Source organism: Mytilus galloprovincialis, chromosome 5, assembly GCF_965363235.1.
Source record: "Mytilus galloprovincialis chromosome 5, xbMytGall1.hap1.1, whole genome shotgun sequence".
Classification (NCBI taxonomy): domain Eukaryota; kingdom Metazoa; phylum Mollusca; class Bivalvia; order Mytilida; family Mytilidae; genus Mytilus; species Mytilus galloprovincialis.
This window is the reverse complement of record NC_134842.1, coordinates 88,140,578-88,212,666: the sequence shown is the minus strand read 5'-3', so window position 1 is coordinate 88,212,666 and position 72,089 is coordinate 88,140,578. Positions and strand designations below refer to the sequence as shown.

Here is a 72,089-nt window from a genome sequence, read left to right as displayed (position 1 = left end):
AACTAAAATTAAAAATCATACAAAACTTACAAAGGCCAGAGAATCCTGACTTGGGAGAGGCGCAAAATTGCGGCGGGGTTAAACATGTTTATGAGATCTCAACCCTCCCCCTATACCTCTAGCCAATTCAGTGCAAGAGAAGTCCGAGTCCGATGTCAAAAGATGTAACAAAAGAAAATAAATAAAATGATAATAATACATAAATAACAACAGACTACTAGTCTAGCAGTTAACTGACATGCCAGCTCCGGACTTCAATTAAACTGATTGAAAGATTATGTCTTCATCATATGAATATCAGGCGCAATACCTCTCGTTAGGTACATGTACTACTGTGTAATTCTATATAAACTTAAGAAGATATCTTACAAAGTATATAAGATATTGTATAAGATATCTCATATATTATATATGTATTATATGAGATATCTTATATATTATACAAAATATCTTATATATTATATAAGACTAGAAGACACCCGTGAAGTCGCTGGTCCCTGACTGAATTAAAAGTATATAACCATGTGTAAGCTTTATTTCAGCCTGGATATTAAGTATTGAATTGCCATCTGATAAAGTCATGCTGATTATAAGATGCACAGTTTTCTCTACTTTCAAAATATTTCTGTTTGAAACCTTCGACCTGGAACTTATCAATTATTGGTAATATTAATTATTTGAAAACCAATAGTGCCTGGAATGGAGTATTTTTTTTTATCAACAGCATTGTCCAATATTATTTATAAATAAAGTTAAATTCTTTGTTTCTCTATTTTGTGCCATGCCGGCTAACGAATTGGAAACTGTACCTATACGCCTTATTTTAAGTCTACATTTAAATAGTCTTATTGTCATCTTTTAAAGCCATACTGATTAATACTACAATAAGAAACAATGTGACGATGATAGAATTTAGTAAAACCATCCCTGTGATTATGACCCGTGTATGAAGCAAAACCTAAATACACTGTTTGGTGGTGCGCCTGTCAGATGCGGAACGTACATATAAGCTAAGGTATCAATATATATATATATAGGTGACATGTGAATATACTATTGGTATCGGTATCGGATTCGACCCGGAACTTGTTAATTATTGGCAATATTAATTCAATTGATTGGGAAAATAAAAGGGTCTGGAGTGGTGTAATTTTTAATCAAGGCCATTTTCCTATATTAACTATAATAAAGTTGAATTCTTTGATTTGACGTTTTTACCCGATGACGGCTGACAAATTGGGCCTCGTTATTTTAGTATTATAGATATCTTAATATATAGTTTATATAAAATATCTTATAAAGTTTTTAAGATATCTTATATAACTTATAAGATAGCTTATATAGTTTATAAGATAGCTTATATAGTTTATAAGATATCTTATATAGTTTATAAGATATCTTATATAGTTTATAAGATATCTTAATATATAGTTTATAAGATATCTTATAAAGTTTATAAGATATTTTATTTTCAGAAGGGCCGTCCATCATGTTGAAAACAGGTGAGGAGTTTTCAACAAATCTTGGAAAGGAGGGTTGTAATTCCATGTCAACCATTATAAAGTGATTTTCTTTCCTCATAATGTAAAAATCATTTTTATTTCATTAGTAGACATTTCCATAACCATCGAGATATTCATACATCGAATGCTTCAAACCAGCATATACAACACATTCATCGAAAATGATATTATAAAGATGCTGGACTTTCTTATAAATAACACATTTGTTGAGTCCGATGGATTTATATTTCAGCAAATTGCATGTATTCCAATCGGTACTAATTGTGCTATAGGCTGACTTGTTTGGTTTTAGAATAAAGAAAAATTTAGGTTATAATTCATTTGTTGTATGTAAGTATTGTAAGCTGAACATGTCTGCCTAACATGGTTCATCTAATATTGACTGCCTTTTCATGGTTCGTTGGTCAATATCTAGTTTTCTTGGTTAAGTCTTTTTTTTTTAGAAACTACTAGTATGAGCATAATAGTTCAACAATATATATTTTGTGTATTGAATGGTTGTTAGGTGTACATGTATAATTTTAATATTTCTCGTTTGGTTAATGTGACCTTGAACTCATTTTCTTTGATCATGTTAAATGTAGTATAAAAAAAGTATTATTGCCAATAAGAGACCAATGTGAAACAGAAATTATCAACTATTGGTCACTGTATGGCCTTCAACAATGTGCAAAGCCAATAACCCATAGTCGATTCCTAGTCCTAAAATATATGTCTTTGGAGTTTGATATCATTTACAATCAACGTTTTTTATCGGATTTTTTTTTAATACTATCAATGTTCAAACCCTTGGTTTGAACATTGATAATAAACAAGAAAGTTTCCAAAGTACACGGATGCCTCATTTGAACTAGCGTTTTCTCTGTTCAATGGACCGTGAAAATGTGGAAAAATCTGTAATTTGACATCAAAATTAGAAAGATCATATCATAGGGAACATGTGTACTAAGATTCAAGTAGATTGGACTTCAAATTCATCAAAAACTACCTCGATCAAAAACTTTAACCTGAAGCGGGACAGATGGACGGAATAACGAACGGACGGACACAGACCGGAAAACATAACGCCCCTCTTCTATCGTAGGTGGGGCATAAAAAAGTCGAAATATTTCAGTTTTTGAACTCTTGTTGGATTTTACCATTGCTTGATATGAGAAGTACATATGTTGTATTCACAACTTTTAAACACGTTTATCCCATTATTTTAACAACTGGTAATCTAAGCCATGGAATGCTTATGTGCACTTACAGGATTTTACCTCTACTTTTATTAAATGACTTATTTTGTTCAGAACTCTTCTTATCAATCATTACAAATCATTGAATCTTTTTCACAATTCATATAATGCTATCATCTTCCATCTATTTTGCTTTTTCTCAGAATGTAGACATTGACATGGCTTTATTTGAAGGATATACCTTTTTTATTTCCTACACTCCTTCTAAATCCCTCATTACAATGTTCTTGCAACCATTTAACCACACAAAGCTATTATGGACTTCCTATTTTGTTTTTTGTTCAGTATATTGAGGGGGGGAGGGAGTGTTTTTCCCCTATTAAAGAATGGATTTTGCTAAAGCATTCCAATTTGAATCTGTAATTCCTTGTATCTCCTTATTACTATTTATTGAAAATTTATTACACTCATGTAGTAAAATGACTTCTGTGCACCTCTAATTTTTTTTATATGTTTCACCTGTTTCTTTCAGAAAACAATATGGCTGCACAGTTCACATTTAAACACCCTCTCCTCCTGAACTAATAATGATGTTGTGCATATCCTATTTTGATTTTAATCACCATGACCAAAGCTTGGGTGTCTTTTTACAAGCTTTGCTTACAGTTCTTTTAATGTATTTATTTTCTGACTATTACAACACTTGTTGGATAAGTTTATTTTAGATTTTAGATTAACAAAACCTCAAAATTTTAAAATTATTTAAAATACATGTATTATGTATTTTTGGGTCCTTTAAAGCTGGCTGTTTGGTGTGATCCAAGGTTCCCTGTTGAAGACCATACCTTGACCTATAATGGTTAACTTTTACAAATTGTGACATGGATGGAGAGTTGTCTCATTGGCACTCATACCACATCTTCCTATAACTATATTTATTTTTTTGTTTACATTTTTCACCAAATATCAATAAATTTGGAATCATGTGTAAGGTAACAGAAATTACTACAGGTAGGCCAAATTTTGGTAAATAACCCTACACCCACAAAAGAGAGCAGCTAAGCAAAGGGTATCAAGTTGGAAGATCAAGAAAATATAAGACTTACCTATGGCAAAATTAAACATGAATCATGGCATGTTATGCATTTTTTTTATTCTAAAAATAAAATGCACCAAATACATATTCCAATTCGCCGTTTCAGAATCTAATGCATTCTGGGTAATATTTTCAAAAATGTCGGACCTTTATATAATAGTCGCTTACTATAGTATATACAGATTGAGTTTTGCTCATTGTTGACAGTGGCTTGCATGGACGTATGTAGAAGGTGAAGCCCAGTTCGAGGGACATAGAGTTGCCTATAATTACTTACATCCACTTCATTTGAATCTTGTGGACAGTTGTCTCAATGGCAATCGTGCCACATCTTACAATTTGTATATGTTAAATTGAGAAAGGAAATGGGGAATGTGTCAATTCCCGCACCCGTAGGTGTCCTTCAACTGGCCCCTAAAAAATATGTATACTAGTACATTGATAATGTACTTCATACTAAACTCGGAATTATACACAAGAAACTAAAATTAAAAATCATACAAAACTTACAAAGGCCAGAGAATCCTGACTTGGGAGAGGCGCAAAATTGCGGCGGGGTTAAACATGTTTATGAGATCTCAACCCTCCCCCTATACCTCTAGCCAATTCAGTGCAAGAGAAGTCCGAGTCCGATGTCAAAAGATGTAACAAAAGAAAATAAATAAAATGATAATAATACATAAATAACAACAGACTACTAGTCTAGCAGTTAACTGACATGCCAGCTCCGGACTTCAATTAAACTGATTGAAAGATTATGTCTTCATCATATGAATATCAGGCGCAATACCTCTCGTTAGGTACATGTACTACTGTGTAATTCTATATAAACTTAAGAAGATATCTTACAAAGTATATAAGATATTGTATAAGATATCTCATATATTATATATGTATTATATGAGATATCTTATATATTATACAAAATATCTTATATATTATATAAGACTAGAAGACACCCGTGAAGTCGCTGGTCCCTGACTGAATTAAAAGTATATAACCATGTGTAAGCTTTATTTCAGCCTGGATATTAAGTATTGAATTGCCATCTGATAAAGTCATGCTGATTATAAGATGCACAGTTTTCTCTACTTTCAAAATATTTCTGTTTGAAACCTTCGACCTGGAACTTATCAATTATTGGTAATATTAATTATTTGAAAACCAATAGTGCCTGGAATGGAGTATTTTTTTTTATCAACAGCATTGTCCAATATTATTTATAAATAAAGTTAAATTCTTTGTTTCTCTATTTTGTGCCATGCCGGCTAACGAATTGGAAACTGTACCTATACGCCTTATTTTAAGTCTACATTTAAATAGTCTTATTGTCATCTTTTAAAGCCATACTGATTAATACTACAATAAGAAACAATGTGACGATGATAGAATTTAGTAAAACCATCCCTGTGATTATGACCCGTGTATGAAGCAAAACCTAAATACACTGTTTGGTGGTGCGCCTGTCAGATGCGGAACGTACATATAAGCTAAGGTATCAATATATATATATATAGGTGACATGTGAATATACTATTGGTATCGGTATCGGATTCGACCCGGAACTTGTTAATTATTGGCAATATTAATTCAATTGATTGGGAAAATAAAAGGGTCTGGAGTGGTGTAATTTTTAATCAAGGCCATTTTCCTATATTAACTATAATAAAGTTGAATTCTTTGATTTGACGTTTTTACCCGATGACGGCTGACAAATTGGGCCTCGTTATTTTAGTATTATAGATATCTTAATATATAGTTTATATAAAATATCTTATAAAGTTTTTAAGATATCTTATATAACTTATAAGATAGCTTATATAGTTTATAAGATAGCTTATATAGTTTATAAGATATCTTATATAGTTTATAAGATATCTTATATAGTTTATAAGATATCTTAATATATAGTTTATAAGATATCTTATAAAGTTTATAAGATATTTTATTTTCAGAAGGGCCGTCCATCATGTTGAAAACAGGTGAGGAGTTTTCAACAAATCTTGGAAAGGAGGGTTGTAATACCATGTCAACCATTATAAAGTGATTTTCTTTCCTCATAATGTAAAAATCATTTTTATTTCATTAGTAGACATTTCCATAACCATCGAGATATTCATACATCGAATGCTTCAAACCAGCATATACAACACATTCATCGAAAATGATATTATAAAGATGCTGGACTTTCTTATAAATAACACATTTGTTGAGTCCGATGGATTTATATTTCAGCAAATTGCATGTATTCCAATCGGTACTAATTGTGCTATAGGCTGACTTGTTTGGTTTTAGAATAAAGAAAAATTTAGGTTATAATTCATTTGTTGTATGTAAGTATTGTAAGCTGAACATGTCTGCCTAACATGGTTCATCTAATATTGACTGCCTTTTCATGGTTCGTTGGTCAATATCTAGTTTTCTTGGTTAAGTCTTTTTTTTTTAGAAACTACTAGTATGAGCATAATAGTTCAACAATATATATTTTGTGTATTGAATGGTTGTTAGGTGTACATGTATAATTTTAATATTTCTCGTTTGGTTAATGTGACCTTGAACTCATTTTCTTTGATCATGTTAAATGTAGTATAAAAAAAGTATTATTGCCAATAAGAGACCAATGTGAAACAGAAATTATCAACTATTGGTCACTGTATGGCCTTCAACAATGTGCAAAGCCAATAACCCATAGTCGATTCCTAGTCCTAAAATATATGTCTTTGGAGTTTGATATCATTTACAATCAACGTTTTTTATCGGATTTTTTTTTAATACTATCAATGTTCAAACCCTTGGTTTGAACATTGATAATAAACAAGAAAGTTTCCAAAGTACACGGATGCCTCATTTGAACTAGCGTTTTCTCTGTTCAATGGACCGTGAAAATGTGGAAAAATCTGTAATTTGACATCAAAATTAGAAAGATCATATCATAGGGAACATGTGTACTAAGATTCAAGTAGATTGGACTTCAAATTCATCAAAAACTACCTCGATCAAAAACTTTAACCTGAAGCGGGACAGATGGACGGAATAACGAACGGACGGACACAGACCGGAAAACATAACGCCCCTCTTCTATCGTAGGTGGGGCATAAAAAAGTCGAAATATTTCAGTTTTTGAACTCTTGTTGGATTTTACCATTGCTTGATATGAGAAGTACATATGTTGTATTCACAACTTTTAAACACGTTTATCCCATTATTTTAACAACTGGTAATCTAAGCCATGGAATGCTTATGTGCACTTACAGGATTTTACCTCTACTTTTATTAAATGACTTATTTTGTTCAGAACTCTTCTTATCAATCATTACAAATCATTGAATCTTTTTCACAATTCATATAATGCTATCATCTTCCATCTATTTTGCTTTTTCTCAGAATGTAGACATTGACATGGCTTTATTTGAAGGATATACCTTTTTTATTTCCTACACTCCTTCTAAATCCCTCATTACAATGTTCTTGCAACCATTTAACCACACAAAGCTATTATGGACTTCCTATTTTGTTTTTTGTTCAGTATATTGAGGGGGGAGGGAGTGTTTTCCCCCTATTAAAGAATGGATTTTGCTAAAGCATTCCAATTTGAATCTGTAATTCCTTGTATCTCCTTATTACTATTTATTGAAAATTTATTACACTCATGTAGTAAAATGACTTCTGTGCACCTCTAATTTTTTTTTATATGTTTCACCTGTTTCTTTCAGAAAACAATATGGCTGCACAGTTCACATTTAAACACCCTCTCCTCCTGAACTAATAATGATGTTGTGCATATCCTATTTTGATTTTAATCACCATGACCAAAGCTTGGGTGTCTTTTTACAAGCTTTGCTTACAGTTCTTTTAATGTATTTATTTTCTGACTATTACAACACTTGTTGGATAAGTTTATTTTAGATTTTAGATTAACAAAACCTCAAAATTTTAAAATTATTTAAAATACATGTATTATGTATTTTTGGGTCCTTTAAAGCTGGCTGTTTGGTGTGATCCAAGGTTCCCTGTTGAAGACCATACCTTGACCTATAATGGTTAACTTTTACAAATTGTGACATGGATGGAGAGTTGTCTCATTGGCACTCATACCACATCTTCCTATAACTATATTTATTTTTTTGTTTACATTTTTCACCAAATATCAATAAATTTGGAATCATGTGTAAGGTAACAGAAATTACTACAGGTAGGCCAAATTTTGGTAAATAACCCTACACCCACAAAAGAGAGCAGCTAAGCAAAGGGTATCAAGTTGGAAGATCAAGAAAATATAAGACTTACCTATGGCAAAATTAAACATGAATCATGGCATGTTATGCATTTTTTTTATTCTAAAAATAAAATGCACCAAATACATATTCCAATTCGCCGTTTCAGAATCTAATGCATTCTGGGTAATATTTTCAAAAATGTACACTGAAACGTCGTGATTGGTTGAAAACGTCCAAAACAATGGAAATTCAACCAATGTCGTGACGTTATTTTCATTTTGGGGTACGAACAATGAAATTACCCATAGTCCTTTAGATTCTGAAACGGCTAATTCATTTCATCTAATACAAAGCTGTGAACACATCTTAACTATTTTATGTACAAACTTATTATCATGATTATAGTGTCATCAGTTGTTTCTGTATTTCATGATCCTGATGATAAATTGAGTATTTTCACTAATTTGTCATGGAGTATACGATAAAGTGAAAATAGATGTAAAAAATAAATAATACTGGTATATTATATTACCCAAAACCAAAATATTTAATTAAAGTAAAATGTATTTAATACATGTATTTAAAGTAAAATATATTTGATTAATAATAATTAAGTATAAAATAGACATGATAAATGCAAATTCAATAATAACACCATCACACTTAAAACTTCAAAACAAAGTGTTCACTAATGAAAATCTTGGGGTTATTAGACTTCAATAGTACTTTTTATTTCTATCAGAAACAAAAATGCATCCAAAAGAACTATAAGAGCAGGTGTATGCACTAAAATGATTGTTGGGAGCCATGCCCTCTATTTTGAATTTTGAATTAGTTATGACGCTAATAAAATCCAACTTAAAAACTTCAATATTTTGAGGGTCTTATTATCTGAACAACACAGAATATGTTGGCATTCCAAATAGGAAGGACTTTTGATTGTATATCATGTATATGAAAATGACGTAATTCTTGAATAATAGGTAAAAGCTAGACATATAAATGTATATGTCAATGTATGTACATGCATAGCAAAAGAGAGTTATGTCAAAATAATTTTAAGTACAAAATTTGTAAAGCTTTTTTACATGTACATGTACAGCAATTTGGTGTAGGGTGGGTTATATGTATACCTTAAACATTATCTTGTTAAACATGTTAAATGAAAATATAAGGGATGACATCAAAAGATCGATGTAAGATAAAAAACTTAAATCAAATAGTTTGGGGGTGGGGGGTTAAAATTCTGTAAGTTTTGTATATCTAAAATCGATTTTTACATATATCCCTATTGGTAAATCAATTTTTCCTAAATTAAGTTAAGAGGGGGGGTGGGGGGGTCAGTGAAAAAACTATGTGAATTAAGTTTTTTTATCCTACATTGAACTTTTGATGTCGTCCCTAAGCTTGTCCAGAAAACTTTGGTCAGACACAAGCTTAGCATAGAACAGTAATGAGTATTGCAAAAGTTAATACTTTTCAATATAAACAGACAATAATTAATACAACTACTTCCAAGTCATACAAATGTACATGTACATAATGTAGACAAAGGGCACTTGAGGACAAAAATCAAAATTGAAAATAATAGAAGTCTTAAAATTCAATTCATATTTGTGCTGAATCAACAGTACAAAATCTAGACTTGTAGCAAAAAACAACTCATCAATCAAACATGTCAAGTGTACAAAATAAATATCAAAGAATGTACTAAACAAAAACAGTACATCACTTCATATTAAATTTAACATTATTTCAAAAATAATACATACAACCTGAGCTTACAGAATTATTTCAATAAGTAAATTTGTGTAAAACTGCATGTCAAAAATCAACATAGAAAATAAATAACTTCCTAATCATGATCAACCATGCTAATCCTTCTAACATGTCTAATATAAAAATGTATGCTCTTTTTCAAAACATCAATACTTTTTGTGTGTAAACAAATTGTCATCTTATGATGTCAATCAACAGCAATGAACAACAATTATTTAATACATAAAAAATGAACAATGCCAATACACAATGACATATTTTAAGGAAAGTAATAGCTTTAAAATTGTTGAAATGATTTGGCAATGTTTGGTGTACTTTGGTTTTTTTTAACCTGAAATACAGTCATTGCAAGGTAAAACTCTTATATTTCTATAATAAATCATTTTCTATCTTCATTATTGGCAAATCTTGCCTCCTACATGTCCTCTATGTCTTTTAAGTGCAAGAGTTGTCTCTCTTCTGGAAAGGTATTTTGCATAGGAAAGTTGAAAATATTATATAAAGTAATTATGATTAAATTGTAGAGAGAAAGAAAAAGTTACAGCATGTTTTTATAAAAATAAAATAAAACTGCTGCAGTAGTCATGGTAGTATTTGGAATTTTGGAATGAAATAAGATTAGGAAAAAAAATGTCATATAATATAAGCTACATGGAGAATATATCCCTACCCCATATTAAATTAAACTTTTTTACTGAATTTCTCTTTTTCAAAACTGAATAGTCCAAAAAAATCAATAGGCTTTGAAGCTTTCATTTGGAACTGGAATGTATATAAATTGTCAAGGCTTTTTGAAATTCCCTTGTCAGTTTAAGAGTAAGTGTGCATTTACGACTAGAATGTTGAACAATGAACAAAACAAGCTAGATGAATTAATAAGATTTCAGTATATATATATGCTGCACACAAATAATGCCATCAAAATACAACATGCCTCCCCATAGCACAATTTACTTTTTCCACAAAACATCTCCTGGCCATCTCTGAGCATTTTCTGGTTTAAGTTGAATTAGTGGATTAGCTTTGGGATTGTATGCTTTATAATTCCGTTTCAAAAAGAAATCCAACAGCTGTTGTAAATCTTGAGCTCCTTCGTGCCAGCGCCATTCCATAAGAACAGCTTTAACATCTACAGTATCGAAAAATTTGTTTCCACCATTAAAAACTTTTGTTTCATATCCTTCAACGTCAATTTTTAGAATTACTTTTTTAAAATCGAAATTTGGAAGTTGAAGGATGTCATCCAATTTGGCTGTCATAACAACATCTTTGTATTTTCCAGTAATTGTACTACCCTGAACTTTTCTCTCATTACTATCTTTCAAGACGTATGTTCCGCCTACATTTTGAAAATCTTTACCAAGCTCAACTTTTTCACGAGTATCTGATAAAGCATTGTGTATAATAGTGATTTTATCAGAAAATGGCTTGCCATCCGATGAAACACCAGATTCCACAGACTTACATAATCTCTGTAAATTAATCGACAATGGTTCAACTGCTATCACACTCCTTCCCAGTTTTGCTATAGACAACGCAAACACTCCAATGTTAGCTCCCAAGTCTACAAACTGTAAATCATTATCTTGTTGGAGAAGTCGCGACACTAGATTCACTAATTCTCCTTCCCAATGTCCACTTTTCATCAGGTCCCCACTGACCCATTTGTCATCAAGTGGACTATGAATATAAATTGGTGTATTACCCCAGGAATTTATCAATGAAGCTTTTATGAAGTGATCTTTTGTTTGACAAATGCCATTATCAGGAGTCCAATCATTTCCATTATGAGAGTACACTTTTAAACCATTGTTTACATTTACATCTGTGACAACAGGCTTAGCTTTTCTTATTGCTTGTTGAATGTTTTTGGCATTAGGCTGCAGTTTAGCTTTTACAGCTGATATAAAAAAAGGCTTTTTATTTGTTTTTCTTCCCTCACTGTTTTTAATACTGTTAATAATCTTATCATTATTTACAACAGTGTTCATCAAGGAATTTCCATTATTTCCAGAAGATTTTTTATTTTGTTTTACAGAGATCTGTTGATTTTGATTTAAGTTACCTCCCTTTAAAGTAGATATTTGATTTTCATTTAAGTTACCTCCCATTATGGTAGATGTTTGATTTTGTATAGAGTTATCTCCCTGTTTCAACATTTTCTTTTGTTCAACAGAGCTGGTCTTTTCCGTCACTTGTCCATTTTCGGATTGACCATTTTCATTATTCACTCGAATAAGTGTATGGTGTCCAATAATCCATCCTGCAACCGTACAGCATACAACGACAACAATAAACACAATGGGCCTCACATTCATATTTAAAGCTTTATAAAACTACAAAAATAAAAGACCAGTTTGTATATTAGAATGTCTACTCTTTGAAAAGATTATGCTAAGTCCATATGGCACATATAATATTTAAAATGAGGTAGCTAAATTGACATTTAATGTTAACAGGCTAAAATTATGACTGGCTTCATGTGTAAGCATTTGATTAAACAAAATAAAGTACTAGTACTACATTGTACTATAAACCTCCAATAACCTTCATTCACACAGGTCAAGCATTACAGGATTTACATCTCTTTTGTTTCAGTTGTTAGGCTGACTGGCAGCTACATGTACCTATACCAAACTATCCATCTGGCTTTTCATTGTTAAATACTTCACATCACTGAGACCATGGAGACTAAGCTGAGTAATCTTTTAAAGATGTTCAAATTCTGTACAGGTAATGATTGTGTAGTTTACATAACTGAAATCAGAAAAATAAATCTAAATTATCTTTTTTTAAATGTACTTTTTCAAAAGCACATAAACATGTTAATATGTTGAAGGAAATGAGGAATGAGATTTTTAACAATAATGTGTTTTTATGTTATTGTATTTTTTATAACTATATACATGATATACATGATATAGGGCACAACATTTCCTTCAAATGTCATTGTATTTTTTATAACTATATACATGATATACATGATATAGGGCACAACATTTCCTTCAATTACAAAAGATTACAAAAAGTAGTTACAAAAATGTATATCCTTTTGTGACAATTCTGCTTATGGTTCTCAGGTGATTGAATTCCAACCAGAAATGACTTCTACTTCTACCATTTATGCCATTTAGTCATGTTAGTGACAAACTGAAAATTATGTCACAGAAGACACTAACAACATGTACAACAAGACTTATATTGATATATACATGATATATATACATTGTATATATACAAATTAAAAATATAGGAAAATGCAATGAGTAATTAGTTTGATGCAATAGTTGAGTTAATATTTTCGCTTTGAAATTAAAGATAATACTTTAAAAAAAAAAACAGTTTTAATTATATATTATATCTAATAATTCATCTGAAAGTCAAACAAAATTGGGCGCAAACCTGTAGGGTGCAAACAGACTTCTGGGGAGAACATGTAGGGTGCTTAAGTGTATTTGGTGCAAATGGATCTGATACCACTTTTTAAGTTCAAGCTGTTCGGCTTCATGCACCTTTTTCTAATAGGAATCTGGATCATAGATCTGTATTTGTAGGCAGGATACCCGTTGGGTTTTTGTGAGTAGAAGTACCCCCTCTGTGTAGCTATATTTTTCCTTGTTTTTTTTTAAAACATTTATCTACATTGTTTTCACTAGTAATATTATCAGATTATTACATGGCATTTTTCATATCGCATGTATTATCAGCCCTAGGTTCAATATCAGCCCAAGAGCCGCATGGCTCGAGGGCTGATATTGACCGAGGGCTGATAATGACCGAGGGCTGATAATGACCGAGGGCTGATAATACATGCGATATGAAAAATGACATGTTATGATCTTTTTATCATATGCTTCAACAATGGAGAAAAATAAGATTCATATATTGAATACAGATCCTTTCATGTGGTGCCCCAAATAGAAGTTCAAAGAGTGAACGTTCACGAACGTCGGACCCAAAATTTAGTACATTCGATATGAAATCTTTCTATCATATGCATCAAAAGAGAAGAAAAACATTTTAATATGGACGAATCGACAAAAAAAATTAATTTAACAATCTACATAATGAACACTGTTTGGAAAGTCAAATTTTATAAAAGTTACTTTCTAAATTATGTTTGAAACTTTTAAAAATGCATTTATTTTGGGTTTTTTACACAATATACTTTCCACTCTCCAAATAATTGATTTGTACACTACTTTGTGATGTTTTTCACTGAAAACGTAGCATTGAGGTGTATTTTCCGAGTACTCATCGGAATGCCATGCGATAACATTACGGAAAGGCATGTGATAACGTTCTAAGCATGTGATAAACTTTTCATATCAGCCCGCTAAGCACCAATTCGAAGAATATGAAATTTACGTCAATTTTATGCTATTATCATACAGTAAAAATCATATGTTATTTAGTCTAAGTATATGATAAATATATATATGTTTAAGTTACTGAAACAACATTTTAGATTTTTGCCGTTCGACTGATACGAATCCGGGTCCGTCTGCCCTGATTTCGGTTCGCCCTATTTACTGTTCGCCCTAATTCCAGTTCGCCCTGAGACCGTTCGCCCTGATACCTGTTCGCACCAGGTATGTTCGCCCTGATATTTATTTTTTATTATAGTGTTGTGTTGTGTGTATTTAATTGAATATGTTGAAGTCAGTCTACAATTTCACCGAATATTTACGATTTTTATTTTTTAGTATAGTGTTGTGTTGTGTATGGTTAAGTCGGTCTACAATTTCGCCGAATATTTACGATGTATTATGTTGTCTACAGCTAGCTGCTACTAGGTTATAAGTTCATGCCTAACAATTTGTACATCAGTGTTTTTACCCATCCAAGCTGACTATTTTATTTGAGAAAAATGTTATTTTCATTATTAATCCATCAAAGGCAATTCATATACCAATCAGTGATATCAAAGATTTCAAATCATACCTAATCAGCAATAAAAATTAAATCAACAGTAATTAAAAGTAATTATAAAATAAAGTGTAACAATGCAGCCAAGAATTTTATTTAATTAATATTCTGTATTCTCGGTTGCATAAATTGCCATGTTTAATGTGTTTGTATCTTGGAATACGCATTGTATCATATGTGCTTTGTCCAATAAAATATTTGAATTTTGTATTTAACTGTTAATAGATATACATAAATTTTTATATATATGAATATATATTTCTTTTATTAATGTAACATATATACATATCATAAATGAAAATAGGGCGAACGAACCCAGGGCGAACGGATTACCAAGGCGAACAAACTCAGTGCGAACGAACCTAGGGCGAACATGTAATCAGGGCGAACGATCCCGATACCGACTGATACGTAATAAAGAGTTTTGTATGGGGGTTACTCAGGATACTCCAACTCAGTGGCACCCAAAAGGTATCCTTTCCATAGCGTTTTTGGGGAAGGGTTTGTAAACTCACAATATTAAGTTTATTGTGGAAACCAGGTTTTAGAATGATGAATTTGTGTTGGATTTTCAAAACAGGAAGTTAACAAAGATATCAAATTTTTATCAAAGAAATCGGTCTCGGTTAACTTGAAGAATCCGGATAAGTACAAGAAAACAGAAGTTGATATACATGTGTCACCCAGGGGCGGATCCAGCCATTTTAAATAGGGGGTCCCAACCCAGGATAAAAGGGCATAGTCTCAGTGATGTGAAAGACAACAAGAAGTCCAATACGCTAACATTAAATCTGATAAATCGTTTGTAAAGTATGGAGTGCCTCAAGGTTCTATTTTAGGTCCGATATAAATGATTTACCACTTCATGTTAAACAATCCAACATGGATTTTTATGCTGATGATTTAATATTGCATTTTCATGATAAAAACATTAAAAAAATAAACAGCATATTGCAAAACGATTTAAATGCTATTATAATACAATCTTGGTGTAAGAATAACAGTATGAAAATCAATTGCACAAACAAATACTAAGTGTATGAAATTGGGTTCAAAACAAAAACTTACACAACAATCAGAATTATGTATTACCGTCAACGAAACATGTATTGAGAATGTCCATTCTTTCAAATTACTTGGAATTGACATTGATGAAAATTTAAGCTGGGAAGATGATGTTGATCGTATATGTAAAATTCTCATCTAAAATATCACTTTTATATAAAATTAAAGTATATTTGCCAATACACACAAGGCAGCAATTATACAATGCATATATTCTACCATATATATATAGACTATTGTAGTTCAGTTTGGGGAAATTTATTACAAAAAAAATCAGATAGAATCATAAAACTTCAACAAAGAGTAGCAAGAATTATACTGGAATGCGATATTTCTATTCCATCTAATTTCATGTTTTCATCTTTGAAATGGCTATCTTTTACCAAAAGAATAAAATACCAACAATCAATTGTAATGTATAAAACACCTGATTACTTAGCAATGCTAAATATTGATGATGTGCAACACCACAACTTACGATCGGTCTCTAATAATGATCTTTTTGTTCCAAGACGAAATACAAATTTTTATAAAAAATCTTTTCATTATTCTGCAACCAAAGTATGGAATAATTTACCACTCGAAATAAAAAAAATGTCGTAATGTGGAATTGTTCAAGAAACATTGTTATAATCATTTACTTGAAAATTATATGCAAGTCAAATAATTTGTTTTCCTTTAGCATGTTTAACAAAACTTTATCAAATATTGCCATTTATTACCATTTGTATATATTTGAATGATTGAATTGTGTATATATATACTAGTAATATATATTATAATATATATATTGTATTTTAATGTATGACTGTATGAATGTTAACTGTATGCATGTATTTTGTTTAAGGGCCTCAATGAAAGTTAGACTAGTTCTAATTGAGTTACCCTCTTTAAATAAAGAATTTATTATTATTATAACCATGTCCCCATTCAAATGCAATGATTGACCCAAAAAAGGGTGACCCCCCACCCTGTTTTTTTTTTTTTTTTTTATCTAGGCTTGCTATTCTTTGCTAATCACAAGTTTTCTGTATCTTGCCTTGTATTTTTTTTTTCATTTTTGATTTTTGATTGCTTCGTTACCCAGTAAATGTCATCCTCAGTTCACATGTGTACGATGTCCACAATTTTTGAAATTCCGACTCTCAATAATAGTCATAACAAAATTAATAGAAATACAGGGGCGGATCCAGTCATTTTCAAAAGGGGGGGGGGGGGGGTTCTAATCATTCAGTGTGTCCACATTCAAATGTATTGATCGTCCACAAAAAGAGTGAGGTGGTTCTCGGCTGATATACTTTGTTCGAGTGTAGCGAAATACAAGCGGATTCCAGTTTAAAAAAGGGGGTCTAGCCGTAGCAACCGCCACCCCCAAACTCTAGATCCGAAAAGTGAGATAAAACTGAAATGTGAGGCAAAAACATCATATATATTGCTAGATCATAATTTTGTTTTTATCTATAGACAAACTAATTTAAAAAAATGTTTTTCTAAATTATTGTAATTATGTTCAGATTTTATTTTTTCCCAAGTATGTGCCTTCTTGTAATCTTTAACATATTGAAGTCAAGAAGTATTTTGTAGATGTATAGGGGCAATTTAAAGTGTACGGTGCAAACACTTTGTTTTAACTGACCCCTATCAGCCCACTCTTTGTCAAAACAACAATTTTGAAATCAGAAAATAAGATTTGACCCAATCTGATAAAAATTCGGCCATGGGCTCGCACAGGCTCGTCGGACCTCATGATATGAACATAACAAAATCATAAATATATTTTTTGATAAAATTGCACTTAGAACTATTAACCCCTTCTCTATATATATAGTTCTAGTATTAGACTTCAGATACTTCAGCCTCTTTTTTTGTTGCTTGTCTGTTCCAAAACGTAGCTCAAATAAACAAGTCAGTTTAACTATACCACCGAGGCTTTCTAAAGAATTTACAAGACAGACAGATCATGAGAAAGAATAAAACACTAGTAATGCATAATCAAAATAAAGAGAGAAAAGAAAACTGGTGCACTATTACAATAATGTCTAATGTGTTTAAATGATAAGGTGAGCCAATCTACGAAACAAAATTACTTGTAAACGTTCTTCATCTCAAAGTTAAACTGATACTTTCAAAATATAACGCAACTCTCAGCGCACTGCATGTTGCCGAATCATGCAGTCACAACTCAAGTCGACTCTATAAGGGACTGTGCAATATTTATCTGAGGGTGGGGCCGGTGTACAGCAAATATTAAAAAAAAAAAACTGTATGCCCCGCCAATATTTATTATAAAAAAAGTTCTTGCCCCGCTTCAATTAATGAAAAAAAAAGTCCTTGCCCCGCTGGAAAAAAATGAAACACATATATGGAAACATGATATTTTTTAACTAAAATGCACAACATTCAATAATACATGCACTACAAACTCCTCAGAGTCTGAATTGACCAGTTTTTGTGCTCGACCAGTAAAATCGAGCACACATTTTACTCGACTAGTCTCGACATTGTCTCGACTGTACTAACTGTACTTAAGTGTACTCGACTAGGTCTCGACTTTACTTAATTAGTCTGATTCAGTACTTGATGATCTTTGTGTAGTCTGAATGGTCTTGACCAAGGCTCGACCTGTCTCGACTAGTCTCGACTCAGTCTCAACCAGTCTCGACCTGTCTCGACTAGTCTTGACCTTCAAATTTAGTTTTGACTGGTGTAAATCAGCCCATCTAACTAAATTAAATATTGATCTTAAAAAATTCAAGCTTATTAGGTAGTTTGATTTATTGCTGTGAAATGAAAGAATTTAATTTTACAATATGTAAAAAAAAAATTATTATATAAAAATTCAGATAGGCATCTTTAATTTTTTTTATAACTTTTTCAAATCAACTTGGATTTTCATCAAACTATGCAGATATCTTAGATATATATCAAGCTTACTGAATCCCATTTCATTTAGTTTTTTGTTGTATTGCTGTAAAATTGAAGAATTAAAGTAATTTTTGTAAAAAAAGCTAGGATTTGCAATTCGGACAAAATAGAGATAGTACACTTTAATTTTTTAAATAACTTTTTCAAATAAACTTGGATATTCATCAAACTATGCAGCTATCTTACATATATATCAAGCTTACTGAATCCCATTTCATTTAGTTTTTTGTTGTATTGCTTTAAAATTTAAGAATTAAAGTAATCTTGGTATAAAAAGCTAGGATTTGCAATTCGGACAAAATAGAGATAGTACACTTTAATTTTTTTAATAACTTTTTCAAATCAACTTGGATTTGCATCAAACTATGCAGCTATCTTACATATATATCAAGCTTACTGAATCCCATTTCATTTAGTTTTTTGTTGTATTGCTTTAAAATTTAAGAATTAAAGTAATCTTGGTATAAAAAGCTAGGATTTGCAATTCAGACAAAATAAAGATAGTACACTTTAATTTTTTTAATAACATTTTCAAATCAATTTGGATTTGCATCAAACTATGCAGCTATCTTACATATATATCAAGCTTACTGAATCCCATTTCATTTAGTTTTTTGTTGCATTGCTGTAAAATTTATGAATTAAAGTAATCTTGGTAAAAAAAGCTAGGATTTGCAATTCGGACAAAATAGAGATAGTACACTTTAATTTTTTTAATTACTTTTTCAAATCAACTTGGATTTTCATCAAACTATGCAGCTATCTTAAATGTATACTAAGCTTACTAAATCCCAGGTCATTTTGTTTTTTGTTGTATTGCTGTCAAATTTAAGAATTAAATTAATCTAGGTCAAAAAAGCTAGAATTTGCAGTTCGAACAAAATAGAGATAGTACACTTTAATTTTTTTTATAACTTTTTAAATTCAACTTGGATTTTATTGAAACTATATAGCTACCTTGGTGATGTATTCTTCTTACTGAATCCCAGGTTGTTATAAAGTTTGTTGTATTGCTGTCAAATTTAAGAATTAATTTAATCTAGGTAAAAAAAGCTAGGATTTGCAGTTTTGACAAAATAGAGATGGTACACTTTAATTTCTTTCATAACTTTTTCAAATCAACTTAGATTTTCATCAAACTCTACAAATATCTTTGCAATGTATTGATCTTACTGAATCATAGGTTGTTATTTTGTTTGGTGTATTTCTGTCAAATTTAAGAATTTAATTAACCTAGGTCAAAAAGCTACGATATTAGAAATATATCTTTTCTCATAATTTGGGAAAAAGTATACATAAAATATTAATATAATTCCTTTAATGTTTTATTCCTTTTGATATACACTATATAAATATATCAAAAAGGGATGAAACATTAGAAATTATTAAAATAGTTCTTCTGATTTGTGGTGATTTATAAAGCAATACCTTCTGCTTGGGGCAAACTTATTAAAAAGATCACATCTACCAGAGAGTTTTAAATTTTAAATAACATTTATTCAAAGTTGCAACATCCTGTTAAATCTAAATCGCAGGGCTTTTAATTCACTAGATAAGTAATACACGAGTTTAAGAAAAGTAGGGCTTTCTTTTTACCTGTAAAACTCACGTGTACTGATGTAATTAAATCATGTATAGTGTCATGTCATTAAATTTGACAAAAATATATTTTAAAACTTCATAACAACCTGGGATTTAGTAAGATCACCAAGGTAGCTATATAGTTTTAATAAAATCCAAGTTGATTTGAAAAAGTAAAATTTAAAGTGTACTATCTCTATTTTGTTCGAACTGCAAATTCTAGCTTTTTTGACCTAGATTAATTTAATTCTTAAATTTTACAGCAATACAACAAAAAACCAAATGAAATGGGATTCAGTAAGCTTGATATAAATGTAAGATAGCTGCATAGTTTGATGCAAATCCAAGTTGATTTGAAAAAGTTATAAAAAAAATTAAAGTGTGCTATCTCTATTTTGTCCGAATTGCAAATCCTAGCTTTTTATACCAAGATTACTTTAATTCTTAAATTTTACAGCAATACAACAAAAAACTAAATGAAATGGGATTCAGTAAGCTTGATATATATGTAAGATAGCTGCATAGTTTGATGAAAATCCAAGTTGATTTGAAAAAGTTATTAAATAATTAAAGTGTACTATCTCTATTTTGTACGAATTGCAAATCCTAGCTTTTTATACCAAGATTACTTTAATTCTTAAATTTTACAGCAATACAACAAAAAACTAAATGAAATGGGATTCAGTAAGCTTGATATATATGTAAGATAGCTGCATAGTTTGATGCAAATCCAAGTTGATTTGAAAAAGTTATTAAAAAAATTAAAGTGTACTATCTGAATTTTTATATAATAATTTTTTTTTTACATATTGTAAAATTAAATTCTTTCATTTCACAGCAATAAATCAAACTACCTAATAAGCTTGAATTTTTTAAGATCAATATTTAATTTAGTTAGATGGGCTGATTTACACCAGTCAAAACTAAATTTGAAGGTCAAGACTAGTCGAGACAGGTCGAAACTGGTTGAGACTGAGTCGAGACAGGTCGAGACTAGTCAAGACAGGTCGAGACAGGTCGAGCCTTGGTCAAGACCATTTCAGACTACACAAAGATCATCAAGTACTGAATCAGACTAATTAAGTAAAGTCGAGACCTAGTCGAGTACACTTAAGTACAGTTAAGTACAGTCGAGACAATGTCGAGACTAGTCGAGTAAAATGTGTGCTCGATTTTACTGGTCGAGCACAAAAACTGGTCAATGCAGACTCTGAGGAGTTTGTAGTGATGTATATCAGAGTTGATATTTCAACTCAAATGCATTTAATTCAATATTATAAAGATTTTATTTTTGAAGGAAGTCAACTTAGGAGCGCTGTGATTGAATGTAAGGGTACAATATATTTTTTTGTATTTATCTATGAATAATTGCAGTGTGTATATTTACAAAATAAATTTGATAACCTATTGAAATATTTTCTAGACAATTATTTGAAAAGACTTCCAAAATTTCATAAATTTGGTGTAAAATGATAGTGGGCATCAGACTTCAGTTATTTTATACTATTTTGAAGCTTTTTATAAGTACATTTGATTTTTATCACAAAGAATAAAAATTATTCACTGAGAACAATACTGTGTTGAGAAAAGTGCTGATTCATCATAATAAGTCAAATTGATGGGTACTGATATAAAACTTTATTCTGGGAGTTCAATATTAACTATATTGTATAAAATGCACCAAGCTATAGTTCTTTTGTATTTCTTTTCACCTTTCGCAATAAATAGTTCAATTGGAAACACCAGAATTCAAGACGCGACAAATGTTTTTAACTGAGATATTTGCCTTCTTTGCTGTGTAATTCCCTAATGTATCACTTGGGTATTTCTGTAGCTATTAAAATTGGAAATGTTCTGGTTAAGTTTGTACTGTTTATGGAGTAAGGCAATATTTAATCATACTAGAAGCATTTTCAGCGTTAAAATTGTCCATCTAAGAAAAAAAGAGGCCCACTTGAGGCCAAATTTAGATAGAATTTATATTCTCCTGTGTAAAGAATTTGTTCACATTCTTGGCAATTCATGCAGAAAATATTTCAATAGTGCTTGATTTTGTAGTTTATATCTTTAATTATATCAGGCATACATAATTTTTCATTTTCTACTGTTTGCAAGGACTTTTGTTGGAAATTAATACTCCCAAGGGACATAATTCAGCTTTTTCATAGATTAAGTTGTAATTCTTTTAATGTTTAAGAATTTAATTTTGTCATGTTAAAGATTTATTTAAAATACAATTGAAGTTGTTTTATGTTTAAGCATTTATTACCATATGTTATGTCATATGTTTAATTTTCAAAACATTGTTTATAGTTTTCCAGAATTTTGATCAGAATTTCATTTTTTTTTTATAAATGATTATTAAAAGCATAAACACACAAAAATATATTAAAGCACTGTATTAGGTTATTTTGTTTTAGATTCAATTGTTCTTTTTCTATCAAGTTACTTTTTTCCACAGAAATCACAAATAGTTTTAATCTGTTATACTCTGATTTAATTTTTTTATGCACACACGAAGGGTTTTTAAAAAAGTGTGCGCCCCGCCAAAGGTTTGTTACAAAAAACTTTGCGCCCCGCTCATTAATTGCATGAAAAAAGTATGTGCCCCGTCCATGTTTGCACCGGTCCCACCCTCAGATAAATATTGCACAGTCCCTAATAGCAGTGACCGGTTTGAACTGAATTATTCTTGATTTGCTACAGGTCGCGATCGATAACAATTAAGGTGCGGTGATGATATGAAAAAAAAAACGTTTTATATCTTACAAAGAACTAAAACATTTCTTTAAGATTAACAAAGAAGCAATGAAAACCACTGGACATATATTTTTTTTTTAAACACAAAGAAAAGTACTATACAACGATATAATGGTACAATATGGCATATATACATTTATTTATATGTTGCTAGTCGGATATCATGAAACGTGACCACTTCTATAACTTTATTATTATACATGTAGATACATTGGTGAAATATACTTTCTTGTGTATTAAAAATGTGTTTCAAATCTTAGATAATGTAATGTTGCTTCAATTTTTGTAAAAAAGATTGCCAAATAAATTGTTTAATAGGACATTAATAGAATAAATGCTCCATGGTTTCATCAGAAACGTCTTACATAAATATTCTTTATTTGCGAAACAAACAAAAACAATTTTGGTCAAAGACAAAACAAACATAAGAAAAACGTACAAAAAGTATATAAGTATATAAGTCTCGACTAATATTGAACTTTTCAATCACAGTAGTAATATATATCGAATCTTTTATCACTTTTAACGTAAATAAGAAATGATATTTAACATGTTTAAAGCCCTTAATTCTTAAGACTCCAGACTAGAATTGCCCGTTTTCCGGTTCTTTCAGCTTCCAGGCTAGCTCAACGAAACTATGATGAATGTCCGAGACGATATAGCCACGAAAGCTGAAAGTGGCGGCAATAAACAATAATTAATAAATCATATAACTCCGGACCTAGAAAAGATGAGAATGGAAATGGGGAATGTGTCAAAGAGACAGCAACCCGATCAAAGAGAAGATAACAACCGAAGCCCACCAATGGGTCTTCGATGTTTGTATTTGATAGGCTGCTGGTCTTATTTTTGCCTTATTCCATCCGATTAGAGATCTCATAGTCACTTCTTGTTCATATTCGTATCTATCCTTATTCATATACTATTTTTTTCGTCATGAACATGTATGAAATATTTGCCACTGGACGTTAAATATTAAACGAATTTTTAGCAATAAGGTTATCTTCCTTGTTTACAGTCAATATGATAAGAAATCTTTCGACACTCCATCAACTATTTGAGGTGGTAGCATGAAAACGAAAGTTAATCAGTGACGTCATCATGTCCTTTTATAGCAGCCGACAAATCCAATCAAGCTATCGTCTGCATCAATCAATTATAGAGATAAAGGGCACATGCGCAACAATCGCTGAAGAGGTTACTGGCACTGATTGTCTAAACCCTTTGACTTTCTTCAATTTTGATATGAGTGGAAATAAAACAGAAAAATAACAGGTACGTCAGTTCATAACTTACTATCAGTTTTAATTAACCTTAAGAAAATAATAAACTATTTTATTAATCTCCTGTGAATCTTTTTATCAACTTTGATTGACGTTAAACTCAAAAAGGAAGCTGCTGAAGAGAATAATGTCTTAATTTAACATTTTATTAATATATATATACTAGTATACGACTTACACTTTCTATATAGGAATACTAATAAAAGACACCTTTGTAGATTTCGAAAAAGAGCAGGCTCATGCCTCACAAGGCAGCATTCGCAGCCGAAAAGTGGATAGGGATCAATATAAGTTGTAATAACTTGTTTTCCAATCCACTATATAAAACATATTCAAACTAATAACTCTTTTAGTTGTATTGCAAACTTAATTGAACTTGCGATATGATCCATCAACCCCTAGAGGTATAAATGTGCATTTCATAAATAAATAAAAAGATAAAAAGGTGGCAAATCAGTGGCAGATTTAGGGGTTGAATATGGCGTACCCCACCACTTGATTGGAAAATATATTATTTCGAGTACAAGATTTCCTTAAAAAAAATATTTGCAAATTATTGATACTTTAGATTTATAATTCAAACTAATATCTTGCATGTTACTTTTGCTGTTTATCCTCAAATTATATGCCTGGAATATACTATAGAAATTTGTATTTGAACCTTCACTATAGAGTTTATTTCATGCATGTGCCCGGCCTTGAATCGTAGTATCAGTGTTGACGTAAACATAATTTTGTCTGCTTGCCATATGAACACTTTCATTGATTGATAAAACACATGAACTTTAGAAGTAAACATTATGATATAACCTACACCCTAATAATTAATAAAAAGGAATTTACAGGTTCAAGCATCTTAAATCAACACAAATTCAAAGTATTTTGTCGAGAATTTCTAGACATATGTTTTGATTTAAAACAAGTATGAACGTCCGGATAAAAGAGTATATATATAATCGGCAATTAATAATTACGAAACACTTGATTACTTCACCCCTGGCTCCCCGTAGTTTCTCAGATTCTGTCATCACTCCACCACTGTGGAGAAAAATCGGTTTCCACGGTGATAACAATATATTTAGAATCACAGTTTGTGTATACATGTGGTTTATGTTTACAGCTTCACTGTTGATTAATTACATATCTTTTGTTTATCTACATTGCTAAGGCTTTCGTCGAATTAATTTTGTACAAATAGGAACGATGATTTACAAAATAACAAAAATATTCTAAATTCCAAGTATTTTTGGATAATTATTACTTGACATTCGAAACTCTTTTAATAAATTGGACGTACAATAAATAAATTATAAGTACAAACAAAAGAAATGGATGACAAGAATTTAAAATGTCACAACTCTAAAGTCAGGAAACGGTGACAGAAAGTTTGTGTAAATTAATGACAAAAAGGAATATCTATACATGTACGTGTATGTCCAAAAAGATTTTGTCCAAACAGATTTTCTTAATAGCCTGTTCACAATTTGATAGAGCAGTAACGACGCTAAACAGACAACATCCGCAACAAAAATGACAAAATAATCGTGAAACAAACAGCAAAAATAACGAAATAACAAACAAACAACAGAATCGAGACGATTTCGCCCGTATGATTTGACAAGTGTTATACCTATTACATGTATACAAGTCAACTTTATTTGAATGAGAATAGAGTTATGTGGCAGAAAGCCTGAAAGGTCATACACATTTGCATTGATTTACAGGAAACACCATGAACCTGTATAATAAGCCCTTTTTTAAACATTTTCTCTGAAAATAAAAAAAAAATAAAAAAAAAAAAAACGCCACAAAGATTTATTCCAGTTGAAAGGTGTATTATTGAAACAACAAAGTTGGATCCAAGCAGAGCTTTCACCAGAGCAGATATAATTTTTGTTTGATCAACGTCTTTTGTAATCGAGTTCGGATTTGAGGGGGGGGGGGGGGTCTCGCACTCCTACGAGTCGGATTTAGGGGGATCAGGAGGCCCGCCCCCTTTTCTGGGAAAGTTTCGAATGCTTAAATGGGGATCCACTGAAGCATGACTGGAGCGGGCCCAATCTTATATAGGCAGTCAGTGGGTTCCTACATATGAAAATTTCTAGATCCGCCACTGCTCCCTGATCTGTTTTTCTATTTATTAATTAACATAAAATTGAATGCAAAATCTGATCGTCTTTTTACATCTCTAGATTTCATAATTGGAGGAAATTAAACAATAATAAAAAAATATTTATTAAGAGATATCACTGGATTTATTACTAGATTAATACCATACTAGCTACATGTACATGGAATTCAGATATAACTAAGGGTTGTCAAAATGCACTAAATGTGAAGTTGCAGCTCGTTCAGTCGATTTGGCTTTGAAATTAACTTGGTTTTGAGTATTCAGCTCAGAAACATTTCGTCTCGCGCGTTTCTTGTCGCAGCTTGCCTCACAAACTTTTGGTCTCGATCGATACCAATGACGCTTCTCTCAAACATTTGTGTAACACGCTTCCCAAACGTTTGGACGCGAGCGATACTGATGAAGCTTTACTTGGAAACCTAGTATAAAAGAAGGCGAAAGATACCAAAAGGACATTCAAACCCATGATTGAGTCGAAAATAAACTGATAACGCCATAGCTAAAAAAAGAACACAAGAAAAACAACAGTACACAAAACACAACACAGAAAACTAAAGAAAAAGCAACACGAACCCCACCAAAACAGGGGATGATCTTAGGTGCTTAAGCTATAACTTGGGTTGAGCCAAACGGATTTTTTCGAATATTTGAAGAAGCCAATATATCGACCACTTTCAATGCAAATAAGAGTGATACGTATCACATGCAAATCCCCATTCCCACCTGCTTAAATACACCCATACAATCCGTTCATCTCTTTTAAATCTATTTATTATTCCATTATGATAAAAAATCAAGCAACGGTTACAACTTTGATTGAAACAGTTATTTATTGCATTCAAACGTACACTTTATAAATAAACGTCCCAAAGAGAAGCAACAGAAAAACAATACCTCATGCATTAGCCGCTTGAACTGATTAAAACACGATTTAAATTAACCGTATTATTCCTTCCTTCTTTTTACAAATATGTTTGATATATACTCTTTACAGATATTAATAAGCATAAATCCTTTCGCTTATGTGTGAATATGCATGGCGATTTGCCTAGGCAAAATAAATTGCTCCCCTTTTATATGGTATAGAGCGCCATTGAAAATCCAATAGCGTTTATAAATAAAGATCGATACAGTATGGGTCGAATTCTAGTAGAGTTTTGAAAAGACAAGAAACCATCGAATTTGAACCAATTTAAATTCCATGCATAAGTACTTTTTTTCTCAAGCCTCTGATTTCAGGAAATTCAAGCATGACCTGTATATAAACTAGTATATCAATTTCAATCAAAGGATGCAGAAGATGCATGCATGTATTTACGGATGCTTACGTTGCATGCATTATTTATGTGTACAGTGAATTGGTTAACAACAGAAATTAATATGAACCCATTTTGTATGACAACCGGCAACCACCTTAGCATAGGACATTTAAGGTCATACAAGAGTGTTTCCCAATTGCTTGCGTCCATTCCGACATGTTCATCCACTTGATATTTTCCGCTCTCAGTATCCGTCTATTCATGTATATAAACAACATTTGCTTTGATTTAAACAGAAATTCGCCATCTAAGAGATGTCAAAATCTTCTCCCGTCGATTCCGAGGAAGTTCATCACCCAGAAAAATCCAGGTAAGTTGACAATCGAGTGACCGAATGATTCCAAAACCCTTTACAGCCGATTGCATGGAGTTTGTAGGTAAAGGTAAAATCTATGATTAGCCTGCTTGCAAAATAAACCGTGAAACCATTATTAAGTAAGGCATTCTACCCTCCTTTTGAAGTAATCTAGTCCTACAGACAGATTTGTTAAATGTCGGACTATTCTACTCTTAAAGGAGGGTAATTTACCTGACCTAATAATGACTTCAATGTTCAGCTAGCAAGCTAGCAACCAACCAACCAACCAAAGATATTACCTTTACCTACACACTCAATACAATCGACTGTAGACATCCCACCTTCCCGTAGATGAACGAATATCCACCTGCCAGGATTTCATATACCGTTCCCTCCCTCTACAGATGAACAACTATCCGTCTACCGCGAGCTCATAGAAAGACATTTGCATGGTGCTTAAAGAAGATACATTTTGGCACCAAAATTGGCTTCCATCCTATTCCATATGTTTGCAAATGTTCGCATGGCTATCACTGGCTATAGATCAATAATATATTTAGTTGACTTATAGGCCACAGACCACAATTAATTCCTCTATTAGTTCTTTATAACTTTTTGTCTCATTAAAAAAATTGCACCGAATCTTTTTGTCCAATTTTTTGTGTGTGTAATGTATAATACTAGTCCAAAAATATATCCAAAATTCAGAAAGATTGCTTTCACACAACTTACAAATTTAGCCAATACACATCCATACCCCTATTGACAAGTCAAGAGATGTTCCGAAAACTGTAAAAATTACCTTTTTGCACTTGGCCTAATCACTCATTCCAAATCAAAATCAGTTTTAATACAACATCCAAAAATTTATTTCACCTCTTTTCTTCCATTTCCAACCAAAAAAATCTAAGAAATGAGTGAGGAAGGGAAAGAAAAAAAATTAAGGAAAAATACAGTCTAATTAAAAGGAACTATATTCGTGGTCTTGGGTCTATAGTGCAATGATGTATTCAGTCAAATAGTATACGGTTGCCTTTTGATAGTTAACTACCAGTGTTGGTTTTGCTTGTTATTGAAGCACAACATATTGTTGTTCAAATCTTTGTCATTTGGTCCTTCGTTGTTATTTGTCTTACTGGCAACGATGTATCCTTATTTTTATAATAATCATTTATGTAATATACACGACATTGAAAGGCTTATGTAATTTTCAGATCGGCTTTGACCAAGTATAATATGCTATTGTTGTTAGTTGCACATTGAAAACTTAAAACTTATTATTTTAGCTATAATTCAAATAATGAATAATTGGAAACTACATCAATCTGGTTCGCATGCTCTAAAAACAGGTACCAACATTTTAAAAGTGTGTGGAATATTAGGACCACCGATCGAAAATGAGAGTTAATATCCTACATAGGAGCATACATTGTGCATTGATGACACAGACCATAGTACATGTAATTGTTGTAGTCCACAAAAGGTATCCGATTATACCCCCTGTCACGCCTTTGTACCGGGTGATACCTATATATCATACATTTCACGTAGACAAACGGACGGGTGGGAGACGTCCATTTTACCATGATATATTTCTATACCCAAATCGACCATTGGTGTTGTTGTTTGTGTATCAGCCTATGCTCTGGCTTTAGTCACTTGAAGACGCTGCATGATAATAGACTTAACACAAATGAACATTAAAATATACTTAAACCAATTTTAAATGTAAAATAAAGGAAGCATACCCATTACACTTGAATGTGATCAGACTGAGATAATACATACAGGATGCTTTTAACTGTAGATAACTAATCAAAGTTAGTATCTTTCAAATTTATTTTCAGACTATAGATGAGTCATTTCGTCAGGATAAGACGTGTTGCTATGTTACTAATAGAACTGTTGTCTAACGTTTTGTAAAATGCATGTATATATATGTAATATATGTATATGAAAATTAACAACTTGCAATAATTTCACAATCATGACGGAGCTACTAACTCCGCAGCGTGGAGGGTAAGTTCTTATAAAACCAAACTTTTATTGTCCCTCAAAGTTTTCTAAATCACCTTTAATGGCAATTTGGCTTACTTTTGAAGTACATGTACTTGTCTTTTATTTTTTTACGCAAGAAATTAAAACATAAACATTTGTTTCTCTTTTCATATTCTCGAATTTAAATTTTAACTAGATTCTGATATTTTTCGAATCAAATCCGATGGACTATTATACTATATATGTGACACGTATTTGTAAAATGTTGAAAACTGGTCTCCTGCCACACAGCGGACACTATTTCAGAAGAATTTCAGAATCAGAACAATTCTGACAATACATTGAATTGTACAATATGGGAAGAGAAAAAGATAAAGTTGACAGTGGCTTTTTATGAATATTAATGAAGGAGAACTGATATAGTTGGAAATTAATGATTTGTCAATTTTGTGGTTTTCGTTTAGGGAGCAAAAAACACAATCTTTTCTTGATTGTCAACACATGCACAAGTTTGGGCCGCTTTTTGTGTGTACAATCGCATTCGATGTTGGACTATGAAAAAAAAAAAAATAATCGAAAAAGTGTAATATTTTTGTTTTATATTTGAAATAAATTTTAGATACTGTAAGCCCTGACTGCGACTGCAATTGTTAAAAAAGCTGTGATAATCGCAAAAGTTCTTAGTCTTATTCATCATTAATGGAATATTATATATATATGTCAGAACGTTCCTAATAGGCCTCTAGTTATTCGTGATTGCATCTCCCCGCTGTGATGATTATTTATAGACACCTCAAGATATACACAATTCTTCAACTATTGTGATCTTTGACTGCTCCTGTCGATTCTGGTAAAATAGTTCCTGGACATTTCACTCCTAAAACATGGCAGCAGCTGTGATTCATCCGCGGTCGTCTGCTGACTAACGATTCAGATCTTGCCAAGTTTTCGTATTTCATGATTTTTGTTAAAAGTTTTGTATGAAATTTGTTGGAATAACTTATTTAAATGGACGACACTGATATAATTCAAAAGATTGGAAAGAAACGGTAAGAAATATGTCTTTAACATCTGGAAGAAGTATACTGTAGGTAAAAATAGTTTGTAAAGTAAAAGCAGATGTTGATCATTGTACGCAAGGTTGTTGAAATAGATAAAGAAATTATCTCCTTAGGAACAATACTAAATGAAATGAGAAAAAAGTTAAATTCTGAAGCACAATAAACATTACTTGGTTTGTTTATTTAAAAACTACGGAAAGTGTAATTACAATTAAAGTTTAATTACAGGGCCAATTGGTACATTCTGGTTCATTTTGTTCGCTCCCACTGTATTACAAGATAACATGGCACCTCTTAACCTATTAACATGATTAACACATTAAATGTAATTGGATATACTGCATTGTAATGCTTAATCCAAAATAAAGGTCAGATTCCTGATTCTCAGATTCCTGATTCCTCTTCGAAACTATTGATATCTTTGATTTTGAATTACTCATTTAAAATATCATGGTGCTAATTTGATACGATTAGTCGGGCTAACGCCTTTCTAAAAAAAACCTTCTGTTTCTGGGTCAACATAAGTAAGATATACTCTAGAAATAAGAAAATAGAAGATTGTTTTAGATTAAAATTGATTCATTGACTTTCAGTTGTTCTGTGTTTCTGTTTTGAATGATAAATCCAAACTCTTTGATGTAGTTCGCGGGAATTTTATTGTATGAAATTCAAACTGCCTAATGTCGTATTGGAGGATTCTTCCTTGGTATTGCAGCCAACTGTCTACACGTCGTTCGGGTTTCATTTCTTGATTCAAATTAAAATAATTGCTTATAATTTCAGATTTTTTGCTAATCTAGTTTCCACTGACCCCTCTTTTGAATAATAAAGTGACTCAATTTGAGATGTATAGTCATGGTAGTAGGTGGTTTCATGTCATTAGGTTGGAATTTTCGGAGGAATTTACACAAATTACTTAACAACTTAAAAGCATAAGGTATTCAGACTTCAACCAGCTGTAATTTACTGTACATGAATAGATAAGATACTTAAGAAGATAAAAATAGCTTAAAACACATCTAACGTTTTATCCATCAGCGCCATGTACTAATACTAAAACTCACGCACACTTCTGTCCGTACGTGATTGTACGGTGCATAAACATGACTTGGGGAAAAGTGGGGATAGTATATGGTAAATGCACTTTGATCAAGATATTAGAAATTGGACATTAAGTGAAAACTATTATAAAAGAAATCTAGGATAATTTGTAAAGACGCGTTATTTGGTCACATAAAAACCAAAACAAATTAATTTTTTAAATGATGCTATAAAAGGTGATATAGGACGTGTCACATTTTCAACCTTGAAAATATGTAAATCGTTGAGGAAAATTTTAAGAAATATATGATAAGGTCAAATTAATAAAGTTTTTATTACTTCGTTATATCAATATGAAAAGCCCTGTACTTTATTGGTATTAACCCTGTGTTTCTATCAACAGATTTTCTCTCTTTTGACACTATTAGATTCCACCTTTTCAACACACCACATATGAAACCTTACCAACATGATAAAAAGGTTGCATGTTTACTTACGCAGTATACGAAAAGGCATGTGTTTTTAAAATCTAAATTATATGAAGGGTGGGGTTACAGAACGGTACCCCTATCAATTAAGCATTGTGCTAGGGTTTTTTTTTTTGTTATTCTGTATAAACTAATTTTCTCAATTAAATCAAATATAATGTAAGATTTAAATTATTGGTTCATCATTTTGTTCATGGAAATAAAGTTCTAGATATTTCCCTTTGAACATTAATGGTTTAACTAAGAAGTATTTCATCAAAATTTGAATTCTTGGGTTCTTTGATATGCTTATTCTAGCAATGTACATATATATGATATATAATGAACCATTAGAGGTGAATGTCTAAAGTTCAGTTTTTATGTGTTTTTTTTACTACATTTATTTTGTGTCACAAACCTATGCTGCATCAAATATTCAATCACAATCCAAGTTCAGAGCTGTTTTAAGCTTAAATGTTGTGTCTATACTTGTTCAACTGTTCATGCCTCGACCTCTATATGGAAATAAATCCGGTTTGCGGACTGTCTATGTGACAGCATCTTGTTTTATAAATTACTTAGACATAAAGTATTGGATAGGGAAAGGGGTCTTCAATTCTGTATTATTTTTATTTTTCATTTTGGGCTATTTTTCATTATTCTTGATAAATTTTGCCAGTTATTCTCTATTGTAATGACATATATTCTCTATGCTTTTTATTTTTTTGCCGCCCTTCATTCTATACGTTTTGCCTATTATTCTCTTTCTCCATCTACATCCTCAGACATGCCACATGGTAGACAGAATTACATCACTGCTAGCCATACTGTAACAGTGACCAGACATATTACGCTGACCGTGGATATTTTTACATACATGTACTTACTTGTCTGGCACCGAGTTTCCAAACAAATGGATAAGAAATCAGATAACATGTTATAGAAATAATAAGTGCAAATTGTTCTGATTATCGCCCTTCTCTAGATCTGCGTGCAACAACACCATGATAATTGGAATTAATTAGGAATATGAAATCAGCATTATTATCTCGATAGATATCAAATTTGCTCAATGTTGCTGTTTCGGTAACATTATTTCCCAATCTCAATCTTCTAAGCAATGATGTTTATTTTTTCATTCACACAGTTATTGCTTATAACGCCTTTCAAGTTGCATTAATGTGTTTTATACACATAATGATCAAGATAAAAAATATAGCGTGCGTTTATACATGCTGGCACATGCATGCAGCTTTTCGAATCCTTTGGTTTCAAATTATCAAATGATACTTTGTTTTGTTTAATTACAAAAAAAAACATATTAAATCTCGACCTTAAAAGTTTAAAGCGTGTATCAATCTCAGATCTCTATTTAGTACCCCTTACTCCTACTTGCCGTAGTAAATCCCTTCATATATTTGCCACTGGATGTAAAGGAACCAACAACCAATTGCAACTAGTCATATTTGTATGTATAAGAAGAGGCAAACATATTACTAATATTATTATACTCCTTTTAATTAGTAATCAATTACCTACTAGTATATAGATATACCTATCCTTACGAGTGATTCAACTTCTTCGTTACTAGCAGGGTAAATGAACTTGATTTATTACATGTATAATGAACCTGCCAAATCTTCTTTCATCTCGTCTTATTGTCGATCCTTTACGTAAATGAGAAGGTGCGTGAAAGTTCTTTCTTGAAATAGAAAATTGTATTTACATAAAACCAGTATATATACAACCGATCTCAGTTTTATAAACACATATAGAATACTTGTTTCCAAGTATTGTGTACCTTCTTTTATTTCAAATACCAGTAAGAGGTAATTATGTATACTGAACTTATGTTTAAAAATCTTAAAGATAAACGCGAAAATTCAAAAATTTAAGTTCATTATATGATGTCTGCTAACACATATACTTTAAGCATATGATGGTACCAGCAGCAAACTGAATCTAAGTTGCCTTGATTTGGTTTTACAGCAAAATTTATATCTTCAATTTTCTAAAAAAAAACATATTAAAGTACCTTGTTCTCAGTTTTCATGCTTCTGATTTTTGGTACTGAGCTACTAGACTATATACAATTGTATACTTATGTAGCCAGTTTTTTACACTGGTAATCATTAACAATATAGATTTGGTCTATGATATTTCACCTATAGCTTTCAGATTTTTTACATGCGCAGAACCAGAAATTAAAAAAAAAAACTTTGATTTCACCTTTAAAATGTATATCGTGGAGGATCGGGCTTTATCCTAACTTCCGTCGATTCACTCGTGTTGAATATCACATTAACATCATGAAATAAACCATTTCGTGAAGAAAATAAATCCTTTTAAACACTCGCCCTTCTTTCTAGATCCGCAAGAATTATATTTTAGAATATTTCCTCTGGATCTGCTGAAAGACTACTTTCATACAAGTCATATATTTTTTTGGTAAAATTTACTTCCAGCATGCACATGTACATTTATTAGTCCTCTACCGACGAAGTCGAAGGAGACTAAGTTTGCACTCTTTCCGTCTGTCTGTCAGTCCGTCCGCCTGTCTGTCTGTCCATCCGTCAGTCTGGCAAATCAGTTTTTCAGACTTTTTGTTTTGTTTTTTTCCGATTGTCACGAATAGCTGTTCTCCTTGTTCATTTAAAACCCTTTTCCTAGAATTAAATTTTGGATGAAATACTTATTAATTAATAATAGATATCTGTTCAAAGTGAAATAACTTTTTTTTTTAACATTCTCTAGAATAAATGTTTTATGAATTACTAGATCTCTGTTCAAAGAGAAATAACTCATTTTTTTAAAAGACATTGTATTAAGATAAATGATATTTTGGATTTTTTTCCTTTTCTTTAGTGATTTTTTTTAAGCATTTAATGGTATGTTTGTTGGTTATTTTATGTAGTTTACACCATGACAAGTTATAGATCAAGCTAGAAATATGTTCCATTACAACGAATGTTAAACCGGTAGAGGACTATGTACTCACAGAAAGCTTGTTTAACAATGTTTAATATAAACTTGAACATATATTTGTAAAGTTGTGTAAAATATGCAAAGTTATCGTACTTATTTTGTAAACAAAGTTGCATTATGCTTAAACTAAAATCTGATTGGCTACTCTAAATGAAGTTTCATTTCGTTTTTTAGAAATACAGACATAGGATGCTTATTTAATTCATTAAAGTTTCTTTGGCCGTTATAATATCGCTGTCTACTTCGTCAAAGAAAATGAAAATGACAAAAGTGACGACTGGCATGGCTGAAACCATGAACACATGCTACATATTTTCATAAATAGTTTGGTGTGCTGAAGTTTCCTGCATACATGTACATGTAGAAATAAAATGTTCGGATACGAAACTAATTTTCACTTCTGTATCCGGTGGATGCAATCATTATAAAGTTGCAAATTATAAAAATATTTAGACTAAGAGTAAACAGCAATGTTAATAGCTTACCGCATTCTTTTTATAATTTCCACATATTGTTTCAATTTTGAACATCTGACAAATTACAAATTATAACGATTACATAATATAATAATTAGGCTTTGGAAAGTGTCTGCAAATTATTCATAAATCAATTAATTAGCACGGTTACTCATTGATGAGTACCTATTGCGTATAACTTACAGATTCCACAATGTTGTGTAGTATATTCTGGCATATAAACTTGTTGTAACACAGTTATGACATAGTCGGTGATTTGAGGACGAGGTATATTAGACGTGGGTAGCTATGTAACCCCTCCGTGATGATAATCTATACCGAATCATATCTAACGCCTAGTGACGAACAATTCTTTCGTAGTATATATACAACATTTGTGCTCGTTCTTGCAGTTTGTAAACAATATAATTTTGTTGTTGCTTAGAAAGCCATGGTTGAGTAAAAATGACAAAAATATTTCTTGAATGGTAAGGTCTAAAACTATTTGCTTTGTGTCAAATGCTTTGGCTTGTTATGACTTTTGCTTCGTGTAGCTTTTATGCCTGAAATTCAAACTGCGCACTTATTCCTGAAGATAGAAACTGCGCACTTAAATTTGAAGAACTATAACAACGAAGAAAAATATAACTTAAATCTACCGAAACAAGGATACACACTCGTATTATAAATGTGCAAAGTTTACATTAATCATGCTTTTACATATGTGTTATCTTCAAAAAGTAATTGACAAAATGGATGATACCTTGTCAGTTGAAAAAGGAGAACATAAACGCGTCGTGGCGCAGACTAGAGTGAACCACATCTTATTCGGACGCTGTAATCAAAATAAGTTGGATTTGTCCTTATAGCAAAAGTTTTAAATTTCTTTCCAAATTTCATTAGAAAAATGACACGATACGCAAATGTAGATTTAGGAGCTTGATACAAAGTTTCCATCAAAACTGCTGTGACGTTTAAGTTTGTGTTCATGCAGGATTTTCTTGATGGTTAAGTTTGCAACAGTAATCTCTTTTGGAATTTTTTTTAATTCGACGGATTTCTGTCTCATGGACGCATATATACTTAATATTAATTTACTCATAGAAGCTATTCTGATAAAAGTTTGTGTAGTGACATCAGATAAAAAAAAATATAAAACAAAAATGATATAGAACATGTGAATACTAATTATTTTAATTTTAATCGTTTATTTTGTCGTTTTCTCAATTGTCCATTTATGTAAATATATATTGTTAAAAAAAAATCTTCTTCCAAGGTGAAAATGAATGTACATTAGCACCATATTTGATTGCTTTGGAATTTTGCACTGCAATGATTTGTTTACTTGTAAACACATCTGTTTGTGTCATAGCTGTTACATAGCTGTAAGATATCAACAATTCGGAGGAGGAAGTGAAAGGGCAATGATTTGTAGTTCTTTGTATTTCTGGCATTGTTTTGACAGATTGCAACAGCTAATAATAGAATTTGTTGGGAGTTTCTTAACTGATCATGCTGATCGTGATGTTTATTTTTCAATTAATATGACATCATATACACGGTATTATATATAAGTTGATATACAATAAACATTTTTATATTCAATAGTATATATAAAATATATACTGGTGAACGGTAGATCTAAATATGTTTATACAAAATAGGAAATTACTGTAAACACTGTAAGTTTTTCGTTATTTTATAAATGATTTCCGACGATGTCCATTGATAGAACATATTAGTTTATCTTATTAATTAATTGATTGATTGTTGGTTGCTTTACGCCGCATTAGCACAAAAAGGCTATATCGCGGCGAGTTATCTAATTAAAAAGAGTTTTCTACAAATGATAAAAGAAAATAGTAGTTATCATGGTTATAAGAAATGACAATTACCAACAGAAACTCAAAGTCCGTTTTTAAATGTCTGCGCAAAATAGTCCTTTTTCATCATGTTGTCGTAATTGTGAATAGAAATAAGAGACTTCACCCTTGACTACTAAATCATTTTTGTTTACTTTAAAAGAAACGGAGTTAATTTGTTCTGAAAAACAATATTTACTTTGAAAGCATCTGTCAAACTAGAAAACCAACTCTTTACTACTGGCTATTTCTGTTATCGAGGTTCAATATGCAAATTGTAATTTAAATACAGAATTATTCACTTTGAAGTCTTTAACTCCGCCTTTCGTGAATGTTAACGAAGTACTTTTGCATCTCCTATTTCATTATTTTGATTCGAGAGATTTTAGGGGTTTACATTGAAATGACATGGATTTTGCCATAATTATATATCCACACTCAATACCGTACACATTTGTATCCGCGTTTTGCTGATGAACTTTTGATAATGCTTTTGTTCAGTATCAATTTTTTTAAGCTGAGGATTTTTGGGTTTTCTCCCTTTGTAGTTGCTTTAATGTATTTGGATATTCTAAGCCTCTTCTTGGAAATAATAGAAACTTTCTCAAAATGGAAACAATATAATTGGACTCATATTTATATGCATGCAATACGTCTAGTTTTATTATTAACGATCAAAGATTGCAGGTCAAAATCAAATATATTAGTACAGAAGTAAACATGATTGACATATTTAAATTATACAATTTTATATACAAAAAAAGTAAGGTCATGTCAGAAGGATTTTTTTGGGTATTAAAATCAAATTAATCAGACAAGGGGAAATAACTCAAATAAATATAAATGCACAATTTCTTAGTTGAAGTGAATTTTAAATGCAAGTTACATAAATTATCACAATAATTATAAAGGACTATAACAAATGTGGTAATTGATGTACTAATAACGACGAGTGACACGAATGTTTGTTACAATAAAACCTCAACCACAGGTTCTCCGCTAGGCACGAGTCAGAATTATATGTCCGAGGAGGGTTACATTTTTTCCTGTTAATTTTACCATACAATGTAAACTATTAAAAATAAGATACAACGTGTCGACGATCTTGAACAGAGCAAGGTCCATATTCACATCTGATTATAAAGTTCTGCTTTTATGACAACGTTATACAACCAATCAATGGTCATCATCATACTATATTCACATATCTTTGTTTTGATTTAATCAAGTTTCGATTTCGGAGGCCAAATACAAATATATAGTCTTATTTTTAACAAAATTAATTTCGATGTCTAAACCGGGGCCTTGACCATGTATGGAGTGTAATTTTGGTGAAACCAATTTTGTTCACATCAAAACAGATGACACATTCATTGCATGACAAGAAGCCACATGTCTGAAGATTGACTTGCCGGCGCTTATTTATAATAAACTTCACGAAACATCTGTTCAATTCATACCCAGAACGTTACGTTATGTAATAACACATAAGTCTTATATATAGAACCATTATTGTATGGAGGAATAGTATAGAGAAACAAATACAATTTACTTTTACCACTTCCTCTTTGTTTTAAAAATCTGTAGTTTTAAAACTCTTACACTTTAAAGTAACGAGGACAGAAATAACCCCCTTATTATCATTTGATCAGTATATCTCGCGTCCATCTTTGAAGCTCTAAGGTCGTGCATAAATCAGGAAATAACAAAGCCCTTATCAATCTCATTTGCTAAGAAAAGATGAAAGGTTATCTCAGATAAGCAGAGTTGAACGGAAACTGCTGAGGAATATCTTGAAAAAACAGGTGCTTGCTACTGCTGTTAGAAAGCATTCCACATAATTCTTGTTTATTTTGAGGAAATAACAGGAAGTGAAACATGATAAATCATGACAAGCCTATTAATTGGTCTGTTAAACATTCTTACGGTTTATCATACGGAGATTTGTGACAGGACAGTCCTATGAAAGTTCTCACCTGCATGACAGACCATAGGGAATTGTTATAGGGTAGACATTTATCAATTCTTACTCCATAAACCATCGAGGGAAACCCTAATCCAAGGTGTCAACTCAAGGGTTAACTGGGACATATAGAACTACAAATGTATGGTCATCATTAAAATTCTCTCGACTGTCAGTAAATCTCTTGCTAAAAGGGGATGACCATTTGGCTCTGCTGGGCGTAGAATATGCAGTCACGAATTTAGAATGTAAAATGCCAGGCCTCCGCTCGTGTAGATTGCTACGCTTCCCCACGTTTAAGAACTTTTGCAAAAACACAGATTTAAGCCTAGGGTCATTAGATGATGTGTTACAAGGGTTCATAACTTCATATCTGCCATTATCATATATACCCTCTATTTCCAAACGATATCCAAGTTGTTCTAACCTTTATTTTTTTCGACATACCTTTGCATAACCTACCTGTTGTTTTCATGATTTATTTGTTTTCATCCTCAATATGCATGTCAGATTTGCCGTGGACATTAAACACACTAAACCAATCCTTCAAAGTGTTTGTATTTTTCTAGTGGTTGGTCCTCTCTTGTTGCCCGTGTCAAGTGCTTTGTTGGCTTTCATTTTGATTGCTCTGTGATAGTTTTCCGCTTTGCTTGAAATTGATTTAAAATGATTAAAAGTACCACTACAATGTAATCCCTGTAGCTGTTAAAATGATATTCCCTTTTCAACAACTCAAATGCTTGTAATCTTAAAATGTCTTGAAGTATTAAGCCAAATTTTTAAAATAAACTGGTTATTTTACATATAACCACTAATTTAATATAGAATAAGAAAGAAAGAAAATAACTTGTCATAGGAATTACGCAAGACAAAAACATTCTGATTTGGACCAATGGCAACAAACAATACATAAATATTGCAAAAAAGTAAAAACCATGAAAATTATGACGTATGGAAGTACATTTGATTAATATTAGCTATCTTGTATCAAGGATGTCTTAGATTACGCTGTTGGTGTTTCTACCTTGTCTTATCTTAAAGTATAACAGACTGCAAAATTCTATACCTGGATTCGTCAATGCGTTATTTTGCGTCAGGGCATGACAAACAAGTTACCTGCCCTTGTATCATCTGGAAGTCTGAATGTTTGTTCTGCCAGTTATTAAACCGTTTTCTGCCGACTACAGTGTTATAAAAAATTTTGAAAGACCAAAGATGTTTCGTTATACCATTGCGATATAAATACTTGATAATACCATGATGAAAGTTGTGTCTTGCTATTTTAAAAAATTCAAGTGAAATAGAGTGGACTGAAAGTTACATTTTGAAAAATTCAAACTATCGCCATGGAAAAGTTTTATCGTAACGGTATGGCTGTTCAGCTTCCGGTTTTAAATAGGCCTCCGGTTTTAGATAAGTCATCATTTGTCAGGTATGTTATTAATGATAAGTCTTGTGAAGAAATTCGACCCGTTGTCTCATTGTGACTTCAAAATGAAGAACAGCAATAAAAACGCTGATACATACTTCTTCTTCTTTTCTGTATCTTCCTCCTGCTAATTAGGAGCACATCCATACCAGTGAAAATAATTATATTTGCTTTATTTTATTTTTCCCAGCTATGTAAGGCGTCAAAGCAAAGAAATAAAATAGCATTTTAAGACGTCATAGTTATTTGGACTAGTGTGTGCCATGATCTAACTGATACAACGTGTCATTTCTGGTTCTTTTTGATAATAGTTATCAAAGGTACCAGAATTATAATTTAGTACGCCAGACGAGCGTTTCGTCTGCATAAGCATGTCTATGAGGTAGTATTATTTGCTCATAGGCTTATCAATTTAGCACCAAGTTTGAAAAAAACAAATGTGTTTGTCATAAAAACCTTGCCAAGAGTTGTCTTATATTAATTTTTCGATATTTGGTGTGTTGGGTTTGAAAAGCTGGTCTTTTGTTACATTAATTATAGAACCGAACGATTTAGATGTTCTGTAGACAAATCTTCTCCTATTCATATTGAACAAGAATGTGTTCATAGTACACAGATGTCAAACTCGTACTATCATTTTCTATGCCCAGTGGACCGGAAAATTAGGGTCAACACTCTAATTTGGCATTACAATTAGAAATATCATATCATAGGGAACATGTTTACAAAGTTTCAAGTTGATTGGACTACCTTGACTAAAAACTTTAACCTAAAGCGGGACAGACGGACGGACGGACATACAGACGGACGCACATAACGAAAATATAATGCCCCTAGGTGAGATATACAAAAATCAGTTGCACTAGCATATGATCCAACAGGTATTAATTGTGGATCAAGATACGGGACAAACAAATGACAAAGGTACTTTATCTTGTGAATTGCAAACAAGCAAATGCGAATTGAAGTGTTCAAGATATGAGTATATGTGTACAAAAAGAGTTTTCAGGTACGCGTCGTGCACATCAACTAAACGACACCAATAAGAAATTACACTAAGTCTATTTTTTAGTGTAAATATTCCGTAGCCTGCAGACCATGTTAAAGAACCAACATCATGCCATTAACGACATAAGCCATAATCAGTTAACCATATTATTTTAATGTACTAATACAATATATATATACGAATTGCTCAAATTGTAGAATTATAACTTTGTTAGATTATGTACTTAAATTATGGAAGAGGTTGAGTCCTTAGGGAACGGGTTTTTAAAAATTCTAAATGTTATGAAAATTAAACTATTCTTTCTCATTTTTCTTACGAAAACTTACATGATATGCTACAAACTCTATAACCACCCAAAACTCGTTAGCAGTGTAGGCTACTGGTATTTGTTTTATTCAGTGGTTCGATGTAGCAGAAAACGCTGGCAATTAATTTTTGATACTTTTGATTTGTTTTGTTTTTGATTGTGCATTGCTTTCACTTCATATTCCCACAATGAGTATGCATGTTCTACATAATGATTCCTCTGAAGTACAATTATAATTCCATTTTAACCATTCTCCCTTTAAATACATGTTACTAATGTCTATCGTCTGAATTTAAAGTGTTTCATCTACTAATTGGAGCCTCTAAAAGTGAAGCTGATCTTAAACCTTTTTGTGATCAGATCAAATTAACCGAATAGAGTTGAAATTATCAATTGAAATAGGTTTACTTGAATTCAAATTTATATTTAACGTCGATATCCAGTAAACAGACTCATAAGACAAGCTCCAATGAGCTTAATTTGCAAAAAAATATTCCAACATATCTTTTAAAGACCATGCATTACACAATACATGCATACGTCACAACTAATCGCTAAGACAAGCTATATCTTTACCAGGAAGCATAAACAGTAGCCAGAAAGTATTAGTTTACTGCTTTCAAGTGAACAGATAAATTTTGCAAACAAAACACAATGATGTTTTATCAAGAAAACTATCCTTTTAGGTACTCGGAACATACTGCTAATTGTAACAAAACGTTTCATGAGTATTACTGGTATTTTACATTTTTAAACATGATAATTTTGTGATATCGAAAATGGTGAACTCATTTTAGGGATCAGGCTTATACAAAATCACTGTATTTGTTTACATGTTTCTGACCATACTATATGAATTAGAATATGTGGCATGAGTGCCAATGAGACAACTCGGCATCCAAGTCACAATGTATAAAAAGCTAACAATTATAGGTCAAGTACGGCCTTCAACACAGAGCATGGACTCACACCGAACAACAAGCTATAAAGGACAGTCAACAGAATAGGGTTTCCGACCACTTACAGCACCACAATTAATTATAATCAGTTAACAAGATTATTTTGTATGTACTAGTACAATATATATAAATTGCTTAGATTGAGGAAATATTATAACTTCGTTCATTTTTGTATCTTAATTTTGAAAGAGTCCTTAGACAAATGGTTTTAAAAATTTCGGAATTGCTGAACTCATTTAGGGATCAGCCTAATACAAACACCGAACAGAAGCTATAAAGGATCCCAAAATGACTAGCGTCAAAAAAATTTAACAGGAAAACCAATACACATTTGTTTCTTTCTTTCCTTTCTGCATGTTCTGTTTGATTAAAACAGTTCTTATACACAATTTGATGGCGTAATCACATTCTTTGGCAAACTGTCAAGAACATTCATACATAAGCCAATCTAGAAAGGAAGCATCATCCTTGACGAGATTGTATATGTATACACACTTACATTGTAAATGAAATAATCAATGGCATCTTAAGATACAGAGATATACATTTTTAATCTGATTATAAATGTTTCATTATGTTGAAAGAAGAAAATTTTACCTAATCATTCGTGTTTAATAGACACAAGGTGAAAGGACAAATCTATTAAAATTAATATGTACTGTTGTCCAACTGAGCCTAAATTTTTCTTTAGCTCTGTTTCACATACATGCTTAATTAAACGAAGTAATGAAACTTCCATTACAATAAACGCCTTTCTGATACAATGGCTTATCTTCCTTATCCATTTCTTTATGTAATTATGTCAGCTCTCTGGATACTATGATAGGAAAAATCTGAATATATCAAACCATCTACTTGTGAAAAAAACCTAGAAATGAGTTATATAGCCGAAATATCCATGGTCAGCTTCTTCTAGGAGGTATGGCTTGTTATAAAACAGAAAATTAATTATTGTTACTGTTCTTTTTCAGGTATAGAAGAAGGTTAGAAAGAGAACGTTACCATACGACATCAATAGATTACAACACTCTAAACAATATGGCGAATACAAGTACGTCATCGTCATCTCCATCGTCCACATCCGGCGGAACCGGAAACAAGCTAGCGCAAGAAATACAAGACGAATTCCTCGTCTGTAAAATATGTCTGGAGGTGTATAAAAATCCAAAATGTTTGGACTGTCTTCATACATTTTGTGAGGCTTGTATTGATAATCACGTCATGTCCGAATGTACGTACAAAAAGTATAGCGATTACAGGGAGTTTACCTGTCCCCTCTGTAGGAAAAGAACCCAATTACCGCTAGGGGGAGTCAAGAAGCTTCCAGATAATTTCCTTGTTTCCGGTCTTTCAGAAGTGGTTGGACGACAAAAACCTTCCAAATTCCCGTTCTGCGATATTTGCAAGTTAGTCAATCATAAACACAGAGAAGCAACATCCAAATGTTTAGATTGTAATAAATTGTTATGCAAGTCGTGCGTAGAATTACACAAGGAGACAAAAGTAACAAAGGGTCATAGCATTTTTGATGTAGAAATTGAAAAAGATATCGAATGCAAAGAGCATTCCGAAGAAGTAGTTCGATTTTATTGTGAGCCATGTGAAACATGCATTTGCGTTCTCTGCACGTTCAACGAGCACAAAGATCATGAAATAACTCAATTTTCGGAGGCAGTTATTAAATACAAGGAGACGATTCAAGAGTTGTTAGACAATTGTAAATCAAAGATCAATGGATACGACGTCCAACTTGTAGCATTATCTAAATGTGATACTGTCATTAAAGCAGCCGAACAAAGTATACGTGACTCTGCCATTCAGTATATCAGCGACATCAGAGCAAAAGAAAAACAACTGATTGATGATCTTCACGCGACTTATGGTAGTGACGTCATGGACTATGTTTCGAAGCGTGCTGATATGCAGATCAACGTCGATAGTTTAAAAAGTACTTGTAATTTGACAGAACTCGTTCTGAAAGGTAAAGACATTGAACTGCTTTTGTTGAAAAAGCAAGTCCAGGAGAAACTCTCTTCTTTATCTGATATTGAGTTAAGGGATTTACCACCTACTGTAAATAAACAAATTGCATTCGTCCCAGGAGTTATGAATTTTGGAGAACTTTGCGAAAGCGATAAACCTATTGGAACCGTAAATACACCAAGACCAGTTGTATCTAACACGCCACAAAATACAGTGCCACCTAAATTTACTACATCAATAAGTTCACAAACTGATGAACCTCCAGCAAAAGAAGAACCTTCCATTACGGCTACTTATGTACAGACCGATCAAGGACCTGGAAAGGGAAGTGATAAGTCAGTGGGAACAGATATTGTAGAAGTCATGGAAAAAGCAGTAAATACAAGATCACGAAGCCTGCAAGGATCAACATCACAAATGCAACGTGTTGCGTCTGAAGAGAACGGAAGCGGAAATGACATCATTGCAGATGGAGCAGCACAGCGACGCCAGCGGAGAAGACGGGAACGACCAAAAATAGAGGTATCTGATAAACCTACAACTTATGCTTCAACTTTCACAATGGAGACACCATCTCGAGGCTCCACAATAAGTTATAGTAGTAGCATTGATGAAAATTAGCATAAGTTAAAGGTCAATATGCTTGGATAAATGCACACTGGAATATGCTACGCGGCTGCCAGCTCTGTACTTATGCTTGCTAACCAAAACAATTTTCTATTTATAATTTGTGATGATTTAACCTAATAGTTTATGGAATGTGAATCTTTAAGCGTGCAACTATTTAATTTAATTTTGGATTATAAACATCATATTTCTCTCCAGAGTTCTGGATATAAACGATTGCTTACATCTGGCGCTGGCTGGTTAAACTAATGCTGCACTGCTTTCTAACTTTGATGCCTGTTTTAGTAGAAGTTTTGTTTACACTAGTGATTTTTCTCTGGCTATTTTCTGTTTGCTTTAATAATGAAATGCACTATTTTTCAGACTTGATTAAACGCTCAGCGATGGAGTTCATGTATATTAGTTAGACTGTTGGTGAAGATAAGTGATAGAGCTTTGGATGAAGTATATATACATGTTGCCATGACAATTCGTTTCATTATTAGTAACCATGACTACAAGACGCCTATCTCAGATTACTTACAAACCGTTTGATATTTTTCAGTCGAAAGAAGAGTCAAAAAGTTCCTGTGTTATTGCATAAACCAAGAATTATCTACTCCAGTCGTAAGTTTCGGAGGGAACGTTTCGGATGATCTATACAAGTATATCCACAACATATAAACATTATATTGAGGAGAAAGCATATTTAATGTGGATGGAATAATATCAGATGATGACAATCATGACAATATTAATTTTTGATTTCAGGAAAGTAAAATTCCTTGAAATGGATATTTAAGGATCTTACATTCTGCTTTCGTTGCTAAAGATGACACATTAAACTTTATGACTCACTTTCATCCTTCCTCAAACTGTTATCGTTATTACGCGCATGCGTCTATCACTATTATAATGTTATGCTGTGGTTGTAATGTTATCAATGGATGTAGAAATTTATCAACATAGTTAGACTCTGCTTCAAACAGCATATTGTGATATTGTGACATTACATATATAGTATTATTTATTAATTTATTTAGACATATCCGCGTATCGACTAGATTCTTACATTAGAATGAATGAGAAGTTGTGATAGTTGACATGCAGTTCCAGTTAATATGGGACCAAACTGTATGCCAAGGAATCTTGGGTAAAAAAAATATGGCGGAATATTTATTATATCCAACATTCATAACCATGTACATATAATCATATGCCAAAATTAAATTAAACTGTAGTTAAATTTTGTATCTCTTTATGCAGAAATTTGCAAGCATTAACATGCTTATTTAATTAGAAACAAAGTCGGTCAGGTTAGATCGCGTTCACCTCACCTTATAAGGGGTAACGTGAGCTGTTGCTATCGTTTGGTGTCTGCCGTCACGCCGTCATTTGGCGTCTCCCTCATCTATATGAATGGCAGCTTAAGAATAGTTGTTCATGTCTTTTATTCACTCATTTTAGTTTTAGATGGTGTTTTTATTAAATAATGTTATTTCCCAAGGAAATGCGTGCAATCCAGTGCAGTTGTAGTCACTCTCTTTTGAGGTAGTTTAGCGGAGAATTTAATGTCCCAGGATAGGAGACGTGCACTATTTTTTTTTGGCATTAATAAAAATATATCTGCTGTGGAGGGAATTTTCACATTTCACTAACCTTCAATTATAGAATGGTTCGCTCGAATCACTGAATATTGTCCCCGCTGAACGTGTTGCGAAGGATATGGAAATTACCGGGCATCCGACCGTGCGTCTGTCCGACACGAGGCCTTGTGAGCACTTTCACGTGTAAATTCTTGCTAGTTTTTTTTTTATTTTTTAGGAAACTTGCAGTGTAGGTAAATATCAGCAATGTCTTGGATGAGTTTGAAAATTAGTTCCGTTCACTTGTTCTTTAAAGGGTTATGCCTATTGAAAATATTCATTTAAGAGAAACTGTATCGTTAACGCTAACATGTGTACAATTCTTGCAAGAATTTTATGAAACTTATATAATACTTGTATATATATAAGCAATGTGCTGGACGGGTTCGAAAATGAGTGCCGATCAATCATTTTAAAGAGATATGTTCCTTGGAAATATTATTCATATGAAAAATTGCCATATGAGCGCACTAATGATCAAACGTAAATAGCACCAGGAGTGATTTGGTAATCTGGTAAGATACTAGTTTCGAAAATTATTATACCAACATCTTCAATGTCGTGCAAATATCGACACACCTTCTTAATACTACAACCATGACTACAGTGAAATCTTACGACAGCTATCGTAAAAGTATATCTATTCAAACTCAAATCTAAACAGCTTTTGTAGGAACTGCTCATTCGCATGAAATAACGCAACAATCATAATATTCCGTAAAATTTTTGGGTATTTCAAGGATAACATTGTGTATACATGTATTCCCAAACTTAAAGGAAAAATCCAGTTGGAACCGAGAACAAAACAATTAGAACCTTCAATAGAGGCAACTCAGGCCGTACGGCCGTCATCAATACGAAACTCATAAAGCCCCAGCATGAACAAGGTGAATAATGCAAACGAGAAAACCATCGACCTGATTGTTGCTAAAAACAAACATAGCTAACAACCATGTGTTACAAACCAAAACAAAAAGGGAAACACATCAACCACAAGAGGAAAACAAAGGAACAACAGAAACACTGAAGTGCAACAAAAACAAAGTTAACGCCACCACACATAGTAACGAACTATTTGAGAACAACTGCCATATTCCTGACTTGGCAAAGGGCATTATAAATAAAAATTGTGAGTTGAACCTGGTTCGATGGCATGCAAAAACTCCCGCTTTATGACAATGTTAAAAAATATCGCTTATTCACTACGTGACAGGAATACAACACAAACACACGCAAGAACATTCATAACAGAGAAATGCACACACAAATAATATAATAGTCGACACAACATACAAACCGAAGAACAACAACGAACTTATTCCGCAACGACCACAAGATATCAAAAACAGTGACGTCCTTACGTAACTAACATGCAATTCGAACTCTAAAAAATTACTAAAAATCTACAATGTTCTTCCAACAAATGTTCAAGACAATGATGGTATGAAAAGGCATTTTTGTAATTATTTTGACTACAAACGATAATACATGTAATAGTGCATTGACTTGACTATTCAACGATATAAGGATGAGGCTTAGAAAGGGGGAAATGCGAGGCTCTGTCGAGCTTTTTCCCCCTTTCGGGCCGAATCCTTATATCGTTGATATGTCAAGTCAATCCACTATTATTGTCTTTATACTGCAATCTAAACAACAATACATTTTCAATAGATAATTGTTGTTTAATGTGTTAATGTTGTTATTTGATTTAAATATTTGAAAACTTCACCCTTTTATAAAAATGCCTCACATCATACAGACGGAGAAATATACAACACAATTAAATGAACAGAATCTGTGGAAAACCGCAATCGATGGTGAACGAATTTGTTTGAGAATGAACTAAACTATCAACAATAAGCATAAAACATAATGATTTGCAGTTACCAACCCAAAATATTAACGTCAAGTGAAATATGTTTTTTCCCTAAAGATTGCCAAAAAATAAGTTTTAGTCGTTGTATACATTGGAAACAAGAACAGGTTGAATAGGTCGTATGAATAATTAATTATAATTTCGGCAATTTCTATTTAATTATTCATGAAGAAAAGATATATCAGGTCAGTGACTGTATATGACATAGAAATATACGGCCAACGCATTTTGACTGCTCAAATAGAACGAGTGCAGTATAAAACAGATTATTCAACCGAACATCAAAAATAAAACCATGAATGTGAAACCTCGAACTTGAATGACAAGTGATTATAGTAGTTTTATTGACAAAATTTGGTGCACATCCCAACCACGCATACTAGTAAAAGTAAAATCACAAAAAAATTAACTCTGATGAAATTTCAAAACGGAAAGTCTCTTATCAAATAGCAAAATCAAATGAGAAAACACATCAAACGAATGGACAGCAATTTTAAATAAAGAAAATAGTGGATAGAACTTGCAGCTGACTATGTGATATGGGAGCTTTGTTCAATGTTAAAGTGAAGTCCGTACGGTGACCTATAGTTGTTAATTTTTGTGTCATTTGGTCTCCTGTGAAGAGTTGTCTCATTGACACTCATACCTCATCTTCGTTTTCATACTTCTTATTCATAGTTTCTTTTACATCTTCCCGAGCTACATGATGTATTTAGGAGTGATGATCCACTTAATAACAAAAGATTTTTATTAATGTTTGGTGACTTATTGGATTGTGTCCCTTAAATGGTAATTATGTATACATGTATTCCAAAACTTCAAAGGAAAAATCCAGTCAGGACCGAGAACAAGACAACTAAAACCTTCAATAGAGACAACTCAGTGCATACAACCTTCAACAATACGGAACACATAAAGTCCCAGCATGAATAACATGAATAAGGTGAACAAATTCAAACAAGAAAACCATCGACCTGATTGTTGCTAAAACAAACATATCTCATAACCAACAAAAACCGAGAAAAACTCACCAACTACAAGATAAAAACAAAGGAAAAATAGAAACACAGAAGTGCAAGAAAACAAAGTTAACTCTATCACACATAGACACGAACTTTTTGATAACAACTGACATATTTCTGACTTGGTAAAGGGCATAGTAAATAAAAATTGTGAGTTGAACCTCGTTCGATGGCATGCCAAATCCCGCTTTATGACAATGTTAAAAATATCGCTAAAACACTACGTGACAGGAATACAACAAAAACACACGCAAGAACATTCATAACAAAGAAACACACACACACAAATAATATAATAGTCGACACAAAATGCAAACCGCAGAACAACAACGAACATATTCCGCAACGACCACACGATATCAAAAAGTAAGATCACAAAAATACTGAACTTAGAGGAAAATCAATTCGGAAAGTCCATAATCACATGGCAAAATCAAATATCAGAACGCATCAAAAATGAATGGACAAGAACTGTCATATTCCTGACTTGGTACAGGCATTTTCAAATGTAGAAAATGGTGGATTAAAAACAGTGACGTCTTTACGTAACTAACATGCTATTTCGAAATTTAAACAATTAATCTACAATGTTCGTCCAACAAATGTTCAAGACAATGATGGTATGAAAAGTCAATTTTATAACTATTTTGACTGCAAATGATAAAACATAATAGATTAATCAACCGAACATCAACAATAGAACCATGAATGTGAAACATCGGACTTCAATGACAAGCGATTATAGTTTTATTGACAAAATTGGGTGCACATCCCACACACGCATACTAGTAAAAAGTAAAATCACAAAATACTGAACTCTGAGGAAAATTCAAAACGGAAAGTCCCTAGTCTAATGGCAAAATCAAATGATAAAACACATCAATCGAATGGACAACAACTGTCATATTCCTGACTTGTTACATCAATTTTTAAATGTAGAAAATGGTGGATTGAACTTGCAGATGACTATGCGGTATGGGCTTTACTCAACGTTAAAGTGAAGTCCGTACGGTGACTTATAGTTGTTAATTTTTGTGTCATTTGGTCTCTTGTAAAGAGCTGTCTCATTGACACTCATACCTCATCTTCGTTTTTACACTTCTTACTATACAAATCATAGTTTCTTTAACATCTTCTCGAGCTACAAGATGTATTTAGGAGTGATGATCTACCAAGCAGAAGATTTTATTAATGGTTGGTGACTTATTGGGTTGTGTCCCTTAAATGGTAATTGTGTATACATGCAAAGTTAACTCCATCACACATAGACACGAACTTTTTGATAACAACTGCCATATTCCTGACTTGGTAAAGGGCATAGTAAATAAAAATTGTGAGTTGAACCTCGTTCGATGGCATGCCAAAACTCCCGCTTTATGACAATGTTAAAAATATCGCTAAAACACTACGTGACAGGAATACAACACAACCACACTCAAGAACATTCATAACAAAGAAACACACACAAATATAATATAATAGTCGACACAACATGCAAACTGCAAAACAACAACGAATATATTCCACAACGACCACAGGATATCAAAAACAGTGACGTCCTTACGTAACTAACATGCTATTTCGAAATTTAAACAATTAATCTACAATGTTCGTCCAACAAATGTACAAGACAATGATGGTATGAAAAGTCGATTTTGTAACTATTTTGACTGCAAACGATCAGACATAATAGATTAATCAACCGAACATCAACAATAGAACCATGAATGTGAAACCTCGGACTTGAATGACACGTGATTATAGTTTTATTGACAAAATTGGGTGCACATCCCACACACGCATACTAGTAAAAAGTAAAATCACAAAATACTGAACTCTGAGGAAAATTCAAAACGGAAAGTCCCTAGTCTAATGGCAGAATCAAATGATAAAACACATCAATCGAATGGACAACAACTGTCATATTCCTGACTTGGTACATAAATTTTTAAATGTAGAAAATGGTGGATTGAACTTGCAGCTGAATTTCAGTATGGGCTTTGTTCAATGTTAAAGTGAAGTCCGTACGGTGACTTATAGTTGTTAATTTTTGTGTCATTTGATGTCTTGTGAAGAGTTGTCTCATTGACACTCATACCTCATCTTCGTTTTCATACTTCTTACTGTACAAATCATAGTTTCTTTTACATCTTTTCGAGCTACAGGATGTATTTAGGAGTGATGATCCACCAAACAGAAGATTTTATTAAGGTTCGGTGACTGATTGGGTGTGTCCCTTACATGACAGTGGTGTCATATATTCTGATGTCAGAAATGTTACCATGATTTATTATGAAAATAGATAGGTAACTTCACACTGATTTCAAAAAGCAGATATAGGTTTTACTATCCCAGGAACAACTCGACAAACAAGTGTATTGAGACAAACAGATTGTCTTGATTACAGAAAAGTCAATATATTCAAATGATAGACTCCGGGACACAGCCCACTACAAGACAAATTGAATCCACCAACACATATTAAAATGCCAAATGGGAATGAGAATTGTGTTTTCGAATACGGCCAAAGACAGCAAAGTTATTTATAAATGTGTTAAACACCAATAAAATAGAAAACGACTTCTTCTAACATTTATTACAGAAAGGAACTGATATAGTTGATAGAAACTAATTCTACAATGGCATGTTGTTCACTTATTAATAAACCATAGGTACCTAACATTAAAACAATTTGCAAAAGATAATTGCACTGATCTTACAAAAAACAACAACCGATCATAAAAAATACACTTCACATTTTTTTGCGCCTTTCCCAAATCAGGAATCTGTCTGCACTCAGTTGTAAAATCATAACTTCAGGTATATGCGTGTTCATTTGAGAAATAAGAAGAACAAACCAAATAACTACAACTATACACAAAGAGATAATTAAACAAATGTGATTGGTAATAAAGCTTATTTTCCATTACAAAAGGATGCTGCAAAGTATTACAACTACTAAAGATATCAAGGGCGGATTATACAGAACGATGAGTAATCTATAACAATGAAGGTCATTTCTGGCTAGTTTTGTTCTGCACAGGTAATCTGAAATGTAAAAAGAAAGATCACAAAAATACTGAACTTAGAGGAAAATCAATTCGGAAAGTCCATAATCACATGGAAAAATCAAATAACAAAACGCATCAAAAAAGAGTGGATAAATAAAATGTAAATAAAAATATAATAAATAAATAACAAAAAATCAAATATTTTCTGGTGAGTTTTAAAGATGCTTCGGTAAATACTTTGCTAATCAACTCCACATAAAATCTTCTTTAAACTATACAATCTATTCTGTTTTTTGTATATACACCATTGTTTCATCTAATGAGAGCATTTGTCTTCTGAACTATAAATTGTTCTATTTTGATGAAATTCTGTTGATTCATTGTCAGATCATAAGACAGATAGTCGTTTTACTAGAAATGGGTTAAGCTAGAGAATTGATAAGATGTAGTGGATTCGAAAACAATAATCAATTCTCTTCTACATATTCTTTTATACAATTACTCATTTCAATATCTTAATTTTGACATATGGTATGGCCAATTATCATGGTTAACTTGGTGATCTCTAGATCGTTCATCTCAATTTGTGTCGTTCCAAATAAACTCATCATAGACTAAATTTTATATATACACCAGACGCGCGTTTCGTCTACAAAAGACTCATCAGTGACGCTCGAATCCAAAAAAGTTATAAAATGCCAAATAAAGTACGAAGTTGAAGAGCATTGAGATCCAATGCAGTCATATTCCATGCATACACAAGAATCTCGCCGCGATTTAGCATAGCTTTCTGCACATACGCGACATAAAGCAATCATTAATCAACAAAGATCTTCATCTAGTGATATCAACAATACAGAGAGATACATCATTAATAAAAACAAAATAAACCCTGTGCCTGTCCCAAGTCAGGAGCCTGTAATTTAGTGGTTGTCGTTTGTTTATTCGTTACATATTTGTTTTTCGTTAAATAAGGCCGTTAGTTTTCTTGTTTGAATTGTTTTACATTGTCTTATCGGAGCCTTTTATAGCTAACTATGTGGTAGTTAAAAAACGAAAAAAAAAAAAAAAAAAAAAACAATCGCTGATTTGAACAGATTATATGACAATTTTGGTGTCTATAGATCTACGACAACGACAACACACAGAGTTTTAGACACTGCAGACGAACCGTATCGATCAACTAATTCATGGCTGTGACTGTGACAATAGTGTCGTGTCAATTTCAGTCTTTAAGTACCGGTCTTTGTAAGAATCATGGAGGTTCCTGTTGATGGGCGATTCATGACCCCTCTTCAAATGTCTTTATATTTTGTTTATGATGAAGGTATGGTATGAAAATAAGTTTTCTGTATTAATTTTTTCTTTTCAACTTTGGTTGCCATGGAAACCATCCTTACAAAATTTTGCCTAAATACGTCCATAAGTAGCCTTTGAAAATTGAAATATAATGGATTTTAAAGAACCATAGAAATAGAGTTAATCAATACAAACAATATGTATATTTACAGTATTGACAAACACAACCCCAAACTATACAAAAACGTTAAAATTTTGAATTTACTAAATGGTTTGTTTCCACAGCAACCATTTAAAAATGTGTTAAAATTCGAAAATGAAAAATTTCAAAAACTTTAAAATTTTAAATCTGTTTATCTCCCAAGACCAACAATACCATGACATGTCATTGACAAATTTTGAAAGACCACATTCTATATATTCAGAAAATAAAAAGAAAGTCGTGTGTTTTTTTTTCTTTAAAAAAATAATTTTAGTCAAAAATTGTCAATTTTCACCAAAATTCAGATTACCAAACAGATGAATACTGAAACATTTTGAACTTAAAAAGCTAAAACATTCCATTTATGCGTGCATTCCTGACACAAATTTGGTAATTATAAATGAGAAAATATGATTGATAGAGATATTTTTGTAGAGAAGGACATTTTTTCTTTCTGGGCATGGTGCCCCCCTTTTTTTTTCAAAATTCAAAAAATTATTAATAAATTTAAAAGATGGAATTCAATTGTGAACATTTTGAGCATTAAAACATGAAATTTCTTCAAAGGGTGAGGGCAATAATAGAACCCCCTACACCATTTTTTAGAAATGGGGAATGTGTCAAAGAGAGAACAACCCAAACAGAAATTTAAAATCTTTAGATTCTATTTCATGGTCTTTAAAATTGACTCTAAAGAACCTGAATCGATCACCTGTAATTTTTGGTTAAATCTTGCATCAATGATTATTTGTCCCTTCAATATATATCAATGAGTGGCTTAACAATTCCATTTAAATGTTCTTTGTATCTGTCGTTTTTTCTTCTAAAGCAAAAAATGAATTTTACCCCATTGTTCAATTTTAGCCATAGTGGCTAAGTTTCTTGAAGTACAAGGAAATAAAAAACTAAATTTATACAAGATTATAACTCCCAAGTTGGGCTGAAATTCATTAAGCATATTCAATATCAAAAGAAGATTTTTCTTTAAAGGAAGCAAACTAGATGAACAAATTGTGAAAAATTTCTTTAAAGGGCTATAACTCCATACGGATTCAATTGACAATTCTGGTCATATAAACTTATTTGTAGATCCTACTTTGCTGAAAGTTGTGCTGTTTACAGTTTATCTTTGTCATTAATAATATTCAAGATAATAATCAAAACTGCAAAATTTCCGTACAATTAACAATTAAGTGGCAGCAACCCAACAATGGGTTGTTAGATTCATCTGAAAATTTGCTCTTAAAAGGCTTTAGTGTTTGAGATATGAGCTACACACTGCATTTTACCCCTATGTTCTTATTTTACCCATGGCGGCCATGTTTTTTTACAAAATAGAAAATAGAACACAAACTTAATTCTAGATATCCTAAGGATCATTCAGTTTATAAGTTTTACTGGAATTGGTTAAGTAGTTTCAGTGGAAATGTTTCAAATATTTTACACCGGACAGACGACAACGGAAGCAAAGTGATGGCAAAATTCACAGTTCCTTTGAAACGGTGACCTAAAAAAACTACGTCCGTTCTATCAGAAATAAACTGAAAATAAAAAATAAAAAATTTGTACCATCGAGAGCGCTAACAAGGCAACTTTCCATAAATTTTAATATTTTTAAGGGTCATAACTCTTTTAAAAAAGTCAATTGTCCATGATTATAGAACTCATCCGAGATATTGTTGATATTAATCTAGTGTATAAGTTTTATTAAAAATCTGGCAAGAATTGTACCTGTGGGAGCGTTAAAGGGGCTATTTTCCATAAATTTATTATTTTCAAGGGTTATAAATGTTTTTATTAAAGTCGATTGACCACCAATATCTAACTTGTTCGAGATATTGCTTATAATAACCTAAAGTATTAGTTTCTTAAAAATCTGACATAATTTGTACATGTGCGAGCGCTGCAAGGACAGCCAGATGGACACAAGGACGGATGGCAATCAAAATTTTAAGCAGACCATGTTTAAATTAGGGGCAAAAAAGGGCCCAAATAAGCATTTTTCTTGGTTTTCGCACAATAACTTTAGTATAAGTAAAAAGAAATCTATAAAATTTTAACATAAGGTCTCTATGACCACAACAGGAAGGTTGGGATTGATTTTGGGAGTTTTAGTCCCAACAGTTTAGGAATTAGGGGCCAAAAACAGGTCCCAAATAAGCATTTTTCTTGGTTTTTGCATAATAACTTAAGCATAAGTTATTAGAAATCTATGAAATTTTAACACAAGGTTTATAACCACAAAGAAAGGTTTGGATTGATTTTGGGAGTTTTGGTCCCAACGAATTAGGGGCCAAAAGGGTCCAAAATTAAACTTTGTTTGATTTCATCAAAAAATTAATTATTGGGGTTCTTTGATATGCCAAATCTAACCGTGTATTCAGATTCTTAATTTTTGGTCCTGTTTTCAAATTGGTCTACATTAAGATCAAAAGGGTCCGAAATTAAACTTAGCTTGATTTTAACAAAAAAAGAATTCTTGGGGGTTCTTTGATATGCTGAATCTAAACATGGTCATAGATTTTTGATTATGGGCCCAGTTTTCAAGTTGGTCCAAATCGGGGTCCAAAATTATTATGTTAAGTATTGTGCAATACCTCTGCGGTCGTATAAAGCTGCGCCCTGCGGAGCATCTGGTTTATTTATAAAAATACTATTTTTGATATAACAAAAATAAAAAAATAAAATATTTTTTTTGTCTTAAATCAGTGGTTTTGATAAGATAATAACACTCTGTAAAGATTAGACAAATGGAACAGTTTTAATCTTGGTACAGTGTTTCCAATTTCATTATCTATGGAAAATACATGCCTTGCATCGTTTCTTTTGTGGACTAGTATACTATTGCACAGAGTCAGATTATGTACACATAATGGCTGTTACTATTTACCTCCCATGTAAATCGACATGTATCGAAACCTTTATGCAAACACTTATTTGTCACTATGTCGATTTAACTGTGCTAAAATTGAAATTGAAGAAGAACTACAGAACCTTTCTTGTTATTCTAATATATAATAATCTAACTTATCTAAAAGATTTGAAATAAATGCGGAATGTGTCCATTGGACACAGATGATGCTCCCGCTTCCATATCATAAAAGTCATAAACGGACATGACTGAAGACACTTACCAATTGTGTACTAACTTTTATGGTGATAAGAATTGTGTAAAAGTTTCGTAACATTTGGTTGAGGCAAACTAAAGAAAGAAATACAAAACAAAAAATTCAGCAACTTTTTCCCTCTATAAAGAGGCATTGCATAGAACAGTGAAAGTTACACCACCAAAATTCAAAGTTGATCTGCATTTGGTGGTTTTAAGCATTGTGTATAATTTTAATAACATCTGGTAAAGACAAACTAAAGTTAGAGAACAGAAACGGAAATTCAGCAATATTTCTATTTGTAAAGGGGCATAACTCTTGGACGGTTTAAGTGACACCACCAAACTTAGTCTTGTTTTATGGTAATAAGCAATGTGATTAGGTTTCATAACATTTGGTTGAGGCAAACTAAAGATAGAGAACAGAAACCAACGTTGGGACATACTGACGGACGGACAAGGGTTAACCTTAATGCCCCCTCCGCCACTGCGGGGGCATAAAAATATGTAAATATAACAATTGATTAAATTAGGCAAAATTCAAGAATGGCCATTGCACATGGTTGTCATAAAGGTTTGAGAATCAAAACAGTATACAATAGTTCGGACCAGCAAATTTTCCTCAGGGCCACAAGGATAATATTTTTGAGAACCATAAAAAAACGCGATTATTCTGGGTATACAAATAATAATTCAGTTAGGTTTTAAAAAAAATAATAGACAAGCTGTCCTTTTCCACCATATACAATAGAAACATTGACAAATTCTTGCACAATTAATGTAGATCGTTGGTATATATTTCCTCAGATAGAACATGTAGAATTTGTATGCCCCCACTGTAGCAAAGGGGGCATTAAGTTGTACCCTTGTCTGTAAGTACGTCCGTTCCAGAGTTATACCCTTATACAAATGGAAAAAAAATGCTGACTTTTTTGTTTCCGTTCTCTAACTTAAGTTTGCCACAACCAAATGTTTTGAAACTTATACACAATGCTTATTTCCATAAAATTCAGAACAGTTAGAATGTTATTGGTGTAACAGGTACTGTCAATAAGTTATGCCCCTTTAAAAATGGAAAAAATGCTGAATTTTCCGTTTCCGTTCTCTTTTTTTCGTCTGTCTGACATAGTTCATCTTACCCTGACCTCATTTTCTTAGAACATTGATAATGTTAAGTTAATATGATACTTGTATTAAAATCTTTACATAACACTTACAGAGTTTCAAAAGTAATTCAATTATAAATAAAACCAACCAGACATTTCAGGGTGAGTCTTCTTGTTTAGCAGATCTTAGTCTAGGGTTAAAGTTTTTAAAGCATCAATCTGTTTCAAAAACCAACAATGAGTTGCATTAAATTGTTACTGTAACTTCTTTATAGCCATTTTGAAAGAGAAAGTATCCTGAGCTATTTTTTTTTAAATGTTCATTATGATTTGTATTATAGATAATCATGTTATGCTCATTGTTGAAGGATATACGGTGATCTGTGGTTGTTTATTTCTATGTCTTTGCTCTCTCTGGTTGAGAGTTAATTGTCTCATTGACAATTACAACACATCCTCTTATCTTTATACATAGACTTACTAGTAATTAAGTTTTGGATTCAACTTTATTCTTTTTCACTGACAGCATCAGTCTTAGACACGACAACGGGTTATGCGTATTACCATTTTTTTTTAAACTTCTGAGAAATCTTACATATAAGATTGAAGGGAGGGGGTACATATGCTGCCCTCAACTTTAGAAGTTGTGTTATGCTTAAATTCTTAAAATACTTAGTTCACAAGTAAACACAATGAGATACCACATTTCTTTCAACAAATTTTATAATTTTGAAAAAAAAAAAAAAAAAATCGAAAAAAAAGGGGGTGCACCATACCCAGAGTGATGATTTTTCATTTTGTACAAGTATATCTTCATTTATCATATATTCTCCTTTAAAATTAACAAATGTGTGTCAGAATTGCACATATAAATGGAATGTTTTAGCTTTTTAAGTTCAAAATTTTTGATTATTCATCTGATTGTTAATCTGAATTTTGGTGAAAATTGACAATTTTTGACTAAATTTTTTTTTTTAAAGAAAAAAAAAACACACGACTTTCTTTTTATTTTCTGAATATATAGAATGTGGTCTTTCAAAATTTGTCAATGACATGTCATGGTATTGTTGGTCTTGGGAGATAAACAGATTTAAAATTTTAAAGTTTTTGAAATTTTTCATTTTCGAATTTTAACACATTTTTAAATGGTTGCTATGGAAACAAACTATTTAGTAAATTCACAATTTTAACGTTTTTATATAGTTTGGGGTTTTGTTTGTCAATACTGTAAATATACATATCCTTTGTATTGATTAACTTTATTTCTATGGGACTTTAAATTCCCTTATTTTATATTTTCAAAAAGGGTCTTTTTTCACATATTCAGGCAAAATGTTGATTTGATGGTTACCATGGCAACGGGCATAATACAGGGAAAATAAAGACAGAATTTTGACCATCTACCAAAGTTCTTATGATATAGGGCAAAAAAAATTACTTCTGTGACATGCCATGAATCACCTTCTGCATGATTTTTACAAAGACCGGTACTTAACTTCTTCATTACCATTCGATAGCTGTTTTCGTGTCAAGATCAGTGCCAAGTTACCAATAAAACATAATTTGATAAGGTTTCAGGTCCCTTCATGAACTCTGAACGTTTACTGAATTTGGGTGATTTTTTTCAATATTACTTCTTTATAATATATAATTAGTTTCTAGAGAAATTTCCCCTTGCCTTTGATGATAATTGTCCGTTATCGTCTATTTGACAATAGCAGCATTTTGTTATCCCTCCTGACTTTTGATGATTACTTCTGAGTCAGTCCTTGGGTGAATCTGCTACTCTTCTTGTATAAGAACAATTGGCAATTCTTAATATGAGAAGTTACGGAATCAGCCGAGTTGCGACGAGTGACTTGTGAGTATGAACTTTAACCCATATCACACGGTGATGAAGGCATGGCGGGAGTTGCTCCCTCTGTATTACCTTGTAGGTTTATTGCAGTTGCCATGACACGTTTATTTATTTATATCTGAATTTTTATAAACTATCTATCTACTAGGGGAAAAGGACTTGCTTTCCGGTCTGGAGCACATGACATAACCCCCAATTGTCGATGGTGTTCGTTTTTCTCAGTCTTAAGGTGGTACCTAACACTACAGGGAGATAACTCTGTAAAGTCAGCTAAACGTTTTAATTACGTTGTGTTGTAAAAGAAATATTTAGCTTCTCAATGATCAAACTTGATGTTTGTCAAACTGCTATATAACCAGTGTATTTTTTTCTGACAAAACGGTTGGTTCAAAATTCTTAAAATTTTTATATTTTTGTTAAAGGATCAAAGTAAATATTTTGACTAAATTTTATGAAAATTAAACTAGCCAAATCAATTTTAGTGAAAGTGTTCTTTTCGATATATATAGATTCTACCACTGCTTTGAGTCTGATACGATATTTATCCACTCGAGACAGTTAAATTTTCAAGTTTAAAACGCGAGGCTCTCCGACCGTTTTTTAATATTTAAAATTTAACTGACGAGATACACGAGATTTGGTGGTGGAATCTGTTTCTCTAATGATTTTTTAAACAATACGCAGGCAAACTTATTCCATCTTTGATACTGGTCTGCAAAAAGATGTGTTCTTTCTACGCGACTTCATCAGGCATGGTCGCCTTTTTTCATGCCTTCACAATAGGAAATTCAGAGGAAAACAAGAAAAATCGACGTCATAATCGGATTTTAACCAGTTAAGATATCAAACGAACCACACGTTGATTAAATTTTTTATACAATGGGTGCAGAAAGGGATAAATTTACGAAGAATAAAGAAATGCCTGTATCTTGTACTAGAATATTTATCAGAATGGAACCAATCCCATACGCATGATATGCAACCATTTTCATATTCTGCAATCAATTAAGATATGCACCAATAGCAAAAAAAAAAAAAAAACCAGTGTCTATACCTGCTACATCCAGAACTTGACCAACACCAGTTAGCTCTGTTGGAGTATTAGGTTCCCAAAGATATGCATTCTTTGCTCGACACTTGAACTAAAACGAAATTAGAAATTATTCCTTTTTTTTTGTAAAACATGATCATTATTTTATTGTGTTTAAATACCAGTATTAAAATTAAAACAACGTCGTATAAAATAAGTAAGAAAATACATAAGAATATAAAGTTTTGAATGATATGCTGAACCGAAAATATGAACAATAGAGCATAATCAAAGGATAACAATGAGGAATATTTCTGAATCCACAATCACGAAGGAGGCTGTTTTTGTATTAAAACATTATATCGTGAAATAGAAATCGTACAAATGGTTACAAAAGTACACTGGCTTAAAAAAAAAATACAATACCACTGCACCAAGCCAACCAGTTTCTGTATCACACGTATAATAGCAATTCCTACTACCCGCGGGTATCTCGGAAAAACCTGTAGGGCATGCATATGTACCCATTGGCCATTGACAATTAGCTGAAAACATAATTAGTGTATTATATTACCTTTGATAACATAAATTGGTGATGTATTACCACAAAACAATACACCAATTTGGAGTCATTTTACCAATACAATAAAAAATCAAATTTAAAGTTTACAGGAGCCAGTGATTCAGTGGTTGCCGTTTGGTTATGTGATATATATTTGTTTTTTACATTAATAAGGCCGTCAGTTTTCTCGTTTGAATTGTTTTACATTGTAATTTGGGGGCTTTTTATAGCTTACTATGCGGTATAGGCTTTGTAGGCCGTACGGTGACCTAAAGTGGTTAATTGCTGTGTCATTTTGTTCTTTTGGTGAGAGTTGTATCATTGGCAATCATACCACATCCTTTTTTTATATGAACTTCGGTTTTTCAGATGATTATAAAATTATGTATAAACGGAATTTTATAATCAGACAGTTAAAACATATGCATACAGCACTTCAAATATTTCAAATTCTACATACCACCAGGTCCTGGAGAACCAGTATCTCCTTTAGGACCAGTGGGTCCAGTTGGCCCTGTTGGTCCATCTTCTCCACTAGGTCCAGTGCTTCCTTGATCTCCTGTGTCACCAGAATATCCCTTTGCTCCCTTTAGTCCAGGCGGTCCCATTTCTCCTGTTGACCCAGATGGTCCTCTCGGACCGGATGGCCCAGGTTGCCCAGTTATTCCAGAGAGTCCAGAGGGTCCAGGAGGTCCTGTTTCTCCTTGTTCTCCCTTTGAACCATAAGCACCAGGTGATCCATCGGCTCCGTCCATTCCGGGGGCACCATTTTGGCCAATAGGTCCAATTTGTCCAGGTGGTCCAGCAGGTCCTTGTGGGCCGGTTTTACCGCTTTTTCCAGGATCTCCAATTTGGCCTTTTGGTCCTGGAGACCCAGTAAACCCTTGAGGCCCAACACGTCCTGTTTTTCCTTGGTCTCCTTTATATCCTTTTGAACCAGGAGTTCCAGCTTGACCAGGCTGTCCTCTCATTCCTACAAAATGTCAAACATAACATGGAAAAATTATAGTATCTATGATAATAAAAATATCTGTTGCCTGGCTTACTTTTTGAAAAAAAATATTTGAATAATTTTATGCAGCATTCAAAATTAGGAAGATAACAAATTATGTTTAATACACCATTGAAGAAATGAGTTAATTGAAATTTCATTCTATTGTGCCACATTAATAATTAATAACTCAAACATGCATTTTGATGGATATTTGATTCGTAGTTTTGCATAAATTCCTACAAAACAAGAATGTGTCCAAAGTACACGGATGCCCCACTCGCACTATCCTTTTCCATGTTCCATGGACCGTGAAATTGGGTAATAATCTAATCTGGCATTAAAATTAGAAAGATTATACTATAGAGAACATATGTACTAAGTTTGAAGTTGATTGGACTTCAATTTTATCAGAAACTACCTTGACCAAAAACTTTAACCTGAAACTCCCACTTTCATTTTCTATGTTCAGTGGACCGTGAAATCGGGGTCAAAAGTCTAATTTGGCTTTAAAATTAAAAAGAGCATATCAGAAGCAACAAGTGTACTAAGTTTCAAGTTGATTGGACTTCAGCTTCATCAAAAACTACTTTGACCAAAAGCTTTATCCTGAAACTCCAATTTTCATTTTCTATGTTCAGTGAACTGTGAAATTGGGGCCAAAAGTCTAATTTGGCTTTAAAATTAGAAAGATCATATCATAAGCAATACATGTACTAAGTTTCAATTGATTGGACTTCAGCTACATCAAAAACTACCTTGACCAAAAACTTTAACCTGAACGGACGAACAGACGGACGAACGGAGCACAGACCAGAAAACATAATGCCCCTCTACTATCGTAGGTGGGGCATAAAAATGTACACTCTGTACACACTGGAAATCGTGGTGATAATTAACAATGAATCTACAATACGCATTACCTTGTGCACCTTGTTTCCCAGGAGGCCCAGGTAATCCTATTTCTGAAAATAAACAATTCCAATTGGATTTTCTATAATGTGTCATTGTTAATTGACATGATCATGTTACATGTTTTGAAATATGTAACTTTCTGGACATCTTGTATATGGCGCTTCATTCCAATCGTTTGATTAGTCAGATATTTTGATTTTGTCATTTGATTAGGGATTGGGTATTTTTTGGAATTTTACTTTTTTCATATTATCAGTGTTGATTTAGAATTCAATATTCAAGGAGGAAAATCCTTAATCGATTTAGGTTAGACATATATAACGTTCAAATAAAGTTAAGGGTGGAAAATGCATAAGTATTATTCTATTTCAATCTGTGATTGCTTTACAATCTTTTTTAATGTTTTCCTTTAGGTACAGAATAATCATCGTGTAGACAATCTTCATTAATTCAACGTTTCAAAACTAATTTATAATGGTTATAACTTTGTACACAGTACACATATTGTCTGTTTGTTTAGTATTTTAGTGGTTTCACCTTCTTTCTATATCCTAACAATGTAAATTACACGACATCATTAGTAAGATTCCCGTTGTTTATTTAGCAGATAACAATTTCTTATTTAACGGTTTTGAAAAGTTTCAGGAGTTCATTAGATTTTCAAACGGCGAATTAGTTGATGTTTTATTAGTGTATGACCTATGAAAACTACAGAGGTTGTAAAACTCACCAATCACTTCATAAGGTTCATCTGTAAGAACAAATAATATAGCAAGTCTCTTTTATGTTTATAAAACTGGAAACGAGAATTAAACGAGAAACACTTATGAACCACATCAACAATCAAGACTGACCGACAGTTTTAACAGTCGCCAATCATCATTCAAACCTAAATTTGTAATATAATATAACAATATAGAAAAAACGTATTGTAAAATATCAATTTCAATATTTATTCATGCATCGCAGTCACCTTTTTACTGATTTCTGTATGATTTCAATGTTACTTGATTAAAAGTGACATACCGAATTAGACTTCTCAAAAGGTGTGTACTTACAAGTAAATACGACGCTTCTCCAATCATTTTAAACTTTGTAAACTCAAGTTTTATTTGCCACAAAAAAGTAAATAAATGCATATAGGTTACATTTGAACTACTCAAATACGAAATATATTGCTGTTATTGAAACTTTTGGATAGTTAAGTTGTTCAATGTTTACATCACCTATTATTCTGACATTGTTAAGTATAACACAAAATCCATAAAACGTAACCATGGTAACAATGATCAAGAGGGACAAACAATCTACAAAACACTGCACAAAAAAAGCTTAACGAACCATTGAAACATCGTTGACATATAATATAAAAGTTAGAAATTATTATTGAAAGTAAAAACTTACCAAGTATCTTTTGCGTAGATTTAGCACCAATCTGAAGAGAAACAATACCATAGACAAATATTGACATCTTTTTGTGTGTTTGCATCCTTTGCAGAATACTTCTAAAGCGATCCATTTATATACTTCTTCTATGCAATAAAATTAATTTGTTAACAAAATTATCCTTTTGACAAATAATCTTTTTGACATTATTTAGCAACATGTTTCTCTTTGTTTATTCAATAAGAAAACATTTTTCGACTTATCTTTCATGTTCATATGCTGAATTGATTAAATGAAGAGAATTTAAACATATGAAAAGTATAATGACAAAAATACTGAAGTCCGAGTTAAATTCAAAAAGGAAAATCCTTAATCAAATGACAAAATCAAAAGCTCAAACACATCAAACAATTTGTCACTTTTGTTCTGTAGAAAATGTTAGATTGGACCTGGTTTAACAGCTAGCTTAACCTCTCACTTGTATGACAGTCGCAACTAATTACATTATAATGAAAACGCTAATACGTCAACAAAACAATATTTAAGAATCTCGAAAATACAACAGTCAACATAATCTTAATCACTAACAAAACCTACAAATATGTAACAAAAAGCACACAATGGCATAAAAACCAAGCATATGATACAAAATTAAAGATTAGAACACACAAATTTAGCATAGTACAATAATAAAAAGACGAGGAAATAAGTACAGATCTACGTTATATATGTAACAAAGACACATAAAAAGGAAAATAGACAAAGAACATAGCAAAAATGAAAGGGTTGGGGTGAATACGAGAATATCATTGACAATAATGACAGGATGTACAAGTACCAAAGTATCTTAATACCAATAATAACAAACAATATTTAACAAAGAAGCGTATAAAGGCATATATCAAATTTCACAACCTCATTTATAGCTTCCAAATGAAACAAGAAATGTATCGACTGCTTTACCATGATAACTATTCATGAACTGTTTATGTTGATAGTCCTGACAATAAAATTTTAGTATCAAAATAACTTAACATTATCAATGTCAAATGAGGTCAAGGTCAGATTAATCACCTCATACTACCTTACGAGTCAAGGTTCTCACTAAGGAATTTTTTAAGGTAGATTGACAGACATGATCGCAGTTTTTTTAACATACAATTGGCAAAACTCACCTAAAAAATTGAAGACTACAGAATTAAAGGAACCCTTTCCCTACCTACGCACCCAGAAATGTATGAAAATGACATATTTGAAGATTTGATGGTGGAAGAGAAAACGAATCCAAACTTCACAATGCCATTATAACTTTTACCAGATATTAAATCTCTAAATCTTTTCTTTTGTACAAATAAATACGACAAAGTCAATTTATCGTTTTTTCTCATCAGAACGTACTGATTACCAGATCTCTGGATATATATACAAAATCAAGTACTTTATATCTGAGAAACAGTTTTTTTGTGCCCTCCTTTTAAGATTTATTCGTGCATTATTTTATTATTCAAAATTATAAGTTAAAAAGTGTCCAGTCCATCTGATTGATTTGATGTATAAATTATCAATATGTATTCGACATAATTTAATATTTTGCTCCGTGCTGAAGGCCTCATTGTGAATTTGAAAACACCAATCCAAAATTTGTTTTGAGGATTTTCGTAAGTTTTTAGTGCGTTTGTGTTGATTTTGTGTAATGGATAGATATATTTTCTTCTTTGTGTCTTTTCTATGTTAAAATCTGTTGAATATGAAAATTAAAACATTACAGATCTGGTTCATGCTTCATTAGTTTTAATAACATTAAAGTAAAACATAAAATCGGAAAAGCGAGAATGTTGGTTACGAAAACCCCCACATTTCATCGATTTCATGATTATTTAATACATTTAATAAACATGATAAAGAATGTTACAAAAGTAAGAACAATTTAAAAAACAAAATGTCTTTTGTTTGACAGGAAAGTCTTTAAGTCATATAAATTTCTGGATCATTGATTATATTTTACGTTTAAACTTTAGTGCAGATTGTTCAGTGTTTGCTCACTCTTTAGTGCAAGGATCGATAACTCTGTATGAGAGATTGTTGAACTTACAAGTTATTCTATATTTTGAGATCGTTTGCATGTCTTTCTTTACGTATTGGATATATTGTTGGCATAGTATTATTAATGGATATTCAATCTGATCTCATATTATTTTGTGTGTGTAGTTTTTGGAATAAGTGACCAGTTTTGGGATATGTAACCAGTTTTATGTACGATAAGGGACCTTTTGATATAATATAACTTCGTTCCAAAGGGTATCGACTCTAAATGAATATCAGTGATATTCTTCATAACCATAGATGTTATTAGTTTTCGGACGCTACAATTCTGACATTCTCTCCGAACTATTGAGAATGCCAATCTTTGTTTTTTTTAAATGTTTCCTTTCTTTTATCTTATTGCTGTAAACAAAATTGATTTAATTTTTCTCTATTAACCATGGCGTTGTTATTTATTTTCGGTCTATGAGTCTGATGTCCACCTGGTATCTTTCGCCCATCTTTTAAGAATCCACAATTGATTTAAGCCATCTCCAGAAAAAAGTAAAATTACAAAAATACTGAACTCCGAGAAAATTCAAAGCTAAAGTTTCTAATCGAAAGGCAAAATCGAAAGCTAAAACACATCAAACGAATGGATTACAATTGTCATATGATTGACATGGTGCAGGCACTTTCTAATGTAGAAAATGATAATCAAGGATTTCCTCTTTATTAAGTAAGTGTCGTGGGTGTATACGTTGAGTTTCCAAGTGAATTGTCAGTACCTAGTTCATTTAAGCAGTTTAATATATGTAAAGGGATTAACACACAAAAACGATCTTGTTAAAACAATTAGTTCTATTCAACTCTTATATTGAATATTGTTTGTTGATGGGTTACATATTTGTTTTTCGTTCATCTATTGTACATAAAATAGGCCGTTAGTTTTTCTCGCTTGAATTATTTTACATTTGTCATTTCAGAACCTTTTAAAGCTGACTACGCGGTACGGGCTTTGTTCAGTGTTGAAGGCCGTACGATGACCTATAGTTGTTAATTTCTGTGTCATTTGGTCTCTAACGGAGAGTTGTCTTATTGGAAATCATACCACGTCTTCTTTATTGTATATATACACAAATAAGTATAATGGTAGACATTACGCTTTTAGGTAAAATGTTGAACCCTAAAAAAAACTAAATGATGGAAGAGAAAACGAACCCAAACTACATAACGCCATTATAACTTTTACCAGATATTAAATCTCTGAATCTTTTCTTTTGTACAAATTGATACAACAAAGTCAATAAACCGTTTTTTCTCATTAGAACGTACTGATTACCAGAACTCTGGATATATATACAAAATCAAGTGAGAAACAGTTTTTATGCCCTCCGTTTAAGATTCATTCGTGCATGATTTTATTATTCAAATTTATAAGTTAAAAAGTGTCCAGTCCACCAGATTGATTTGATGTATTAATCACAAATATGTATTCGACATAATTTAATATTTTGCTCCGTGTTGAAGGGCTCATTGTGAATTTGAAAACACCAATACAAAATTTGTTTTGAGGATTTTCGTAAGTTTTTAGTGCGTTTGTGTTGATTTTGTGTCATGCATAGATATATTTTATTCTTTGTGTTTTTTCTATGTTAAAATCTGTTGAATATGAAAGTTTAAACAATGAATATCTGGTTCATGCTTCATTAGTTTTAATAACATTAAAGTAAGACATAAAATCGTAAAAGCGAGAATGTTGGTTACGAAAACACCCACATTTCATCGATTTCATGATTATTTAATACATGTTATAAACATGATAAAGAATGTTAAATAAGTTAGAACAATTTAAAAAACAAAATGTCTTTTGTTTGACAGGAAAGTCTTTATGTCAGATAAATTTCTGGATCGTTGATTATATTTTACTTTTAAACTTCAGTGCAGATTGTTCAGTCTGTGGTCACTCTTTAGTGCAAGGATCGATAACTCTGCATGAGAGATTGTTGAACTTACAAGTTATTCTATATTTTGAGATCGTTTGCATGTCTTTCTTTACGTATTGGATATATTGTTGGCATAGTATTATTAATGGATATTCAATCTGATCTCATATTATTTTGTGTGTGTAGTTTTTGGAATAAGTGACCAGTTTTGGGATATGTAACCATTTTTATGCACGATAAGGGACCTTTTGATATAATATAACTTCGTTCCAAAGGGTATCGACTCTAAATGAATATCAGTGATATTCTTCATAACCATAGATGTTATTAGTTTTCGAACGCTACAATTCTGAAATTCTCTCAGAACTATTGAGAATGCCAATCTTTGTTATTTTAAATGTTTCCTTTCTTTTATCTTATTGCTGTAAACAAAATTGATTTAATTTTTCTCTATTAACCATGGCGTTGTAATTTATTTTCGGTCTATGAGTCTGATGTCCACCTGGTATCTTTCACCCATCTTTTAAGAATCCACAATTGATTCATGCCATCTCCAGAAAAAAGTAAAATTACAAAAATACTGAACTCCGAAAAAATTCAAAGCTAAAGTTTCTAATCGAAAGGCAAAATCGAAAGCTAAAACACATCAAACGAATGGATTACAATTGTCATATGCTTGACTTGGTGCAGGCACTTTCTAATGTAGAAAATGATTATCAAGGATTTCCTCTTTATTAAGTAAGTGTCGTGTGTGTATACGTTGAGTTTCCAAGTGAATTGTCAGTACCTAGTTCATTTAAGCAGTTTAATATATGTAAAGGGATTAACACACAAAAACGATCTTGTTAAAACAATTAGTTCTATTCAACTCTTATATTGAATATTGTTTGCTGATGGGTTACATATCTGTTTTTCGTTCATCTATTGTACATAAAATAGGCCGTTAGTTTTTCTCGCTTGAATTATTTTACATTTGTCATTTCAGAGCCTTTTAAAGCTGACTATGCGGTACGGGCTTTGTTCATTGTTGAAGGCCGTAAGATGACCTATAGTTAATTTCTGTGTCATTTGGTCTCTAATGGAGGGTTGTCTTATTGGAAATCATACCACATCTTCTTTATTGTATATATACACAAATAAGTATAATGATAGACATTTCTCTTTTAGGTAAAATGTTGAACCCTACAAAAACTAAATGATGGAAGAGAAAACGAACCCAAACTACATAACGCCGTTATAACTTTTACCAGATATTAAATCTCTGAATCTTTTCTTTTGTACAAATTGATACAACAAAGTCAATAAACCGTTTTTTCTCATTAGAACGTACTGATTACCAGAACTCTGGATATATATACAAAATCAAGTGAGAAACAGTTTTTATGCCCTCCGTTTAAGATTTATTCGTGCATGATTTTATTATTCATAATTAATAGTTAAAAAGTGTCCAGTCCACCAGATTGATTTGATGTATTAATCACAAATATGTATTCGACATAATTTAATATTTTGCTCCGTGTTGAAGGCCTCATTGTGAATTTGAAAACACCAATACAAAATTTGTTTTGAGGATTTTCGTAAGTTTTTAGTGCGTTTGTGTTGATTTTGTGTCATGCATAGATATATTTTATTCTTTGTGTCTTTTCTATGTTAAAATCTGTTGAATATGAAAATTAAACCATTAAAGATCTGGTTCATGCTTCATTAGTTTTAATAACATTAAAGTAAAACATAAAATCGAAACGTAAAAGCGAGAATTTTGTTTACGAAAACCCCAACATTTCATCGATTTCATGATTATTTAATACATTTAATAAACATGATAAAGAATGTTACATACGTAGGAACAAATTAAAAAACAAAATGTCTTTTGTTTGACAGAAAAGTCTTTATTTCATATAA

General features: G+C 31.9%; 2 protein-coding genes across 8 annotated transcripts; one reads left to right on the top strand and one right to left on the bottom strand.

Moving 5' to 3' along the window:
* Positions 1 to 10,600: 10,600 nt before the first annotated feature.
* On the bottom strand, positions 10,601 to 15,315 carry LOC143076638 (uncharacterized). Its single transcript, XM_076252473.1, has 2 exons — positions 15,238 to 15,315; positions 10,601 to 12,550 (listed from the first exon to the last, which is right to left on the bottom strand). The coding sequence occupies exon 2, from the start codon at positions 12,109 to 12,111 to the stop codon at positions 10,744 to 10,746; it is 1,368 nt and encodes a 455-aa protein (XP_076108588.1). The 5' UTR covers positions 12,112 to 12,550; positions 15,238 to 15,315; the 3' UTR covers positions 10,601 to 10,743.
* An 8,862-nt stretch (positions 15,316 to 24,177) lies between these two features.
* LOC143076637 (tripartite motif-containing protein 2-like) lies at positions 24,178 to 47,458 on the top strand. 7 transcript variants are annotated; one of them, XM_076252466.1, is made up of 4 exons: positions 24,218 to 24,328; positions 28,023 to 28,096; positions 44,592 to 46,125; positions 46,775 to 47,458. In XM_076252466.1, exons 2-4 carry the CDS (start codon positions 28,041 to 28,043, stop codon positions 46,811 to 46,813), a joined length of 1,629 nt encoding a protein of 542 aa, XP_076108581.1. In that variant the 5' UTR covers positions 24,218 to 24,328; positions 28,023 to 28,040; the 3' UTR covers positions 46,814 to 47,458. The 7 variants fall into 7 exon arrangements, with proteins under 7 accessions (XP_076108587.1, XP_076108581.1, XP_076108585.1 ...); XM_076252472.1 differs by lacking the exon at positions 28,023 to 28,096 and having other exon boundaries at positions 24,178 to 24,328; XM_076252470.1 differs by lacking the exons at positions 24,218 to 24,328; positions 28,023 to 28,096 and adding an exon at positions 30,057 to 30,103.
* Positions 47,459 to 72,089: the final 24,631 nt, after the last annotated feature.

Excerpts from the sequence above, each read along its gene's own strand:
- LOC143076638 (XM_076252473.1), bottom strand. The coding sequence starts at position 12,111 with ATGAATGTGAGGCCCATTGTGTTTATTGTTGTCGTTGTATGCTGTACG.
- LOC143076637 (XM_076252465.1), top strand. The coding sequence starts at position 41,263 with ATGGAAAAGTTTTATCGTAACGGTATGGCTGTTCAGCTTCCGGTTTTA. Across the intron at positions 41,349-44,591 it reads GATAAGTCATCATTTGTCAG|GTATAGAAGAAGGTTAGAAA; the intron begins GTATGTTATTAA and ends GTTCTTTTTCAG. Across the intron at positions 46,126-46,774 it reads GGGAACGACCAAAAATAGAG|TCGAAAGAAGAGTCAAAAAG; the intron begins GTATCTGATAAA and ends GATATTTTTCAG.